The following is a 72089-nucleotide window of genomic DNA, read 5'->3' on the forward strand; positions in this document are numbered from 1 at the left end:
CCAATGGAAGCATTGTATTGTCAAATATGTGAGAGCTTCCATGGCAAAAATATTTGAATCATGTAAAGAGATTATATGCATTTGCACATAATCTCTTTAATCTCTAAGTAAACCAGATTATACACATTCGCGTATGCACTTTACACAGCACCAACCTCTCGCGGTTTAGCTTGTGGATGCTACACACCAAAATATCATATAACACTTCCAATGGTTCTGTCCATTAGCCACTTGTAGGAAGCTATTTGACTAAGTACATTGATTTAAGATTTAAAAAGTAAAGAATATTCAATGTTATTTTTATGTAGATTTCTTTACAAAGCTATATTTAATTATAATTTTCTTTTAATTATAATTATATTGACAGATTTTCAGAAATAAAATCTTTAAAATTTTTATCACTTTTAGATGTTAGTAATTTTAAATATTATATACAAAAAAAAAGAAAAAAACAATTTTCCAAAGCAAGTTTTAATTCTTTAAATAAATTAAGTAAATTTTATGGAGAATTTTTTGATTTATCTAAATTATGTAGTGAANCATATCTTATGTGTCCATGATAACTTGACAATAATATTTTTTATATTTTAAAATTATTCCTTTTTTATTTTTTTAGTTCATCTAATGCTGGTTTTTATACATAGCAAGGATTTTCAGAAATGCCTCTGCCAAGTTGAGCCCAGACTTTATTGACAAGTCACTCTTAGACATAAAACATATTATAATTAATGATGATCTGAACAAAGATGTACTAAAAAAATTATATGATTTAATATCATTAATTTTTATGGTACCATCTATGCGTGCATCAGTTGAGTGCAGTTTTTCAACCATGAAGCGAATTCATACATTTGCAAGGAACACTCAGTAAGAGGAAATATTTTCATTACTAGCATTACTTTCAATAGAAAAAGAGCTTTTAAATACTTTGATGGAATCAACGACAAGTGATTTTTATGATAAAGTAATTAACGACTTTGCAGAAAAAAATTGCTGAATAGAGTTAGTTTATAAAAATAATAAAAACAAGTTTTTATGTCTTTGTTTGTGTCAATGTATCTATTTTAGAAGTAAAATATTGAATAAATAAACTGTTTATTTTTTGTCATTTCCAGTATTTGTTTAAAATTTTTATGGAAACACAGCTTCCCTATCATAAAATGTCACCACACCCCACCATTGATATACGTATATATGTACATACATACCATGCTATCTATATACATACCATGCCAGGGTTGAACAATGATCAGCTGAGTACCATAAGTGGGTGATTATAGGACAAGGATGCTGAAGGCATCCCCAGTTGGTACCATAAGTAACTGAGGATGGTTATATCATAATTAAATATGTCTGGAAGAGGGGATCGGTCTGGAGACTCGGGTAGCATAACTGGCAATGTATCCACATGGTAAGTGGGAGTTGTTGGTTCAAGTCCACTCTGGGCCAATTCTTTTTTTCCAGGATACTTTAAATGGTGGTTCCAAAAGTGGATGCTACTGCCTCTGTGGGCAGTGAGTAAATCTAGGGGGCAAAAGGAAGCAAGGGGGCAGCAGGAATGCTGGAAGTAAGGTATTAAACAGTAAGGAGAGTAATAACCATAGGTGAAGGGAGTAAGGACATAAAGTGTGAGGTTCACAGAAAAATTTTTCTAAGAATATCTCTAAGTCTTTCTCTCTCAAGGAAAAATGGGTTAAGGGGCATTTGAGTACAGTTGGAGTGTGTTGGGGTATAGGTTTATGAAACTAAGGAGTGGTGGCTCGAAAAAGTTGGAAATCACTGCTCCAAATTATTTAATTTATAATCATTAAATTTAATAAGGGATGGTGCTTAATACTTCCCTCTAGTGACAAATTATTTAGAAATTAATTTAAAATAATCACAGAAAAAGTAGCCCAATTTAATCTGGCAGTCATTTGGCTTATAAAGGTAATAGATAGCTATTAAGAGATTTTGATCTTTTCATTCAATTTTTAATTCAATTTCCTACAATAGTAAGGAAATTGAATTAAAAATTATTAAAATTGACTGATTAATTGATTGGAGTCAGTTTTGCAACATTTAAAGAGTTAATTTTTGCCATTTCTTTATTTTATGTAACACAAAATAAAATCAATATTGTACAATACCAAAACAAATCACTGTGCAAACAACAGAATATCAACATATCAGCAGAATATTCATGCACTGAATATTCAATCATTATAAGAGTATTTTTATTACTGTAAATTTTGCTGATATTTGGGAAAGCCTCCTGAGTATGATTTATAAGATACTATTGATTCTACAATACATCAAAATAACCACTTAATAAAACCAATAACCGGTATTAAATAATTGTAAAATGAACTGCGAACATTTTCGGTTCCTTCCCTAGGACCTTTCTCAAGTAGCGATTCGTCTTTAGAATAACTATGAACAAAGACCAGTAAATAGCGATATTCGAAAAATTATTCTTCCGAACAACATTTCAAAAGTCAAAATTCAACGTTAATGTGAATCACGCGCATTCCCGAATTCCGTAAATAAATACAATAAAAAATAAAAAATGTTCGGTTTAAAAATTCCTATGCACAATGTTTACACACTATTTATGAAACGTATTATTAATGCGTATCTTCTTTCTGTAGTAGGGCCTGCCATGCAAGGGACAGGGTAATTTCATCCCTCGAGTTAATAGGTTCAAACGTGTTGTATGCCTTGCAGATCTCCATTTGTTCCAACCATTTGATGTGATCCATAAATTTAGTGGTAATGAGGAGTTTGGCGTTATCAAAGTCTACCAAAATTTCCGGGTCCGAAGCATTTTACGATTATAATACCATTTAATCCAAATTAAATAATCATTTTACGATTATTTAATACCGGTTATTGGTTTTATTAAGTGGTTATTTTTATATTAATCTGGTATTTGAAGATTCTTTATCTACAATACATCACAATTTTGAATCAAATTTTAAAATTTTTTTTAGTTGGGGAAAAAACTTAATAAAAACTGATTGTTTTAAGGTTTTGTTAAATAACAAGAAGCTAGAAAAATAATATATTACTAGTGATGTAACGAATGTTCGGTTACTATTCGGTATTCGGCCAATTTTTTGCTATTCGGCCGAATACCAAATATTTAATCACTATTCGGCCGAATACCGAATACCTAAAAACAGAAGTAAGAAATAGCAAAAACTCAGTAAATTAATCATTTTGGTATTTAGATTTAATGTTATCGGGTTAGTGTTGTTTGTTTATATTTATTTATAACTTATAACATGCACAAAATAAAAAAAATAATAATAATATTAGTCACATGTATTCACAATTTATAATTACAAAGATCACACGCACACGCCTATTTGTTTGAGAATTGTCGCTCACATCTGAGGGTCTGATCCTGCCTATCCTTTTTTTTAAGCACTTGTCTTTGCTCTTCGCTTTCACTTTTCTCTATCGCTCTAGTCCATGTATGCCTATGCATACATCATATAAGCGCTCATGATACTTTCGATTCGTCACTTTTCTGTCGTGAATTTCCCATTTTATAATTACGTGACTCAAAGCCTGGTGATAACGGAGAAAAGAGACAGATAGGACGTCGGTATAAGTCACAGTTATGATTTCACAGATTCGAGACAGCTTGGCAGCTCGAATGGCCCCAGGCTTGCGCCCGTGCACGCTAATTGACTTTCATTACAAGCATTTAGCTTTCCGTTCAGAAGCCTATCACAACAATTGTTTGGCATTGACAACAGCGAATTTCGCCCGAATAAGATGCCTCGAATTATTCGATTATGTTATCAACTCAATTTCATATTTATTTTCACATTTTCACTTCGCAATCCTTCTCTGTTCTTTTTCTGTTATTTACACGTGTAGGTTATTTCATTGTTATCCACGTTTAATATCATTTATCATATATAGTACTGCCATGATGCTCTTGTCTGTCCACTACAACTGTCAAGAATTAATGCGATTGACGAAGTGTAGTGACAGCGGGCCAATAGAGAGCAGGGTCCTTGCCATAATGCGCTTTGCGCGCCAATTTTCGTACGTGCGTTAATCGAGCCGAATAGTTTGGCCGAATATTCGGCTTTATTAAAAGATTCTGACGAATACATTCTTGTTCAGCCCACCTGAATATTGACATCATAGTCAGAAGGCCCATGTATTGATCCATAAAGGCCAAATCCTACCACAAAAATTCTCCGATCTGCCATAAACCTTATCCTATCACTTTAATAAATCCAGACAATGAAAGAATGACATTAGGATGTGCTTTGTCTTTTATTCGAATATTCGGCTATTCGGCCAATTCAATCATCAATAGAATATTCGGCCTGAGGCCAAATATACTATTCGTTACAACACTATATATTACCTTTTCAAGACATCTGTATTGGCAGCCCAATTTCTGCAATCTCCTGTACTTATAATAACTTTTCATTTTAATGCTTTATCATAATGTCATCATAAAAGCATTTTAAACTTTAAAAAGAAATTTAAATGAAATTTTCATTACCAGCAAACTTAATTTGAACTAATATGATCATTGATCAAAAATATCTGTTATTGGTACTTAATGTGAGGTAGCAGGGGGCCACTGGGATGATCCCTAATGACCACTTACTCTGCATGGGTTGGTAAAACCTGGTCTCAGTTTGTCGGATGGCTTAGGAGGGCAAAAATGAGTGGGGAGGGGTTGTGAGGTCGTGACGAGGTGTCCAAATAACTACACAGGTTAAACCATAACAACACATTTAATAAACAACTAAGAGATTATACATATCAAAGGAAAAAGCATAAATAACACACGTGTAAATAATAAAAGGAATCTATTCTATATCTATGTTCTATCCTAAACTAAAAATCGAGAGAGACCTCTCTAAGAGGAATGTGTTGGAGAGAGAGACAACATTCGGGCAAGGGTTTACCTTGTAGGATGTGATCTCTTCATATAGGGCATTGGTAGGACACACTGTGATTGGCTGTTTCTAATCAAAGTTCCCTTGGATGGCAGTATGGATGGTATGGTGGTATGGAACTGATGTCCCAGGATATCCGCTCAGCTATGTTCGAAAGCGGTGTACGCTCTGTTGATCTCTGACTGTAGAGATACTCTTTGGCTATCCGCTCGGAGGTGTTGCTTTGGCAGTGTCCTCTTCAGCTGTCGAGGGTGTTTACCTGGCGGGGTCCTCTTCGGCTGTCTGCCTGGAGGTGCAAATTTGACCCCTTTTTATACTTATCTTGGAGGGGAAATCATGGGGAAAGAAAATCTGATGCAATCACCAGCTCGACTTGCATATAGTTGTGTTTATGTTATCGTCATCCTTTCCTTCCAATAATTGACATCTTCCCATCATAAATTTCTCAAACTCTCTGATTTATTGACGTGAGGTGACTCATGTCAGACTACGTCTCACCCCCTTAGAAAAATCATTGCCTTATTTGGTCATTTAGATCGACTTTCTCATTGGGTCACTTGGATTTAGAGGGGAGTATGGGATTTTGTTTTATCCTTGTCGGTGACCTTTTGGTTACTCTCTATACCTTATATCTACATGACTTGAATGATCCTCTGGTGTGAGTGGAGTCCTTCCCTGGACGATTAAAGTCATCTTTGATGTGACGCAGTAAACAAAGTGTGAAAATTCATACTTGCGTCCGAATTCTCACACTTAACATATCAGAAGGTCTATTTACCATAATTTGTGATTGCTATTTTGGACAAATATTTATAAAATGATTTTAAGATTTTGCTTAACTTTAAAATTTTTGAAATGGATTTTAAAAAAATGGATTTAAAAAAAAAAAGCGTCTTATAATCAAGGAAAGATAGTGTATAATGTTGTTTGATTTCCCAACTTTTAAATAGTAAATTCAAATGTTTTATCAGATTATCAAATTGAATAGTTATTTAGTTTTTAAAATAATAAATAATTCATTCTCTTTCTCTTTATCTATCAAAATTAAAACCTGAAACTAATATTTTAATTTCAGTTACAAATTATTAATTAAAATGAATTTGAAAAGAAGAATGTTTTGCTATGATTTTGTATATAATAAAAATAAAACAATTATATGGATAAGGGATGCTAAAAATTCGTTCTTTCTTTTATCTGCAAGTCTTTATTCAGACAAAGTCATCATCATTGGAAATGTTTGGATGTTAGAAGTGTTGTAGTGAAATTCTTGGACTTATGTGTAAGGCTTACAGAGAACAGAAAAAAAAATAAAATGAATTTGATAATTTTTCAAATATTAATCTATTGTATCTGTAATTTTGGGAGCATATTTTTTTAAAACTTATATTTAAGTATTAATGAATATTGAAATTAAGTAAGAAACAAAAAATAAAGTTACATTACTTGGCATTTTTTATCATTAACTTTTATTCAGTTGAATAAAACAACTGAATAAAAGTTAATGATGAAAAATGCCATGTGGTTGAATGATTGCATTACATCGAGTTTGAACAAAGGAAAAAATATTGACGTGGTTTCAAGAATGTTAAATACATTAATATTTTTATTAAATGTATTATAAGCTTAAAAGTGAAATAACTAACATCTGTGTTAAATTTAAATTGAAATTTTAAAAAATATATATTTAGTATCAAATTTTAGCTAAACAAAACTGTTTGCTCTTTATAATTTAAAATGGCCTGATTGACAACATGGTTTAGCCATTTGTTGAGTCCCGTTAGGACAACTCTTTGCACAGGCACAACATGGCTTTAATAATCTTTCCGAACTTATATTCGAACTTTTGTTTGAATTTTATTTCAAAATGAAGAACCATCAAGAAATCATTAAAAAACCTGATGAATAACTCAGAAGGAACTTTCATTTTTGTTTGTTTTCATTATCTACACACCATAATTGGTTCAGAGTATGTGATTAACTATATCCCAGTGTGGAGTGGTTGTTAAGAACCACAGTGTTACCACAACAGTGTTTATGTGGTGAAAGTTCAAAGATCATATTATGAAGGCAATTTGCTGGTCACTTTTTAGTATTAGAAGATATTTGGTATTCTTGTATTTATGATGTCATTTATGATCTTAACAGCTTTGTGATGGCTTAGATAACATAATAACAGACACCTTTAAATAGCATGCAAACTTCTTACACAATAGGTTTAAAAACTACAATTTTTATTTGTTTTTTATATATGTTACTGTGAATGATCAATATCTGGCGAATGTCGAGATTCTCCAGTGAATGTCAGCATTCACAAAGTCATTTCGTGTATGTATGAAATATTTGCTAAATATCATTATTTCAAACTTACACCGGCAATGTCGACATTCAGCATGCACTGATGGTGAATGTTGAATAAAAATATTTTTATTACGTTAAGACAAAAATGCAACTTTTTAATATGTCAAAATAGGAGAAAGCTTAAGTAACAGCACATGTAAATAAACCATTGAACCTAAAACAAACAGTACATTCTAAATCATTAAAGAAAATAATACAATAATAAACTTACACATAAATTATGTGATTAACATTATCCAATCGGTTAATATTACATATGGTTCCAACATGGATGCACATCCGACTGTTTGTGGTCCAGATGGACTCCTCCCAGAGGGGAGCCGCCGGCAGGCCACCGAGTGCCAAATGTCACTAATTATTGATTCGCAGTAGTTCTTGAACAAAATAAATAAATAAAAAAGGAAACGTCTACTAAAAATGTAGTTAATCTAACGGAAACAAAATGAACTTACCCGAAGTGCAGCCATTTTGGAACCATAGGTAACATTAACCATACAATCTTATTTATTGCAACAACTTAAACTGTTATGGCACTTTGAATTGCACAAGAGATCCTTGTTTTACAACTGCATTTATACATGGAACACATCCTTTTGCAATGACAGCGTGTATAGCCTTGCCCTCCACTTTTCGAATTAGCTGCAGCTGCTTCTCTCAGCGATATTTCTTGAGAAGAAACCTCATCTATGGAAAGTAACTTTTCTTTACAAATTACAAACTGATTACAGGTATAAAGCTGCTTGAGGGTACCATTTTTGTTTGCTAATTTATAAAAGTCAGAGCCTTCTATTCCAACAACAACATTTTGGGCATCCGTACAGCCACAGTCGACATCAGGGACTTGTATTCATACAGTATCACCTATTTAAGCAGAAGAAAACGGCAAAGAATTTGGCGACAGACTGTCTTCTTTCTGTCAACATCGGCTTCTCGGGTGTCGTTTCGACCTCCACCAAGGCTTGTCTGTGCTTTTTGACATACACTGGCGATTGTTTGAATGTATACTACTTTAACCAAATATTCGGTCTTTCACCAACATATTTTGTATGTGTCAACATTCACCGGAGAATATCGACATTCTCTAATTTCGGTCTTTCACAGTAATGTATATATATATATATACAGTAGAGCGTCGATTTTCCGAATCAATTGGGGACTGGGATTGTTCGTATAACTGATATTTCAGATAACCTATTTGTGTACGAAAAAATAGTTTAACGTATCCGATGTTGAAATTTTTCTCCGTTGCGTGTCGCTTCGCGTTGAATTTTCATCGATGTTAAGCCTAACAAAGACTATTGTATCGTTAAAAATTATTCATCACATACAGTAGTCAATTATCCCTAGTAGCAATATGAGGGGCACTAACAGTTCAGTGATATGTGCAGGACTTTCTGCACCCAGACACATGTGTTGCCTCTCATGGCAGGGCTTCCAACAGGCATTTTCCATCAGGATAATTCTTGCCTATACATAGCAAGGATTTTCAGAAATGCCTCTGCCAAGTTGACATACTTCCTTGGCCTGCCCAGTCTCCATATTTATTGCTGATCCAGCATTAATGGGACCAGCTGGGACACCAGCTTCAGCAGTCTGTGACTCTGCAGGATCTAGAGGCCTAGTTGCGCCATGTGCTGCATGATACCATAAGTAACCTGTATGGCTCCAGGTTACTTATCCCAGGCTGGAGGCACCAAAAGGGTACTAGAACCTCCTTTGAAGTGTACAGCTTTCTCCAATAAACTTCTTTCATTCTAATATTGTAATCACTTACATATATTTACATTACATTCACACACATACAGTTTCATTTCATTCCAACTCCTTCTTGGTGCATTATTTTTTTTGTCTATGAATGTAATTTGGACTATGAGATAGATGTATGCATCTTAGTCATTTCTTGTAAAAAAAAAAGTTGGAATTGTTCAAAATAATAGTTCAAACTTGGTGGGTCATAATGGGCTCCCCTGCCTTATATGAATATTGACCGAATTACTTACAAGGAAAGACAACCAAATGACTGCCTGACTTTTAAATATTTCATGTTTAATATAATGTTTGTGTGAAAATAAACCTATACAGAATAGTTAAAAATTCTTGATCCTAAACAATTTTGAGGAGAAAAAAAAAGAACTAATTTTAAGCTACTAGATTTATATGCTCTAGCATAAACATTCATAAGAATAGTTAGCTTAGTGGTTATTCTGATCTATGAGCATGTATCCCATGGTTATTCTGGGTTTGAATCTCTCTCTCTCTCTCTCTCTCTCCCTTTTTTTTTTTTTTTTTTTTTTTTTAAGGGAAATGTGGGTTGCATTTTTCACCAAACAACAAACACCAAAATCAGTAAAGCAATATATTATTTTACATTTTATTTTACACTATATGTTCAATAAACAAGCCATCTGTGTCAGTTACATCCTGGAAGAATAATATGGTGTGATTAATTGTTGCATAAAGCATTTCATTGGGAATATTGGCAATACAGTAGAGCCTCGAAAACTTGGCACTCCGGATAACTCGGCCACACTTTGGCAGGGCAAAAAAATCCTTAGTTAATTAATTTTCATTATAGACAGCTTTATAAAAGTATAAAAGCTCTCATAAATTATTTTTCTGAGGTCTGTCTTATCAGGTAAATTACTGTACACAGTGTATTCATTAATTTTCATTTTCATGTAGTAAAGGCTCTATGCCTTCATAAAGGACGTACTTTTCCTTTGTTTAAGGGTATTTGGGCAGTTTATTCTCTGTTGTATTCTCAAGCAAACAATACATACAAGTACAGTACAATATTTTCTGAGGAAACATGCATACTTATCCTTGGAAACATGCATACTTATACTTATCGGGAATGGGGTTAAAACCCATTCCCGATAACCCGGCATTTTCACAAACTCGGCCACCCTTCGGTCCACATTAGGCCGAGTTTTCGAGGCTCTACTGTATTCTGTATTATGCTAACCTTCAGCTGAGGCAGAGACTTCACATTTCCTGGATAAACTTTGTCTTTCAGGAATCCTCACAGCCAGAAGAATAGCAATTCAAGACCAGTGAATGAGCAGGCCAATTGGTTATTTGAAAAGCCTTTGGAGATGACATAATGATCACTGAATTTGGATTGAAGCAATTCCTTTGTTTGTTGAGATACAGTTTTCACAAATTGTAAACCTATAAATTCCCACTAGCAGCCATCTGTATGTCCTTTCTTAATCTCAAAGATAGATGAAAGTCAAGATCAGATATGGAAAGCTTAGGGACAGGAGGCACAAATTAACTATATAAAATTTATAATTTGGACTGGAAGGCATGTTATTTTAATTCAAAAGTTTTCTTCTGAACAGAGTTAGATGATCAGCAAGACTCCATTGTTAACAGCAAAAGTATGATGTACAGGGGCAAGACTACTAAAATGGGAGAATTGTGACAAAAAATTGCAGCCTGGCATGTGAGGATGTCACAATAAATAATTGCTCATTTATATCTCAAAACATATCTCTTTCTCTCTGTAAAAAAATTGATATATTAAACAAATATTTACCATGGAATAAAAAAGTATTAGTATAGTGCCACAATAGATACACCGAAACAAGACAAGAGAATAGTGAAATAGATGAAATGATAGAATTTATTGGATAAACTTGTAGCTTTCATTGTTTGTGAAACTCTCTTATCGTCTTAGTAATGATTTAAAACAGTCATCTGATTTATTTTTTGGAGAAACTACAAACAAAATCAATCTTTTTCAGATTTTTAATCTCACAAAAAAAAGGAAAACAGGCGCATTCGTAGAGAATGAGTTATATACCCTAATAAATATGAAATATAACAATATTTGTGATGTCTGGTACAGAAAGACATTATAATCATATCTTATGTGTCCATGATAACTTGACAATAATATTTTTTATATTTTAAAATTATTCCTTTTTTATTTTTTTAGTTCATCTAATGCTGGTTTTTGGTGCTTATCATAGATGGATTGAAATTTATTTTTAATATGATGGAATATTTTGTTTCTTACAATCGCAAAGTATGATCAAAAAAATTCCTGGACTAGCTCAATGAAGGCATGCAACTGGGACAGATTTAACTATTAGTATGATTTGTCTATATAACATATGTAATGGTTATATATAAATGTACTCTTAATATCCTTAGGCAGAGAGCCAAAATGAAACAAAAGAAATTGCATGTATATCACCGTAGCTCATTTTGTTCAAGAATAACATTTGACCTTGAGCATATTAAGATCATTTAGAAATCTGTTAATCTGGATTTAAACAATATATGTGCATAAAATATAATGTAAAACACCAAAACACTTAGGCAGAAATATTTGATAATAATTAAAAAACTCATAGGCTCTATTACTGAATGTTTAAGTATATTGTCATAAGCAATTTAAGGAAAATTATGTATTCATTGAAAATGGTAGTCCTAACTGAATTAATTACTAAAGTAAAAAATAAACTACTAAAATAATTATTCAAATAATACATATTATTAATTACATGTATTAATAATATATTTTAAAACTAAAGCCTGTATTCTTATATATTTCAATGGAAATAAATTTATAGGAGTTAATACAATTAAAATAGAAAATGTGATAAACTAGACATACTTTGAGCACATAAAAGCATTTCCATTGAAATTTTATAAATAACAGAGAAATGCCACTTAAATATGTTTTAAATGCAAATACAAAAATACTTTTTTTTTTGTTGTTGTTTATGGTTTTAGAAATTATAAAGTACTGAAAGTACTGTACATAAACAATCTTTTTTGTTTAAATATTTTTATCTTGAAAAATTCCTATTCAATTTACTTGGTAATCTTCATTCCTATTCATTTTTCTTTTGGTAATAATCAAATTTATTTGAAATTTATTTATTTATTCAAACTGAATAATTACATTAATTATCTTTCATCAGTTTCTGTTTATTTAATTTGCTACATGTTTGTTCTAATTATTTTATAATTTTTCCACTAAATAAAATATATCCGAAGTATTTATTTATAGATAATTCAGAAATAATTTTAGAAATAAAATATTTTGATTATTGAGAAACTTGATTATTTTATGTTTACTCCAAAATTATCATACATGAAGCAATCTACCAGATTATTTAGCAGGCTATGTTAAGGTTAATTAATAATCAAAAACAAAGCAGTTTGGCTAGAGGCATGCAATGAAATGGTGGGCAGTTAGGCCCACCATCTCATGATAAATTTAATTTGAATTTAGAATATTCTGGAAGAAAAAAAATAGCTTAGGACTTGAACTGTAACTCCTGCTTACCATGCAGATGCATTGACAGTTATGTTACCCAGACATCCATCTGATCTTTGTTTCCAGCACTATTAAATCAAATTAATTTATGCATGTTCAGGCTCCTTCTGAGCTCAGAAGGAGCCTGAAAACATTTGTTTACCTGTGAAATTTGTCACTGGGCACTAGTGAGGTTTAATGAGTGTATTATACAGTAAGTCCAGTGTGAAGGTGAAAGATATGACCATAATGAAAAGAGAAAGAGGGATGAAGCTTTTTTAATATCCATAGGAGTTATACACAATGAACTCAATCCTAAGATTACACTTTAACAACTAAAAATTTGTGAAATCTCATGTAATTATACAGGTGTATTAAAATATTTTATTAATGTACTAACTTGATCTTAATTTATTCAGAGTACACTCATCACAAGTATATTAAATTCAAAATTGTCAATATAAAGTAGAGCTATTATGAGTCTTGTGGTGGCTGCCATCTCAATCACCAAAAAAGACACTTGCAGGTTGCTGACAGCAATCAGAAGTGCCTTTTTTGAATTTTTGAAGAAGTTACCTGAGATTTTGAATATACCCATAGCCCAATTAATAATCTAGCAGATCATTTGGCAAGACTAACTTATCAGGTTGATGTATTGGATTGTTTGGAAAGGAATTTTGTTTTTTTCCCCACTGGAAAAAACAATTTTCTTATAATATATAAATATTTTATGAATTATATATTGACCATTTTGGTCCAATACCTTTTGCCGTCTTTCTGGTAGCAGCATGATTCCACATTCATAAAAGTTTTGATCTTTGCTTACAAAAAACTGATCCAAGTGATTTTTGACATCCTCATTTGAAGTAAATGTTTTATTGTTTAAAATATTTTGTAAAGATTGGAACAAGTAAAAATATGAGGGTGCCAGATCTGGCAAATATGGTGGGGTAGCACATCCATCCAAGCTGTAACAGTTTCTGATGAGTTACCAAACTTGTGTGAGATCTGGCATTATCATGATGAAACACTACTTCTTTACTGTTGATCAATTCTGGCCTTTTCTGTTTGATGGTATCACTCAATTTGTCTAGTTGATGGCAGTACACTTTCAAATCAATTGTGGAATTGTCTGGTAGAAGTTAAAAAAAAAACAGTTTCTTTAAAATCCTACCAAACAGAGAGCATCACTTTTTTTTTATGAATATTGGCTTTTGAAGTGTTTTGAGCCAACTCATCTCTTCTACTCTGTGAGCGCTTGCATTTGACATTGTTATAAACAATCCATTTTTTGTCACCAGTTATGATTCGCCTCAAAAATGGATCATTTTCTTGATGTTTGAGAAGCAAATCACAATGTCAATATATCAGAGCAAATCTCTTTCTTTAAGAACATGTAGTACCCATATATCAAGCTTTGAAACTAAACCAAGTTGTTTCAAGTGATCATAAATGGTTGAATTAGACAAATTTAATCTCTTAGCGATTTTCTTGTTTTCTTATCAGTGGTTTGCTTCAATCAATGCCTTTATTTTGTCTTCATCAGCTTCAACTGAATCTTCAATATCAAAATTGCCAGAACAGAATTTTGTAAACCAGTTTTGGCACTGTTGTTCTGACAATACATCTTCTCCATACACGTATGTCACACAATATTTTTCTTACTTGAACAGCATTTTTATTTTTTTGGTGATAAAAAAGAAAAATATGCCAAAAATGCTGCTTTCAATTTTCCATATTTTATGGAACACCAAAAAAAAATTGCACAGAATCAAACAAAATCAAATTTTTTTTATAAATAAGCCTTGAAATGTTAGCTGTCAAAATATATAATGACAATGCAGTTTAAAATGAAGTTGGTGAGTAAAAATACAACTAATCCCCTGGTAGTAAAATAACAAAATTTCTTTCCAAACAACCCAATATTATATACATATTAGTGCTGCAATGAATAGTATATTCGGCCTGAGGCTGAATACCGTATATTTGGCCAGGAGCGTGGCCGAATAGCTGAATATTCGGCCAAACTATTCGGCTCGATTAACGCACATATGAAAATTGGCGCGCAAACCGCATTATGGCAAGGACCCTGCTCTCTATTGGCCCGCTGTCACTACGTTTCGCCAATCATGTTAATTCTTGACAGTTGTAGCGGACAGACAAGAGCATCATGGCAGCATGTGATAAATGATGATATCAAATGTGGATAACAATAAGTTGCCTCGACTTGTTCGAATATGTTATCAATTGAATTTCATATTTATTTTCACATTTTTACGGTCCTTCATGTGTAAATAACGGAAAAAGAACAGAGAAGGACCGTGAAAATGTGAAAATAAATATGAAATTCAGTTGATAACATAATCAAACAAGTCAAGGCAGCTTATTGGCGCAAAATTTGTGGCCGTCAATGCCAAACAATTGTTGTCATAGACTTCGGAAAGCTAAATGCTTGTAATGAAAGTCACTTAGCGTGCACGGGCGAAAGCTTGGGGTCGTTCGGGCTACCAAGCTGTCTCGAATCTGTGAAATCATAACTGTGACTTAATTTGACGTCATATCTGTCTCTTTTCTCCTTTATCACCAGGCTATGAGTTGCGTAATTGTAAAATGGGAAATCTACGACAGAACAGTGACAAATCGAAAGTATCATGAGCATGTATAATGATGTATGCATAGGCATACGAAACTAGAGCGATAGAGGTAAGAGAAAGGGAAGAGCAAAGATGAGCACTTAAAAAGAAGGATAGGCAGGGTCAGACCCTCAGATGTGTGATGATTCTTGAACGAATAGGTGTGTACGTGTGCTGATCCTTGTAATTATAAATTGTGAATACATGTGACTAATATTGTTTTCTTTTTTATTTTGTGCATGTTATAAGTTATAAACAAATATAAACAAACAACACTAACGCAATAACATTAAATCTAAATACCAAAATGATTAATTTACTGTGGTTTTGTTATTTCTTACTCCTGTTTTTAGGTATTTGGCCGAATACCGAATAGTAACCAAATATTATTTACATCACTAATACATATACATACACAAATCATTTCACTCAAGTCCAAATCCCACCTAATGACAAACATTTACAGTAAATGATGCACAGTCACATTACTGGTAACCATGGCATATTTTCACTACAGAAGAGAATGACAGAATGTGTTTTGTTTTTATTCTGTTTTGTATTTAACTACTCAATAACCATAATTTTCTGCAAATTTGAAGTTTAAAACCAGAATGTTAAACTTTATACCTGATTGTAACAGATGGTACAAATTTTTTAAGGGAGAAAAGTATTATCTTAAGTTAAAAAGAAAAGTGGAGTTGTTTGATTCTTCATAAGAATAAAAAATTGAATGTTAAATTTTATATTTGTCATCTTTATTTTCACAAAGATTGTTAATAATGAAAAAGTTAAAATCAAAGGGGAGCAAGAAAATAGGGAAACAGGGATTAAGGGAACTTTTTTAGAGAGGCATATTAGAAAAATCAAAATATGTAACAAACAATACACTGAAATTTAAAAGTTGTACTCAGGATTATAGATTAATGAAAAAATTGTAGTTTGCATGTATGAATTAATAGAATTAATATAATATTTCCATAAATTTCAGTTTATGCACTATACCTATTCTTTACTTTAAACCACACAGTAATAGAAATCTACACTGGTCAACATTAATTCATATTTTATATAATTTTTATATTTTATTTAAAAGTAAAATAAAAATGTGTTTTCATAAAACTATATTATTATTCATATTAATTCTATTAAATGAAAATTCTTTTCTTTTAAATAATACTCAAAACTTTACAAAATCTTAAGAGTATGTGGAATTATATAAATTAAAATATACTTAGTTTTCAGAAAGAGAATTTAATATTAGCATTTGTCTTGTATGTATTCCTGTATACATGTCAATAATTTTGGTATATAAATATAATAATGAATATATATAGTATTTAATATTTTGTAACAACAAAAATTGTGTATGTATGTTGTTATATTACTAGTTAATAGTGTCAAACATTTTGGAAATTCATTGGGCTGCAATTTGAAAAAATTGTAGACCTATAAATTCTCACTGTCATCCATATGTCTGTCTGTCATTCCTTAATTTCAATGAACATAGTCAGATATATGAAATAATTACATACAAAGTTCTGGCTTGCATCAGAAGTCATGTTACTTCAATTCAAAAATTTCCCCTGTAAGGTGTTAGATAAATGACCAACATGATTCTATTGTTAAAGGAAAAGTGTGATGTACAGGGACAAGACACTATTAATTTGATATGAAGAGCATATATTTTAAATTAAATTAATTAAAAATATGATTAAAAAGTGCAACCTTGCATTATGTCAATGTAACAATAAATAATTGCTTGTTACTTTAATACATTGTTCACAGTTTAACAGAAAGGAAATCTAATCTATAAATATATTTTTCTATTTGTCATTAATATATTTATTATTAAATCTCTGCAAGAAAATTGTTTGTTAATATATTAAAGATGATTATTGAAATTGAAAATTAGAATACCAGAATAATTAAAATATATTATTATTATTATAGAAGATATATCTATGTTTATACTATGTAGTTACTATTTAGAAGTGTTTTAAAATTTGCATAGTATTTTTATTCATTTGTCTATTTGATTTATATATACAGTGGGTGATCGGTTAACCAACAAATCAGATAACGAACACTTTTGCGAAAGATTTTTATGATCGGACAACGAACACTTCACTGAACAAACATAAGAAGAAGTGATGTAAAATAACAAATACCGATTGGTCTTCCTTTCTCTTCAGGCAACAATTCAAAACTTTTCGGAGTGTGGGAGACGTCGACATCAACGTTCAACCCGGTATATACTGATTGGATAGTATTCCCCCAAACTTTGAAACTCTCCCTTGTAATTCCAGCCTTTTATATTTCTGACAGAAACAATTCTTTTATGTTTTCTTCTGAAAAAGCAGATGTATGCCGATATCTGCTATTAAAGATCTTCTGAAGAAGTAGGAGGATGTCAGAACAACGGTTTTAAAATGGCATCCAAACCAGATTGAGGTTAATAGGCCTAGGGATCTCTACAATTACAATGCTATTAATTNTATTAAATGAAAATTCTTTTCTTTTAAATAATACTCAAAACTTTACAAAATCTTAAGAGTATGTGGAATTATATAAATTAAAATATACTTAGTTTTCAGAAAGAGAATTTAATATTAGCATTTGTCTTGTATGTATTCCTGTATACATGTCAATAATTTTGGTATATAAATATAATAATGAATATATATAGTATTTAATATTTTGTAACAACAAAAATTGTGTATGTATGTTGTTATATTACTAGTTAATAGTGTCAAACATTTTGGAAATTCATTGGGCTGCAATTTGAAAAAATTGTAGACCTATAAATTCTCACTGTCATCCATATGTCTGTCTGTCATTCCTTAATTTCAATGAACATAGTCAGATATATGAAATAATTACATACAAAGTTCTGGCTTGCATCAGAAGTCATGTTACTTCAATTCAAAAATTTCCCCTGTAAGGTGTTAGATAAATGACCAACATGATTCTATTGTTAAAGGAAAAGTGTGATGTACAGGGACAAGACACTATTAATTTGATATGAAGAGCATATATTTTAAATTAAATTAATTAAAAATATGATTAAAAAGTGCAACCTTGCATTATGTCAATGTAACAATAAATAATTGCTTGTTACTTTAATACATTGTTCACAGTTTAACAGAAAGGAAATCTAATCTATAAATATATTTTTCTATTTGTCATTAATATATTTATTATTAAATCTCTGCAAGAAAATTGTTTGTTAATATATTAAAGATGATTATTGAAATTGAAAATTAGAATACCAGAATAATTAAAATATATTATTATTATTATAGAAGATATATCTATGTTTATACTATGTAGTTACTATTTAGAAGTGTTTTAAAATTTGCATAGTATTTTTATTCATTTATCTATTTGATTTATATATACAGTGGGTGATCGGTTAACCAACAAATCAGATAACGAACACTTTTGCGAAAGATTTTTATGATCGGACAACGAACACTTCACTGAACAAACATAAGAAGTGATGTAAAATAACAAATACCGATTGGTCTTCCTTTCTCTTCAGGCAACAATTCAAAACTTTTCGGAGTGTGGGAGACGTCGACATCAACGTTCAACCCTGTATATACCGATTGGATAGTATTCCCCCAAACTTTGAAACTCTCCCTTGTAATTCCAGCCTTTTATATTTCTGACAGAAACAATTCTTTTATGTTTTCTTCTGAAAAAGCAGATGTATGCCGATATCTGCTATTAAAGATCTTCTGAAGAAGTAGGAGGATGTCAGAACAACGGTTTTAAAATGGCATCCAAACCAGATTGAGGTTAATAGGCCTAGGGATCTCTACAATTACAATGCTATTAATTACTTACGAAAAATCATAAGGAAGAGAGAAAAGCAAGCGACATTGGACAGATTCTTTAACTCCCACAAACAGAAAAAGCATGACTAATAAAAATGCAAGACTGTGTATATATGTATTTTTATTATTACATGTGAATAAACGTAGTAAGAAAGTATATATTTTTTATTTTTGGGTGGTTTCCAGAACGAATTAATCAAATTCCTATAGAAACCTATGGTAAATCGATATCGGTTAACGAACAATTCGAATAGCGAACAAAGTCTTAGAATGGATTATGTTCATTAACCGATCACCCACTGTATATTAATCAAATAATATATATATATATATTTTTTATATAAGATACTTTAACTTATATATTATTTTATTGAAATTTTTAGATTCTCATCTGATTTCACATGATAAATTAACAGTACGAAGAGTTATGGATTTTATCAAGGATAAAGGAGATGAGAATTTGAGGGAAAGGAATCGTCGTATGCAAAGAATGTTAGAAGAGACTTTAACAAAAAATATGCATTTACAAAAAGTAAGGACTTTATACTAAAGATAAAAAATAAATGAACGAAATAATTTCAAACTCAATAAATAAGGACTGAAATTTAGAAAATATTTGTCTATTAAATTTTATGATTTTCTGAAAATAATTCAATGGATTTGTTATTCAATTGCTATTCTTTGACGTTGAAAAATGTTTGAAATATCAAAAAACAATTCTTTTTTTTCTACTAAAAAAAAATAAATTTTAAAATATTAAACAATTTTGCAATAATAATACTAAGATTTTCTTAACAAAAAATAGATAATTTAATTTAACTGTTAATTGAAGAAAAAATACTAATTAAATTGAAATAGCAATTTAAAAAAAACAAGTAATGATCATATATTTTCTTTTAATTTGAATAATAGATTCAGTAATAAAAATTAAAATGAAGACAAATATGAAAATAAAAAATAGATTTCTTACCTTTTTAATTAATTTTCATTAAAATGGATGATGATAATTCTAAATTCCTTATCTAATCTGGTGTAAAATTGTTAGAATTATAATTATTTAATCATTCATTATATTTTTATGCAAGCTAAATAAAACTTCATTGGCACATTTCTCAATTTATAGCTTGTTGAAAAATATTTCTGTAATTTTTATAAATTTAATAACAAAATCAGAAAATTGGTATTAAACAAATCTAATAAATATTAATACATGTTGTTATTTAAATTAAACTACATGATACAAATGCATTAAAGAGTATAGTTGAATAAAGTACCTCCACAAAGTGAAATGTGAAAAGTGCTCCAAACCAAATTGAATTTTCTATATAGCATATTTATCTTGGTGTTAAACCACAGTGTAGCAATTAATCTTTTTTGTTTCACAGGAATTGAGACAAACATGATTTTCAGTCTTTAATTTTTATTTACTTTATGAACATATTTAAAAAATTTGTTAAATATGATATCATTTACATTATTATTTTACATCTGAAAAAAAAAAATTATTGGGTGCAAATTTAAAAAATGAAATAAAATTGTAAATACATTTTTCTCATCAAAACTATGACAATATCATCTCTATTTATTTTTTCTGTAAATGTATTTCCAGGAGGAAATACATTGTGAAAAAATATTTTTGTCTGATTTTTTAAAGATGTGATGGTAGTTAAAAAATTAAAAACATTTTTTAAATAATCAAAATTTTATTTCATGATCAAATGGTGTTAAAAATTATTATAGAATTTCCTTGTAAAAACTGCACTTTAGTGAATAAACTTAACCATATAAAAAAATTGTGCTTATTTTTGTCAGAAAAAGTAATATACTTTTTTCAAAATATTTAATTACAGCTTCACTGTATTGGGATACTTGTTGTTGTTGTATTTTGAAACTTGCCACAGTAACATTATTAGTTTAGATTCTTCATCGATAGATGGTCTGTCATTTGTTTCAAAAGAAAAAAAGATGTTTTTCAAAAACACAAATTTATGAAATGCCTTTTTTAAGAGTTGTTTTTTCAAGTCACAAATTTATAGATTATCAACTAAAATTATGAATGTCCCCTTTGATGCCAGTTAACAATTGTTTATAAATTTCCAGGAAATTGTTGCTGACCTAGTCATTTGGTAAAGAAAAGGTTATTTGAAAGAAAGTTAAACAATTTTCAAATACATTGAAACACTGGTATAATAGATTGATTTTACATTTTTGATTTTTGGAGGAATGCCTTTGAGTATTTATCAGTTTAATTTGGTAAAGCTTTATAGAATTTCATTAAATGATGATTTTCATGAGAAATTCTCAATGTCATTCAAGTTTTAGTTGTTTTTTTATTCTGGAAATTCTAATAATATTACTCAGGTTTTTATTGAGCCTGGTGGATGTATCATCTTATGAGTTCTTTCTGATTATATATTTCCATGCCGACAGTAAAATGATTGCATCCTTATAGTTTAAACATTTTTCTGTTAAGCTAGATCTGTAGATCTCACACTTCTCTGTTGTGGATGCAGGCATTGGCAAGTGCACATTTGCAATGATTCTGGCCTCTTCCCATTTAACTATGGATATTTAAAGAAAAAATGTTTAAACTATAAGGATGCAACCATTTTACCATCGGCATAGAAATATATAATTAGAAAGAACTCATAATAATATTAATGTTACAATTCTTGAATTAGAACAAAAACAATTAAACCAATACAGTAAAGCTATTATTAAATATTTTGAAAAAAGTATATTACTTTTTCTAAAAAAGCGCATTTATTTTTTTATATGGCCATGTTTTTGATTGAAGTATAGGAGATATAAAGAAATTCTGTGATCATTTTTAACACCATTTTGTGGCAAAATAAAATTTTGATTATTAAAAAAGTTTTTAATTTTTTTAACTACCATTCATAACTTTAAAACAAATCTGGTGAAAATGCTTTTTTTTTTTTCGTCTCTTGGAAATGCTTTTACAGAAATCCATTAACATTTAACTTAAATTATCTACTTTTTAAAAATTTGCACCCAATAAATTTTTTAGATGTAAAATGATAATGTAAATGGCACCATACATAAAAATTTGTTAATAAAGTAAAGAAAAATTAAAGACTTAAAACCACATTTTCCTCAATTCCTAAGAAACAAAGAGAGTTATGGACTCAAATTGCTACACTATGGTTTAAACATCAAGACAAGTCATATGCTATATAGAAAATTCAATTTAATTTGGGGGCACTTTTCACAGGTTTTTTTGGCTAGGCCCTTTGCTTATATGTTTATAAAATGTAAATTATAAAGTGCATACTGAAACTTCATTTTATTTGTTTACTATTAATTACTTTAATCTACTTAATTTAAGGGAACCAACTTGTTTATTTTCTTTAATAAAAATGTTGAAATAAAAATACTATTGAGCCATCTTCAGTTACAACTTTTGCTTTTTAGAACTTCTCAAAGAAGAATGAATAAAAAACAATTTAACTGAAGATGACTCAATAGTAGCCAAAAACGTTTTTATTAAAGAAAATAAACAAGTTTGTTCCCTTACTTTATTTTGTATTAATTACTTGAAGTAATTAATACAAAATAAATAGTATGAAGTTTGTGAAATATTATTTATTTACCATCATCTTATTTTTTTTTACAGGATTTAGAGTTTCTTTCAAATGAAGTATCTCGTCTGAATAAAATTAATGAAGAACCTGAAGAACTGATGATTTCCATGGGACCAACAACATAGAAATATATTTGTTTAAATGTTGTAATAAATGCCTGTTAATATAAAACTAAAACAAAAGCTTGTTTATGTATAAAATTTGTAGATATTACAAAATGCAATATGATGAGGGAAAGTATCTTCCTTGACTTGGGATTTTATGTTGGCTTAACATCACAAATGTGTTGCTATTTATTTACTTTTAAAGACTGAATACTAGTTAATGTAAAATATTAGGATTTCACTGTTTCAAAAATATGAAAATACTGCAAGCACTTCCACAGGGTAGTATTAACAAGACAAACTCAAATTGTATCCATTCATCTTTTAAATGATTTAATTTTCATTAATTTAAGCCTTTTGGTGTGAAAATAAAATTAGGAATAAATTGCATATTCTCATATTTTTCTATAAAAAGAATTTACTTATGAAATTTTTTATAATTTTACAAGAACAGTGATTATTTATGACAGTCTTTATGATTTGAATAAAGAAGAAAATAATAATGAAATATATAAATATATGTATTTACTTTATTCTTAAAATATTATTGTTTTTAATATGTTATCTAATTTGTTATAATCTTTAATAAAAATCTAATATTTAAATAAAATTTCTTTCTGTTTATAATACCCTATTACTATATATTATTATATTATTTAAGTAACAAAATTTAGGATTTTATTAAAATTCAAAACTAAATTTTTTTTTACTTTCTATCCTATGGGCATTAGAAAACCTTTTTAATCATATTCATCATAGATTTGACCAGGCCCACAATGGGAAAGGCTGGGTGGAGATGGACAAGACTTGACATATCCAAAACAGGATTGTAGGTTTGATGGAATAAGAAAATGCAGCACATGAGCAATCTGCCACTGGAAGAGTAATGTCTGTCAGAACTTTCTATAGAAATCTAGTCTCTATTTAGGCATTAGGCATGTGATGAAAATTTGAAAAATTCTGTGCCAACAATGTTGGTAAGGTGCAAATTCACAACCAACTAAGTACCAGTGTTTAGTGGTTATTTATACTCAGCCAGTGGTGGGCCCATATCTGTAATACTTGTAGATCACCAAAGGAAAATTTCTGAGGTTCTCACCCAGACTTGATCCCATGTCTATTCTGGCAACAAAAATAGTTTTCAGTAAACTACAGCTTTGGCAAAAACTGAAGATTTGTTTTCAAAACTGGTTATAAAGTCATTGTATATATATATATTACAATATATATATATATAGAGAAATTTTCCATACTTTTGGACTTTGTAGAACATATAGACTAACATTAACATAAAATCTAGACACTGTCCACTCCCCCTTATTTCATTCACTTTGTGATAATTTAAGTTTAATGCATTATTACAGTGTTTTTCAACCTGTGGGTCGCGACTCCCAGGGGGGGTCACAAAGCCTTACACAGGGTTGCGGGTAAAAGAAAAAGACAAGTGTTTGTAGGTCCTACACTACAATAAAAAAAACTACAATTTCAGTGAGAAGGTTGTGCGTGTTTATTTTACAGTACAATTGGTTTTTTGATCAATATTTAGGTCTCAACAGAAAGAAAATTAAATACATAGTTTTAAAATCACTGATATAGTTTTAATATGGCCTTGGGGGGTCGCCAGAATGTTTTTAACTTGTAAAGGAGTCATGTATTCAAGAAGGTTGAAAAACACTGCATTATTATACAAGTAAGCAGTGTGTAATAATTAATGAAGATATCACACAATTCTGTTGATTTGATAACCAAATTTTTAATTTTAATGTTAGTCCTTATTACATATTGCTCAAGCAATGCATGGCATATCTGCTAGTTCTTTATAATATATTAATTAATAAATCTGCTTTAGCTATCAGAATAATGCTTATATTTGAATCATTAAAAATGAAATATTTCTATTGAATTTCTAATTTATCTTTCATAAAAGAAAACGTATATATTATGTATTATACATATTATATAGTTACATATTACATATTATATAGTTATAAAAAAAAATACTTAGAAAATCATGTACAAAAAAATATATATTATTCAAAGAAATATATTAGAATATATTATTCCTTTTAAATTATTGTATAGAAATATGAGAATATTTACTATTTCTGTACTTTAATACATATTAATAAAATATCCAATTTTTACTATTAACGATAAAATACAATAATAATAATTAATTTTACTGAATTCAACGTGGTTTTGAAATTGTCAGAAAATCTGTTCAGCAGCTGATATTTCAGCAAAAACTGGTTTTTACCAAGCATTAACTGATTTCCAGACACTCAGGTTTTTGCCAGCATAACTTACTACTCTAGAATAGCTGGGTTAACTCCTCTGACATCAAATAATTTAGATCTATCTTCACAGATAGATTTTAAGGTAAATTAAAGTTTTTTTCTCAATGTGAAATAATACTTTTGGAGTTTTATTATTTTTACATTGATTGACAAAAAATCAGCTTTGTGTATTGAACATGTAACATTTATAGTGTCAAAATCATATGTTGCAAAAAGCAAATTTTTTAATTATTTTTTCACTCATTTTTTCTATGACTTTATTCATACTAGAAAACCTATTCGAGATGAATTAAGCACTACAATGTATTCTCAGTCGATAAATTATCCATCAATTACGTATTAATCGATTCAGATATAAACCAACCTCTTAAAATATTTTAAACTATTAAAAAATGTTAATGACTATTATCGATAGAATCTTATGATAAATTCGTGTCTACTTCAAATTAAATAGGTCGTTAATTTTAGATTCCACATATGAATAGAATAAATGCATATTCGATAATGATCCCTCTTCATTAGATTCTGACGAAAGGATTAAAAACTTGAAATTTAAAAATATACAAATGCAACGATATCGAATTTACTTCAATCGATGTAATATTAAAATAATTATCCTGCATATGCTATAATTCTATGAAAACATCAATGTAGTTATTAACGAATTTTTTTATCTTCCGAAATTTGATAGATTCCATGCGCTTTTCTTAACATATTTCCTTTTAAATTTTTATCAATTCCAGTTTATAAAGAAAAACATTTAACAATTTACATGTGAAATAATGTTATATATAAATCTAATTAAAATTTAATTAAATCGAGATTCAACATAACATTTAATCGAAATTTTATTTAAAAAAATAAATTTTCAAAAGTGATAAAAATAAATAGAATTAAACAAACTGTAAAATATTTCGTAAAGTAAAATTACTTAAGCGGATAGAATTGGCTAAATCAATATTTTTATGTTATGTGAAGCCTGTTTACCGACAAGAAAAATATATATGTTGATAAAGATATAATCGGAAATATTATCTGACAAGCGTGATCGAACTTGACTGATTGAGATATTACCGAATCTCTCGAGATGTTATTTAGAAAACCACTATAAAAGAAAGAAAACCCTTTAGAGTTATCAATTATCAAGGATAAATTCATTTATTAATTTTAAAATTTATCCGGATAAAATTGAATAATTAATGCTGTGATGTTATCAAGAGATTAATTTATAGCTTTCTGCATTACTAGTAATTTCACGAAACGATCTAAACAGTTCAGATTGATTCAATATAAACTTGACATGGAAACGCATTAGTGAAACTATGAGTGGCATAACAATGAGCTGGCTATGAATAGGATAATCGAATTAATATTCATAAACATTCCATTAAAGAAAATCTTCTCGACTCGAATATTTTTCTCTTTAATTAAAAATAGAATTTTTAAATTAAGTAATTATTTACTGCATTATTAAAATTAATTTCGTTTCATAAATACGCAAATATATGCATATTATAATACATTTAAAAAATGCGCCTGTCAAATAGTTTCTACCGTAAACTTTCCTGGTTAAGCAGCGAAACTACATAATCAGGATGAAAAGATATATTATCCAAAATTACATTTTATATAGTTTATTTCAACGGAAACAATTTTCGATAGGAAGAAGTGTATCGAGCATTTTGAATAAAGACAGATTTCAACTTAACAGTTTAATTGAACAAGTTAAATGATCATCGTTTCTAGCATACAAATGATTTTCTGTGAAAGAATCAAGCATTTTTGAGAATTTCTTTTACATAAAAACTTTAAAAGACTTTGGCCGTTTGCCTTTAAATTCCAGGAAAAGTTAATAAATTCAAAATGTAAGAAATCGGTCAAGAAAATTACATATCACTTTAGAAGCGAAGATGAATAAGAACATCGTAGAAGAAAGCTAAAAGTAAAAAGATGGAAATTTGAAATAGAGTCAGAAGCTGTTATTCCAACGTAAATAATATGCATAAATAATTTGTGCAAAAGGGATTTACTACTTGGCTCGGAAGTTTATCGAGTCTGATCGATTCTCGACTCCCTGTTGACAGGAATAAACGAATTACATATTTGTAATCGATAAAAGGCTTCAGTTGTCAAGATGGAAAGACGTTTCGTGTTAACTTATAGATCGATTAAACTTATTTAAGTCAGATAAAATTTCTGTCATCTGATAATAAGTAGAAACTCATCATGGAAGATCGATGTCCTTACGCATTATTGGCGCTAATAGCTAGCATTAAGTGGAAAGATAGGAATCGAGGAATTTTTTGATCTGGCCGAGACTTGATATTTCGATTGATCGTGCATTATTCGGGAAACATTAAATAAATTCCTAATATGCAAACTGTGCGCTATGAATATTCAGGACGAACGAACGTGAACCTGTAGATCTTTATGTCACGGAATATCTAGTGAAGAGCACGTGACGTGTACCTCTACGGAGATAGGGAACGAAGAGTTTGCGCAAAGCTTACATGGTTTAGCTGTATACAGCGCAAGCAGTCAACCACCATGACGGTAGAGATGGTTGTAGTGTTCGGATCGCTAGTGTTAGATAACCGATTAGAAAAGCAGAGACGATAGAATATTGGTTAGAATTTGTCTATAATGTTCTTCTGTAATATTCACAATGAAGGAATAAGAAATGTCAAAGACAATGACGAGGGACTACCATCGATTTTCGCTACCCTCGACTAGATGTAATGGAGGTTGGATTGTGGTCGGTGTTTAGGCTTAACTTTAGCGGTTTGAGTCTTAGAAGCTAAAGGTTAAGGTGACTATGGCGTCTGTAGCAGCTTGGTTACCTTTTGCTCGAGCAGCGGCTATTGGATGGGTACCGATCGCTAATAATCCGTTGCCAGCTCCGCCGGTGACAAAAGAGCGAAGGAAACGAGAAGATGAAAAGTTTACCATTAATGTTAGTGGAAGGAAATTTCAGACTTGGAGAAATACGGTCGAGAGGTTTCCGGATACGTTGCTCGGTTCGAACGAACGCGAATTTTTCTACGATGAAGAGAGTAGAGAGTATTTCTTCGATAGAGACCCGGACATCTTTCGCCACGTCCTTAACTATTACCGTACAGGAAAGCTACACTATCCCAGACACGAGTGTCTGTTGTCGTACGATGAGGAATTGGCGTTCTTCGGAATCATACCGGATGTCATCGGGGATTGTTGTTACGAAGAATACCGCGATCGGAAGCGCGAAAACGCAGAACGTCTTCTGGACGATAGAATGTCCGAGACGAATGACCAGAACGAGTTGGCTCACGGCACAATTCGCCAGAGGATGTGGCGAGCTTTCGAAAATCCTCACACCAGCACCGCCGCCTTAGTGTTTTATTACGTCACGGGTTTCTTTATCGCTGTTTCTGTTGCTGCCAATGTTTTTGAAACGATTCCATGTGGACGAGACGAAGCTACAGGAGAAACGTTGTCTTGTGGGGAAACCTACAAAGCAGCGTTTTTCTGTCTGGACACCGCCTGTGTTATGATTTTCACGGCAGAGTATTTGTTACGGCTCTATGCCGCTCCCAGCCGCTGTAAATACACACGCAGTGTCATGAGCATTATCGACGTGGTTGCTATCCTTCCTTACTACATCGGTCTGGGAATTAAGGACAATGACGATGTATCAGGAGCTTTTGTTACACTCCGTGTGTTTCGTGTGTTTCGCATCTTCAAATTCTCCCGTCATTCCCAGGGACTCCGCATTCTTGGTTATACCCTCCAAAGTTGTGCCTCTGAGCTGGGATTCCTTGTCTTCTCGCTGGCCATGGCCATCATCATTTTTGCTACTGTCATGTTTTACGCAGAAAAAAACGTCGAAGGTACTACGTTCAAGAGCATTCCCTCCGCCTTCTGGTACACCATCGTAACCATGACAACATTGGGGTAAGTTGGCTACTTCATTTTTTATAATAATACTTTAATACGTATCCTTTTCCATAAATCCTGTAAGAGTTGTCTGACGTGGTACCAACATAAAATTAAATTACTATGGTTGGATGTAAAGGAATTATTCATTTTTTAAAACTAATTTATCAAAAAATGTACTTTTATTCAATTTCTAGGACGAATTTAATTTAAATATACACTTAATAAAATGCAAAAAAAAATTAATAGGCATTAGAAAGTCAGGTGAATGAATTTAAGTGTAATAAAATTCCCAACGAGTTTTATACGCGGAGAATGACTTCCAGATACCTGTTACTATAAAAACATCTTAAAGTAGAGAACATCCTCTGATCGATACGGATGGATATTACTAAAGATCGACCGTTTTTAAGCGAAGTCTAGACTTCTTTTTGAGAAATAGTTGTTAGATTAATGCTAGGTGGAAGTTGGACGCTTGCCACTGCAAGGTGACGGCGGACTTTCCTTAATTGTCTCTTTGGAAAGATTGGGGTAGAAGCCGAGATGGATTTCAGAATAAAATGCAGCATTGCGACGAAACCGATTGTAACATCTTCCCTTCTCTAAGACGAAACTTTTACTACCAAACCTTTTTTTTTATTTCCGTAATTTTCCGCTTAAATAATTAAATCTATCGATCATAATTAACCATTCATTTAAACATACGAATGCTGATATACAGTAATAAATTAACATTAATAACAAAACAATAAACTAAAATACCAATTAATTTCTAAATTCCTCTTGCAAGAATAAGTCATATTTCGGTGAGTTATCGGCAAGCGTTTGACTTTTCATTTTTCGATATTTATGACACGTTCCGAAACATCGAGGCTGAACGGAAAGCTATTTTCAATCTCTATAAACGGGTCTTCATTTGATTTTAATTCTTGTTCGATTAACCAACATTTTCTGAACTTGAACAGACGTTAAAAACCCGATAAGTTTATCGATTTTTGTCATAATAACAGCGTTTTGCTTCTTCAATAATTTTTTTTTTCGTTTTTTTTTAACCGCTGTAATAAAATAATTACCTAGATCGAATTTTTCTTACACGGAACGTTTGTTTATCAACTCCGTTACTAAGTCAATAATTTAAATAGATATTCGCTACATTTCGAGTATGGATATGTTTAGTTTTGTATATGATTACATGTTAAGCACAGTCCGCTTGGCTCTTCTCCAAACCAAGTAAGAAACCGCCTGTAGCTCTCGAGAAAAACGAACAGTAAAAGTCGTTTTGCTAGAGTATGCCATTTTTTTCTTCTACATAAATCTTGCTGATGGTTCCTTAAATTTTATACAAATTAATCATCGTGTAATTTGGCTGACGTAAATTTAACGTAACTTATCTATATGAAATCGGTAAATCCTGTTGAATAGAATAAATTTGATAAACAGAATAAAGACGCGATTAACTAATTAGAATTTGAATCGGCGAATGAATTGAATGTTTTCAGACTCAGAAACTAATTTTCTAAATGTAAACATTATTATTCCCATCTTTCGAATAAAATATTAATTTCTGAACTTTTTAAATCGATGAAAGTGCTTTCCATGAAATATTTCCTTTCTATAGAAAAATTATATTTGTGTTTAATAAAATAATAGTTTTACCTGTAATGCTTTATTTATTTCTGTCCAGTATTTTTTTTCTTTTACATATCTATAAACTTAACATTATTATTAATAATTACTACATAAAGTTATGTATTATTTCGACATTCTTGCTAATAAAATACAGAATAAATTCAGATCCATCAGTTATATAGAACCTGTGTCAATTATTGATTTTTTTATTTCTAAAAAGATAAAAAAAGAAAGAAGAGGAAATTTAAATTGCCAGCATTTTATCTAGATTAAGAAACTATCAAATAGTTATTCCGATTACTTTTTTCCGTGGAATTTAATTTCAAATGGGGCATATTAAAGCGAATAAAAAAGTGAAAGCTCACTTCCTAGATCCAAATTGAATTTAAGCTTTTTTAAACAATGTTAAAACTTTCCAAACTTTGAATATATTTATTATTGCAATGGATTTTTATGGAAGTATGCATTTTTGATAAATACTCTTATAAATCTGAAAATCTTACATTCTGTATAGTCCTAGTATTGCGAATATAGAATCAAATATTCGTTTTCGTAGTTCTCTTGACGTGAAATGCCACAACCAGACAGGAAAAAGAAGTTACTTTTATTCGCAATTTTATCACGTAATATATTTATATATAAATAAATAAAACACGTGTTGGTCTATGAATACTTTAATAAAATATCCTTAAACATTTTTTCGATAATACTAGGGAGAAGTTGAGATGATTGCCAGATATCTTTTGATTTCCCCCTCTTAACGGAATCTATTTTAAAAAATCACTTCGATTCCTTTGTGGATTGGTTAAGTGCCATATTCTATCCAAATAACTGTAATTTAGAGAGTAACGAGTGATTCTCCAGTAGATGTTATTGATTTGTTTGATAATTCTATGATTTATTTTACTCCTGACCAGATTCCTAACTATCGAAACTTTTATAACAGTTATAGGTAATTTACTATTAATATCAATATTCTGCATACAAATCAGTATAATTTAAATTATCTTTAAAATCTTCACCGCTTCTACAATTTAAAATTATATTGCTTTTTTATAATATTTGAATAATTCAAAAAAATTATTCTACGTGTTAAATATTTATAACATAGTCATATTTGCAAGTGTATTAAAGTTTTCAATTGATTACAACAGAAAGTTATTGCCATGATAATAGCATCAAGTTATTTTATTCATATTTATAAGAAAAGTTTCATAAAATAGAATGACTAAGATGAACATCTACGAGTATGTTTTTGATTTTATCAATGCCGTTCAAACCTTTTACGATACGTTTTTAATACCAAAAAAAAATGTATTTAAAGATATGTAAACCTTAGAAACTTCAATAAATTAATTATTAAATAAAAATAAAAATAAAATACATTTTTTTATTTTGTAAAAATTTAAATTGAAATTCTTTATCTTTTCAATTTCTAAAAATTTATTCAATGACATAAACAAAATTCCTCATTCTATAACATAAGCGACAACAAATTTTTCAAACAGTTGAAGATTTCAACGGAAATCTTATTATCCCAAACAATAAATAATATTACTAATTTTGTAATAAAAAGAAAACATTTTAAACAGGATTTTCTGTGGCAATTTATAAAATTTTTCTCCAAAAGCAAATTCAATCAATCAAATGCATACTAAAATACCCTAACTTAGTTTTAAGTTTAAAGAGAACATAATTTTTTTACTTTTTTATAAACATCTTTCTATTCAACTTTTTTAAAGCGTGACTGTTTTGGCTCCCGTTCCGATTAAATTGTTTAAAAGCATAAAAAAAAAAGTGTCTGATAAAAACTACACGCTCGGAATGTGTAAAAATTAAAATAATCGTAGACAAAGAAAGAAATGCTATTTAAATTTGTCTGTTTGCAGATGGGAATGGTTAAAGAACATTACTTGCAAGTTCCCTTCCTCCCCCTGCGTTTTCAGTGACCTAAACCCGGTCGATAGAGAGTTATATATATCTCAAAGTGTGTCTCGCAGCTGAGAGAAATAATATGATGACGTCATTTATATGCTCGTGTAACTAGGATCACAGAGGATTATCATATAGCACTTATATAAAATCGGTTTGTGTATCCAATTTGGATCATCGATTTGAAATTTTTAATCAACTGTGGCTTATTTTGTGTTCCCAGATAGGACAATAAACGTCGTTTTAAGCTGACAAATTCGTTAATAATGAATAAAAGAATAAATATAAACAAAATCAGTACAGTTATAAACAATGCTGAATATAGATCAAGCATGAATTAATTATAAAACAATAAACTGATGTTTTATGAGATTCTTTTTATTTATGTGCAAAGTTATAAGAATTAAATACGTTATATTAGTTTGAAATTTTAAATGCAAACGTTTTGAACGGGAATTTAACTTTATACGTTAATTTTTTAATAAACAGGACAGGTAACGAATGAATATATATATATATATATATATATATATATGTGTGTGTGTGTGTGTGTGTGTGTGTGTATATATATATATAGCCTATACATATATATGTAATATAAGTTTTGGGTTTTAGAGAATATTTTTCATAAAATGATATTCATATATATACATATGTGTGTGTGTGTGTGTATAAGTATAAATGAAAATCTTATACCCATCTGTTGGTTTCCATCGTCCATTAGTTATTCGCGTGTTCCTCATTGCAGCAGTTATGAAAAATCATCAAAGAAAAAAAAAATGCTTAAGAAGTTCTGCCGTTTGACTTTTCATTAAGTTTTTGAAGGAAAACAATTTACTAAAAGAAACCATGATTAAATCTATCTTTTCCCATTAGCAATGATAAATATAACCTATTTAAATTTAAAATTGCAAACAATCGGTTATTAAAGTTTAATTTTTATAAGAATCGTAAACTAGCTAAAAATATAAACAGAAATTTCTAATTTTAGAAATTTTTTTTCTTTTATAGAAGAAAATTAAATAAAAATAGAAAAACTTCGAGTTAAAGTTGGTCGAGTACATTTTAGAATTCCTGTTATTTAGCATGAATATGAATACAGAGAAAAGTTATGAATTCTCATTGATTTGTTTCTCTTTCATTCTGCATGAAACATTAAAGAGCGATACGTTTTCACGAAATACTGTGTAACTGTATTAATATTTCATTTCTAGACTTCGCTATTTAAAAATTTCAATTGAAAAACACTACTGGTTCTCTAAAACAAGAAATAACAGGAAAAAATGTTAGGAATATCTGAACGATACTGCATAAAATGTTTATTTTCTAAAGAGAAAAAAAATATCGATTTACTGATAAATATAACACATTTGACAATAATATAAGAAGATATATTTTCAGTACGAAAACAGAAACTTGTACTGTACATATATTTATTTTTAACCGCAGAAATATATTTTAAATCGAAATACATATTTTTTTTACCATATGTTTTTAATTTCTTTCGACTCGGATCTTAAATATTCAGAATAGCTAATGAGGTGGAATTGCATAAGAATTCAGTCTTATAGCGTAGAACTGTGGAATGTTTAATGTTGATTATCAAATATAAATGAAGCATGATGCAGATATTACGAATACAGTAGTGCTTCGAGGTAGAATCCTACTCGTAATAATTATTTATTTAATTCTAATCACAGTTGGATGCTTTATCTAGATGTTAAAGATCTAATTGCGGAAATAAAAATACTGCTTTGCGGAAATCCTTTGTAATAGACATAAGTTATTTTATCTTTGGTCTAAGAATGTTTTATTTTTATCTAACTAGGGACGTGTAAAGGTAGGGCGATCGATGATACATTCTTTACTTGATCCTGAATGTTGATTTTTTTTCCTTGCAATGTCTATTTTAGACCTGTCATGCCACTAAATTAGGGTTAAATTCATAAAATTTGATATAAAGAGACGTTTAAGAACTTATGAAACTAGTGAGATTTCACTTTAACCAATAATGCTTCATTCTATACAAATTGTAATAGTAATTATAAAGAATCAAACATTGCAAATATAAGTTGAAATTATTGAACAGAAGCAGTATTAGAATTTATTTTAAAAACATGACAAATTATTTAAGTGCTGTTTTTAAATGCATAAAATGAAACATGCCAATGTTTGATTTATTTTTTTATTCAAAAATGGAAACAGTTTACCAAGAATCTTTTCATATTTTAAAAGCAATTAAAAGCATTACACTTTATGATACAAATTAAAACTGTCATTTTATCAAACAGTATGTAAGAACCTTGAATCAAACAGAAATCCAAACATTCATTCGAATATTTCTAAAATAAAATGTCAAGGAATGAAGTTTTCATATAGTAGTTTATAGAATTTTATATATGGCATTCAATTTCGGTTTTAACCTATAAAAAGATTAAATGAAAAAAATAAAGAATTATTTTGCTTCAATCTCATATCTCAATAGAAAACATGATTTCTAATTAATTTTGCAATTTGCATCGATACAATAAGTGGAAATTTACTTTCTGTTGTATTAAACGTTTATATTTTGTGTTAACTTTTTATTAAGTTAATAATACAAAAAAAATGCATTGTCTTTTTTTTTAAATTTATAATTGAAGTATTTTAGTTATAACATTTAAAAAGACAAAATTTTTGTGTTATTATACAATTATTAGACTCGAAAATTTAGCAATAAGTTTTGCGGAATTTTTAGTCTAACAATAACAAAAATTTTGCTGAAAAAATTCTGGTAACACCCATAATTAGAAATAGTTCTTGTAAGAAGTTTATAAACTGGTTAGATCACTTTTTTTTCAATAGCCAATAAAAAGATACATAATTTAATTATCTTTGCTACAACTAACTTTAATTAAGATGCATTTACATTCTCAGACAGCAACACTTTTAAGTAAGTTATTAACGTCTTTCTTCTTAGATTTACATTGAAAATTTAAAAGATTTTTCAAATATTTACCACTCTTCTAGTTACAAACGTAATTTGTTTCCCTCAGGTACGGAGATATGGTCCCGGATACAATTACAGGCAAGATTGTTGGTGGTGTGTGTTCATTGAGTGGGGTGCTCGTTATTGCTCTTCCAGTTCCAGTTATTGTATCGAACTTCTCCCGTATCTACCATCAAAGCCAAAGAGCAGATAAGAGGAAAGCTCAAAGGGTACGTATACATTTGAACCTGTCATTCTATTAATGATCTTTTTCTTCTGAAAATCTAATCTTTCTTACTTCTAAAGCTGTTAGCTACTACAATTTTATTTATTATGTTTCTATTTTTAAATTTATAATTATGGTCGTTTTAATTCTACAAAATATTCTGGCGTCGATGCCAATTCATCTAATTGAAGCTGCAAAATGAATTTATTATTAGTTAATAATATATTAATAATTTTAAAATCGATACAAATTTAAGTAAATCAATTCTGCTTTTCATATATAATGAATTTAATTATTTATATAAAATTACAGAATACATAAAAATAATATTTCTGCAGCAGTATTTCATAAACTTATTAAATTACAGTAATAGTATTTATTGTAGACCTTCAGAAATTTCATATATATATATATATATATTTAATTTAAGATATAGATTATTAAATTTTGTTAACTACTCAGCAATATTTTGTAGTATAATTGATTCATTTATTTAATGTTTGTGTATGTGTAATAAATCAATAATATATTCAAATAATCTCAATATAACATTAAATTTATCTAGAATGCTTAAGTATATTTAATAAAAATTAAACAAATTAGATGNTTTGAGAAGCATTAAATCATTCTAATTTAAATTTATCCAACTTATTAGATTGTTTTCAAAGCGATAAATCATCTTCATTTTGATTTATAGACATCCCTGTAATACTGCATTTTCAGAATTAACATTCAGCAAATACTATTCTATAGATTATTAAATTTTGTTAACTACTCAGCAATATTTTGTAGTATAATTGATTCATTTATTTAATGTTTGTGTATGTGTAATAAATCAATAATATATTCAAATAATCTCAATATAACATTAAATTTATCTAGAATGCTTAAGTATATTTAATAAAAATTAAACAAATTAGATGTTTTGACATTTTGATGCTTTGTTAATAGAACTACTTGCTATTTATTTGTCTCAAAAGGTTGCGTGGTTTACTAATGTTGATATAAATAAAGAGAAAGTAATCACTAAAGTATAATGTAAAATACTTATTACGTAATTTTTAAGCAATTTTCTAGTTTTAAAGCATGTATATCACACTTATATTGAATAGCTTATAATTGTCTAATAACAATAGACCTTTATATATATATGTTAATTAGCCTGTGGGATTTAAATTAGGTTACACGTATTTTAAATACTAAGAAATGAGTAGGCCTAATAACAGCTTAGTATTTCAATTTAATTTTACGGGGTTAAATTATTACAATAAACACTCTTATTTAAAAAGTTTTAAATAAAAATTATGTCAGTTTTAATTTATTCTGTATTTGGTGCTCCTCTTTAAAATGGGCTTTTGCCTGCAATTATTTTTAATTATTAAAAGACGAAATAATCAAAATTTATCGTTTCTTCTAATTATGTAAATTAATATATATTGCAATAATATTACACATTTTTACTCTTAAATCAGATAAATCTTCTATAAATTTTATTTATAAAAAATGAATAATCAAAAATTTATATTTAAATAATCCATCATTCTTATAATGGAAATTTTCTTGATCAAAGTTCAGAATATTCTAAATTGGCTGCATACTATAATTTACTAAGTCTATATCTTATTTCAGAATTTTTAGTAACAATGATTATGCCACAATTTTTTTAATCCTGAACAATTTAATTTAAATATGAAATACGAAGTAGAAAGTAAACTTTATTAAGTGGTAAGATCTTTCAATACGGTGTCCAAACTGTGCTCACGTATATTTAATTATTATTATTAAATTATATAAAATACAGTTTCTATAGAGAATGCAGCTCTCGTATTCTTGATAAGCGATATATTAGGTATAGCTCCTGTCGTAACAAGGTTTGCCCAGCCCTGATATACATATTTTATATTGCATTTGAAATTTTTAAATTAGAGAATGATAAACATTTCAGAATATTTAATATAAGAAAACTGTATTAAATATATAGCAGAAATATTATTTTATAAAGAGAAGATTATCGTTCGATGTGTTCTTAATTAATTATTTTATCTTATATCTACAGTATGATAGAATGAGAACTAGACTTAACATATTCTTTTACTAGTTTTAAATTCTTGTGATGTAGAAAATAACGTTTATCTGTATTCTAGGCTAAATTTATATCATGCACACAAATATATGAGCTATTTGTAAAGCTAAATAAAATATTAGAAATGATGGAAATCGCCTCGAATCTAGAATAATTTAAGATTTAAAAGTAGCAAGTTGTTAAAATTTATCAAAATTCAAGATCATATATGAACTAATCTCCAATTGAAATACTACTATCCCATACTCTTCTGATACTAGGCTTATATGCTATATTGTTACCAAAAGCTTAACGATATGGTAAATGTCAAATTTCTATCAGGAGAGTTTTCAGTTTTCGTTCTTTATAGAATCAGTTCTTCTTAAAAAAAACTTATTATTTGACAAAAAATTCAAATTTTTAGCTTCCTTAGAATAGTAAATATATGTAAACTTTTATACATAAAAACAAAATATTATGAATATTTCAATTATAAATTTGTTCGTTAGTTAAGCAAATTTTGATATACTGTATAAACTAAACAACAAATTATAATTAATGTATACTAATAATTTCTGATAAAAAGATTCTGTACGATTTAGGACAGGGTGGGACCGTTTTAGGAATAAATGCCAAGATATGAATATTTGATTAAAAGAAATTGGTGCGTGCTTTGTTTAAGTCTTATACCTATAAAGCCTAAACTAAGTTTGAAGAAACAAAGTAAATTATCTTAGAGAAATTTTCAAAAAATGGATATTAAAGTACTGTATAAAAATTGAGTTATAAAAATTTAAGTCATATTATACAATCTTTTTCAATAATGATCATTTAGCTGCTCTTGGTGCATTTTTCTTATTTATTTTTTGAATGTATCGTTATTAGCAACTTGTATCCTTCAAATACTATAGTTATTAATTACTTTGTGAATATTAAATTTAAAATAAAATAAGATGGTGGCATTTCATTAACGCGCAAATTCTTCGTGCGTGCTATTTTGGGACTCTTTTTGTATATCCACTATTACCTGCGATAGCGTAGATGAAATAAATTATTTATTAAATATTTATTTAATTTATGGACGATAGTTACATACTAATATCTTATAATTTACTATATCTTTTATGCATATACATAATTTTGGATATATTTTTATTCTCTTATAGAACCTCTCTATACAATTAAGTGGGTACAATTGAATTACATTTCGATTCTTGCTTTAATTGTAGATATGATTAATCATATATATATATAAGTTTAAATACTTAAATCGATTGAGTTTTGAAATACGATTCCAAAATAGCTTATATCTTATTCATGTAAGATATTTTGGAATTGCACTTATATTATGTCATACGCCTATAATAAAATCAATTAAATATAAAATTATCAGATTCTTGAAGACTAAAAATGAACGAATTTGTGGAGTGAGATTGGGAAAGATAAATAAACATCATAATATTTATCTCATTACTAAAAACTTTTTACATTAAATTTGTCAACAATTTATCACTGATATTGCATCAAAAAATTTGTAATAATTTGTTTTATTAAATTTAAATATTTTTTCAATAATTTTATAATAATACTTTTAAAAAACAAAATGTATAAACATGTGTTCATTCCAAACAGATAAAAAAAACTTTCAAATAGTAATGTTTTAAATTACAAATGTCAAAGGCTATTTACTCAGATTTATAAATATAATTGTCTACAGGATAAGCCACATATGGAATGAATGCTGACTGATTAACATTACACAATGTATAATTAGAATATTTCTATTTTTTGTATAAGTTTGTAAAAACTATAAGCATTAAGCATATCTACTTAAATAAATATTTCAAAATGCTATATAGATGAAAAAGCTTATATAAGAATAAGCTGACATCATAATACAGTATAAAGTAAACACATGCTGTATTATATAGTTTTCTGTCTACCATAAAGCATTTTAAAATATTTTATGTTTAGTCCAATATTATGGGTTATATATTATAAGTTCGTAGTAAGATAGGTTGATGTATTCGGGTATAGAATTTATTATATTTTCATCACACATTTTATGTTTATAAAAAAGAAATGTTTTAAAAAATTGCATTCTACACAAGTTTTAACTACTAAATATTCATTCAAGAACATATTTAATTCATTAATCGCATTTTAATTTATAACTTAGATTACTCCCGATGGTAATTAATAACTCACCTTCCGACAAAGAATGTCGCCATTTTTTTTTCCGTGTCGTCTGTTCTGATATTACTTTTTATTTTTTAGAAATGAAAATAATTAACAAAAATATATAAAATAACTTTTGCATTTTATATAAAAAGTAATAAATTGAGCGATTTATAATAGATAAAGATAATGTAAGTTAATTTTTATAGTTTTTCTTTATCGGAAATTTCATTTTCTTATGATGTCATCTAATTTAAATATCAGAAAAGTTTTATTTGAAATTTTAAAAAGGAATAAATTATTCTTTATCAAGATAAAAGAATTCTCGCGATTTTCCTTTAATATTTCTACATTTTTATTTTTAAACAGTAGCGATTCATTATTATTATTATTATTATTTCTAAAGAAACAAATCGTTTTTGATATTAAAGGTGAAGTATTTTCCCCCCTCCTTTCAATGTTATTATATGCCAAACTTTAACTAATTAGAAAAGATCATTTAAATTGAAAAAAGGAGACAATGAAACAGAATTGATCTCTTCTATTAAAAATACTCTTCTTTATTTAGCGATTCGTATTTTTTTAATATTAGAATTTTAATACAATGTAACAAATGTGTATTCGAATTTTATAAATAATTTTAAATAAAAACGTATAATTTTCTAGTTATAAATTGATGTTTTAAACATTTATGCACGTTACTTTATCTCCTTAATTTACATTTATAGTAATTGTATAATTTTTCATGTTTGCGAGATAATTAAAATAAATCGAAAGAAAAAATAAATTTTATTATAATTTACATTATAGTGTATATATGGTTCCATTATAAATTTTTCTAAATGTCAGTTATTTTTTTTTTAATAGGCATAGAAGTATAATAAATCTAGATAAGGATTTTAAATAAAATAAAGCCGAATACATTTAAATAGAGGCGTAAAAGTGTTATTATTTAATCAGTTGTAACAGATTTCTATAGTTTATAATCAATACTTTCGATAAATGATATTTAATTCATACGAAATTAAAATTTGTTTTAATCTTTCCTAAAAAAATCTCTAAAATTGCTGAAATATTAGTCATGAATCTTATATAGGCGTTTCATTTGTAGTTTTTATTTCATTTATTATTTATTTATTCATTTTATCTATCTGATTTTTCAATTCTTTTCTTTGTAGCTAGTTTTTCTCTTATTTCTTCGAAACATTCTTCACTCGTAGTGATCATTTTATCTAACACAATGGACAAAAATAAATTCTAAAAGAACGAAATTGAATTTTAAGAAGGATTTAATGCTCTTTTTTTTAAATCTCAACACATTTTTAACTTTAATACAGTTTGTGTTCTATATACTGGTGATATAACATTTATATTGGTTAGTTGTTTATCCAGTCAATGTTTTATTGAAACGATATTCTTTTTTTTTTTTTTTGTTAATTTCAGCAATTGTTCTGGAGAAAAAAAAAATGTATATGTTTAATTTTCTCGTAGGATAATACTAAATATGCTATTTTCCGTCTTGTTTCCTTACCATTGAGCTTTAAGAATGATATTTTTCTACATAGATTCGAAGCTTTTCGAATATCTACGAAACAAATTACTTTATGCGATAAACGAACCGTAACATAAAGAAATCCACAATCTGTTAAAAAATAAAATATTTAAACTAATTATTTTTTAAATGAATATTTATTTTAAATACTTTGCAAAGTACTACTTTGAAAGGGAAATTTTCTAAGATGGATTTCTACATTTTTCTAAACTTAAACATTCTGCAATGCACTTTTTCGACATTATGACACAAATTTCTAGTACGAAGGATAAACTTCTGTAAATAAAACATTTTCTAGAGACAATAGAACATTTATCAATGTCAATACACCAATTTTTATTCAGAAAAACCTTTTTCATATACTTCAATATGAAGTGAAGTACAATATTTCAAAGCTAAAGATACTAATTTATAATTCGATGAAGAAACATTTTGTTTCCTATGCAGAGTTTTATACAAGTGGAAACATATTTTTGCTTATTCTTTTTTGAGAAAGTAATGTTTCAATGTTATTCTTTTCAATCTTTTTTTATTAAAAGATTTCGTAAGCAATCTGTAATAAGTAAATGTATCACATAAAAATCAATTCTACGAGAAAAAAAGCGAAATATTATCGACATTTTCCCTTTAGATTAATTCCATTTTCACAAGAAGAGCGATAGATTCCGCGCAGATGATTTTATTAACGTCATTGTTTTATTTACTTTTAAAGAAAGAGAAACTTAAAAAGTTTCCTTTTCTTTTATATTGATATCTACTCTCGAAATGTTATTTTTTATGATATAATATTTATCCTTTCTGAAATGATATTTTTTTCAGACTGAATTTAATTTATTCATTTTTTCTCACCTCTATTGGTAAAATATATCAAATTTGTTTTTATTATTCTGCATTTTTCTTGAATAAACCGTCTCCTATATTTTTTATTAAGTGTAATCAAGCATTGATCTTCATCCGAGCATTTTTCATTCAGAGACCTATATTTTACAACTGTCACGAAACTATTTCATTATCTAAAAATCCATGCTAAAATGCTGATAAACGATTGTTTCTTTTACATCTAATTATAATTAATCTTAATTATCGTAATCATTTTGATCCTCATTTTCTTTGTGTGTTTACCCGTTTCTATATTCCAGATTTCTTTTTATTCAGAATTATAAATAATATTTTTTACATTTATTTCAAAATATAAATATCAATTTTAAAATTATTTGTAAGATATAATGTAAAAATTTTAAAACTCAAATTGACTTTAATGGCCGTTTAAATTAAAATTTAATTTCCTAATAATTTTTATTATTATATTAGATGCTATTCTTACTTATATTTTAAAAAGTATTATTATGGAGAATGAAGGAATATTTGATAGTTTTACGATTTAATATCTATTATCTTGACCAAAGATAATTTCTAAACTGCAATAATCTAGCAAAATGGGTCGTTTCGTGTGAATGTTTAACCATAAAATAACTTTCGGGATTAAGTTTTGAACCATTTTAGAGGCTAAAACTTAAAAAATCACCTGTCTGAATTTTTAAATTGCATTCTTCTGCCCTACTTTTGTTTAAGCACGTTTATTGTATAACTGAATTTATAATATAATCACATTTACTGTGTATTTCTATTATACGTGTGTGTTTGTTTGTATATTTAAGTAGACATTTATTATCTTATTATATATATTTAATTATAAATTTTTAATTTAAATTTAGTTAATTATAGACATATTTATACCTAATTTAATAAACAGAAAAATATTTATTACATTATTATTTAAATTAGGGTGTATAAGTAACTGAAAGAAAATGTATGGAATAGCTTCAAAATGGTTACTGTTTAGAATCAAGAATCGGTTAATCTTTAAAAATTATTATATTAGCCCAGAATATTTCAAATTATAAATTGTTCAATCTTCTAAATAATAATTGAATTTTTGAAATTTAAAATAAAATTTTTTTTAATCTTTGGTTTAGATTTGGTAAGAATAGTCCTGTATAAATCATTTGCAATAATAATAATTAAAGTTCTCTTAATAATATTTTAATAAAAATGTATAAAGTAGAACAATTTAATTGGTTAGTATCAACAGATTATCAATACTTAAAATTGTTTTATTTGGGCCTGTTTACAAAAAAAAAATGGCCTTCCTCTCTATTTCTTTAAAGATATTTAATTAATTTATGAAATTCAGTATGACTATGTTATTTAAAAGAAATGAAAAAAATTTTATCAATATTTTTGGATAAATTTTTAAAGCAAAATTAAAAATGTTGAGATTCTCTTATTCTAAGTTGCTAACATATAATAGAAACAGTTAATTTTAGGGTTTTTTAAAGATATTTCAATAATGTTTTTGGTGTAAACAATTTCAATATTAATCATTGATTATGCGTAATTTTCTGCTATCTTTTCGTTTATAAATGCTGAATTAGATTAATAAATATTGATTTAATTCATAAAATATAGATTTTTTTTGCTTATTTTAGTTATAATTAATCATCTAAAACATTATTGGCGTACTTATAGAATGTATTAATAGTTTCAAAATTCTTATTTTAGTTATAGAATTTGTTTCGTTAAAAATCATTCTGTATTCAATGACGTAATTTCTGATCAACTTCTGGCGTCACTATTTCAAATAAAATTTCTACTATGACGTCAGTAGTTTGTTGCTAAACGGAGTTAAGCATACGTAGTAGAATTAGATTGATATTCTCTCTCTCTCCAGTTGGCCTGCATCATTATTATAGATTATATAGAAGTGAAATTGTTTTCGTTCGATTGTCCTGTAATACTGCATTTTCAGAATTAACATTCAGCAAATACTATTCTTAAATTCCAGATGTGTCTCGTCTGTATTCTTCGTCTTAACATTCTGATTTTTGTTTTTTTAAATCTATTTTAATATCTTCCGAAGATAAACATTCTCTTTCCATTTGAATTAAGATTGGAAAATCTAGAAAATTTTATTTACTTTAAAATTATGATGAAAACTTTTCTATAAAAGCTTTTAAGATACGATTTATTTTCACAAGAGAATATCATTTTGATTTATCAACTGCCATCATTTCATATCGCCTATTAACTTAATAAGATATTTGTTCTCTCCACTTCTCTTTATAACATTATTTTAACTTTCTCTTATCCTCATCTAGTTCTCGAGTAATATCTAAATTCCAAACATTTTCTAGGAATGTCAGAATTTGATAATTATCGTAGACAATGTTATATTTTGAACATTGACTTCGTTACATTTGTTTGTTCTTCGAATTTATTTTCTCTAACGTATTTTATAACATTATTTGCTGTATACATATTAAACTGGATTAAATCAATATTGTTCATGTTGGATTAAATCAATGTTGTTCATAAAATCAATTAATTTTATTTTTCTTAACGTATTGATTCTCCGAATCAAGTAAGGTATTTTTTTACTTTTTTTCTATTTTCGATTCATTTTATTTCTTACATCTTAAACTCTTCCAGAAAAATTTAAATAGCATCATCTATTTATTCCCTAGAGTTTAGATTTGAAAAAAATGAAAGGTAATTTGTGACATTATCGCTGCAATTTTTGTTTTGTAGCTATTTATAGATAAACCAATTAAGAAAACATTTTCCAATTTATTTACTTTTTCTTGTAATCCATCATGTTTGTCAGAAAGTAAACACGAGTTATCTGTGTAATCAAGAGCTTCCCAATACAAATTTCCTGTTTTTTCGTATTCTTCGTCAAGATTCCTAAGACATTTCCATATTCAAATCGACTAAGATAACAGATAAAAGAGGAGATAAAATGTTATTCACACTGTCAACCAGAATTAATTGCTAAAACAATTATCAGCTCTGACATAATTATATGCACTCTTATAAAGCTATATTATCATTTCAATTATCTTCTCGAGAAATCTATAAATACGTAACACACGCCGAAAGAGACTATCGAAGCGTGAATGTTTAGAAATCAATGAATTTCAGTATAAAGAGTGCCGTTATTATGTAACCTATTTTACTGTATTTACATTATATATACATATCTTTTTTCGTAAGATTAAGCGAGAAATTAAAATATCCATTTGAAAATACGTTTTGAAGCGTTAAAAATTGCTTAATTTAAACGTTTAAAACTAACCAAGCTGAAATCTCAGAACTTAATAGGCCTATAAATAATAGATAAATCGTATAACCTTATGACGATTTGTTGCTAATTAAGATTAAATATTAGGCCTAGAATAATTTACGTCAGATTTAGTCGATTAATTGTTTTTGTTAATTTCTACTCTCATATGCAAATTCCGATTCTAGTTTAAAGATCTATTTCTGTATTAAAATAGCCTGTGACATGACTGATATCCACTAAGTCATATAATAATCATATGTAGCAGGTATACCTAACATAAATTATGAACAGATTTCATATTTCGAGTCTCGGTTGAATTAAATGATTTAAAGTTAATATTATGGTAATAGCTAGATATATTTTCAATTAAACGAATGCGGTAACATAACATAAGTAAAGATAAGACTGTAAAAAAATAGAAAAGAAAGACAATAACCGTCGTAACATTTTGTCATGTAGGCTAATGTAAGGTAGGGGTATCATCAGAATCTATTTAGTTCAAAGAATATAATACCAGACTTAATATCCGTCATGCTAGAGCAACCTTAACATGTTTCTTTACAAAATCAATAGCGAATAACTTGCATTTAAATTTATCCGGATATAAATACAAACGATTACTCTGTTTAGTTGGGATAAAACTAGGGAAGAAAGTTTCCTAAAGGATAAACTAGACGTTTTTTTCCTCACGCTTCACTAAACTTACTGTTATAAACTATCACAAATGATCATTTTGAGCGTGAATCGACGATAATTATGTTCTAAAACGTGTTAAATTAATTATAAGTTAATATTTTTCGATGAATAAGGCCAAATTTAAGATTTTTGAGCTATTTAATTTTTTTTAATTTTTATTCTAATTGGAAATAATTTTAATTTATATATTATTGAATTATCCTAAAACCAATTAAATTGTTACCATTTAGATTTGAGAAGCATTAAATCATTCTAATTTAAATTTATCCAACTTATTAGATTGTTTTCAAAGCGATAAATCATCTTCATTTTGATTTATAGACATCATTAATCATCCTTAAATGAGTTTAGAATTATTAAATTACTGTTATTTAGATTCAAATTTTGTTAAGTCATTTTCAATCCAATTTATTTCAGTTGTTAAATCATCAAATAATTTTAACAATATTAAATTATTCTCATATATATTTATAGAAATCATTAATCATCTTCACGAATTCGATATCATTAAATCTTTAGTTGGATTCATTTGGTGGAATCATCTTTAAATTCGCATTTGGATTCAAAACTTCAATGAATCATCCTCATATTTATTCATTCGGAACAATAAATTGTTCTAAAATGGGATTTAAATTTATTAAATCATTCTGAAATATACGTTTCTCTCTATCTCTCTCTTTCTTCATTAAATTGCCATCATTTCGATTCAAAATCGCTAAATCACTCTTATTTGGTTTGAAACTCTCATTAAATCATTCTGAAGGCGGATGATTGAATGATTTTTGAACGAATAAAAGCGAATTTAGAGAAAATAACATTTTATTATAAGAAAAGATTGAGATATTTTGAATCAATATATCGCTATAAAAATTTATATTCTGACAAAAACATCATACACATACAAGAATGCGTTTCGGTTTAGTTGTTTCTTTTTCTCTCGTTTTCTTTTTCTACATGAAAAAAATCTAAAACAAGTATTAGAAATATTCAAATAAGTTTTATTTTTTCCTGTCTCGATGACATTTATAGCACAATTGGAAGTTAGGAAAAAGAAACAAAGAAAAAGAAGAAATCTTTCAGTTCTCAAGGACACAAAATAGCAAAAGAAATATTTACTTTATCTAGTGTATATATTTAAATAAAAGTTATACAAACCCAAAACTTTACAATAGTTAGGTCAATTTGTTTTGTGATATTAAAAAAGAAAAAAAAATGAAACGAAAGATGCCAAGAACGAAAGCCTTTGACGTAAAAACTATTTTAGAAAATGAATGTTTGCAAAGATGGAACGACTTGTAGCAACGTATTTAATGCTAATTCAAAAATTGTACATTTGTAATCCGTTTAAAGGAAAGATTAAACGTGTATGTCAACTAATAAGTGTAAAATCTAATCACTGGGCGTTGTCTGTCATTCCATTCTTAACTAATTAGTTATCGAATGTTTGGATAAAATTAATGACCGATTTAATTGCTTTAAACATTGTAATGATGTTTTTAATTCGATTTTTCTCACTAAATTTTTCATTAAGTATAATTATTTGATTGTCAGGTTTAAGTATTTTTTCTAAATAGCTACTTAATTAAAATTTATTTTCTTCTTAGGAAATTAAGAAAACTTTAGTCAAATTTCTAGAATATAATAAGTGATTCCGGATAGAATCGCATTTTGACTAAGTGTCTTCGCGTTTAAGGATTATTTTATAAATTTGACTCTGTTGGAAATTTTCCAAATCGATTTTCCGCCTGATAAACAGATAGATACGTTCGTTTTTTGTATATTTCCCAAATTAGCTTTTGATATGTTATTAATATAGTGAAGCGTTTTGGTTAAGTTAAGATTTAGGGGGGAAATATGTTTGTTGGCAAAGAGAGAGCACAGTACAAGAATTTTAGTAGAAGCGATCTGAATTTAATGAAACAACTACATCTAAAAATCAATAAAATTCAACTTAGCTTGAAAATATAATCAGGATAAAGTGAAGAGTGCATAAGTACAATTTTTGAATTAATGATTAAAATGTGTAAATTGATTTTATTATTTTTACTAGACCGAAAATATAACAAAAATGTGTAAGCATTTTTAATTTTTCAGTGTTTTAATAGTCTCGATATGTCTAGCTCAAACCGCAATTAAATTGCGGTTTAAACTAGAGATATTTGATCGTAATAAACTCCGAATATTGAATTTTTATAAACAATTTGAAATAAAAATAAGAGAAAAATTATTTTTATTAAATATAATTTGTAATTTTTTTAAAATAAATTCAGAGTTTTTGAAGTTTCGAACATTACTAGTAGACGGGACATTTTTTTTTCGTTTTATATGTTATATTTTAAAATGAAACAGGAAACTGGAATAATAATACTAGGGATTGTAAATTTACCGACTTTTTCATTTACCGGTAATTCGGTAAATGGAAATTAAAATACCGGTTTACCGGTAAATTACCAGTAAATTTTTTTCTTGAAAAATAAAATTAAGGTGATAAAAAATATAATTCATTATGATTTCCATTTCACATTTTTATTTCAAAGATATCAAATATAAAAAATATAAAAATTAAAGTGTTATTCTAAACAAACTATAATAATAAATATAAAAATAAACAGAAATAAAATAATACAGAAAAATAAAAATACAACAGAAATAATATATAGTACCTAATACCATTTTATTGATTACCATTTTTTAAAATTAACTTCTCAAGAAACTTAAATTATTTATAGTCTTATCTCCTAATTTTGATCTAATTTTTGTACAAAATAATTCAGATCACGAGAATACCCTTTCTGATTCAACACTTGTTGGAAGAATGGTCATTAAATTAAAATTAAACAAAAACTATCTCACATAAAATTAATAATGAGATATATTGTTGCTTACACTTACCTGTTTTTTTTTCCAATGTCCCTTTAGCCTATTTAAATATCTATAAACACAATATTTTCTACATAGAAATTTCTAGTATGGATTTTTCATTTACCGAATTACCGGTAAATTTTTGAAATTTACCGGTAAGTTTACCGAATGTTTTTTTGTCAATTTATCGGTTAACCGGTAAATCGGTAAACCGGTATACAATCCCTAAATAATACATAAGATATTCAAGTAAATGTAATGCTATATCAATTATTTAATTATTAGATATGGTTTTTTTATAGCGGAAAAGAGATTGCTATAGGTCTATTCATAAGTTATAGGATGTAGGAGGATAAGATGGAAAGTAACAAGGTCTTAAACGAAGAAAAATCTACTTTAGGAATTAAGGATTAAGAGAAAGGAAAGAAAAAGAATATATCAGTAGATTTCTAGTGCTTTACGAAATTCAAAAAGAGAAACATTATATCTATTAGAATTTATTCAATCGGTAGAATAATCTATCATTAAAAAGAAAAAGAAAGAAATGGAAAGATTGTCGAGAAGGATATAATACAATTAGGAAATGGGACATAATGCAGGAAATACAGAGTGGACAAGTTAACAAGCGTGGTTTATTAAATGCGTTAAATCAATGTATATCAAGGCTAAGCCGAGCAAACAATGACGAAAACAATAGAAAATATATAGAACGATTCTAAATTAAGCACGTAGCCTACATTATTAAAGTTTAAACAATAAACTCTGCAGGTCTATCTGTCACATCGCGTAAAATTCGAACTTTTTTACGTCTTTATTTCCATGCTTTTCACATTATAAAAACTCTTTCCGTTTTAGATAGAGTCGTTATCTAGAACGGAAAGGGTTGTTGGAGATTTTTGAAAGATTGAAAATATCGATTCGTTTTTCTACATAATTTAGATTTTTATGTTCATTTGAATGAGCTTTCCTCATCCGAATAGTTTTTATTTTTAATTTTATAACGGAACATTAATTAAATTTGCAATATAATATTATCTTTTCCAAGTTGAGTCTCCATTGGATTTAAGTTGTATTTTTGAATGGACGAGGCTTTAGTTATATCTCCTATAAATAGTTTAGACGATAAGAACAATCCAATGACTCAATTTAACGATACAGAATAGAGTCTCAGTTAAGATATGTTGACTGGATGATCTCTTTAATGGGTCACTTATTGTAGACTACTTTTCATCAAATGCCTTGGCTCTTAGAAAATATTTCGAATCTTCATTTTGAAAGAAATAAAATTAATTTTATATGTTTATTTTAAATATTTGAAAAATTCCGTTACTTAAAAAAGTTAAATGCATTTTCTATTAGGTATTTATTCTTCTAACTTAAATTTTGATGTAGTTGAGTTAATGCGTTTCTCGAAGCGTTTAAAAATAGACGATTAAAGTAGGAAGGGAAAAAACGTGAACGTGATTGACAGAGCAAACATTTAAGGAAAAAAATGATACTCTTTTTGACTTGTTTATTAAGTATAGATTTTCTTTTAAGCACGATTTCGTTTCTAACTACATTTTATTTATTTAACAGAAAGCACGAATGGCCAGAATCCGTATTGCAAAGGTTACGAGTGGAGCGGCATTTGTCAGTAAGAAGAAAGCCGTGGAAGCGAGGTTAGCTGCAAGGGAATGTGGACAAGAAATCGAAGAATCTGCCGAAGATATCTTTGAATTGCAACATCACCATCTTTTGAGATGTTTAGAGAAAACGACGGTAAGTCGATCGATGTATCCGCAACAGATTACCATCATTTCTTACATTTGCTTGGTGCGCTTTCGAAAACTTTTCTTATTTTCGACAGTTAACATACGCAACCGAATAAAAAAAGAAAACATTATCGTACTGAATATCGATTCTGTTTTGACCTTTCTTAGAAAATCCTGTGTAATTCTTTCTGTCACGTCAACAACTTCAACCTCCCGGTTTCCATTTCTATTGATTAATTGATAGTAATAAAATATTCCTTTCATCCTGACACCTTCTATCGTTTAAAAATCTGTTTCAGGATCGCGAATTTGTAGAATTAGAAGTACCTTACAACGGTCAACCAAATAGACCTTCCTCCACACCGCCATTATCGCCAGCTCCATCTTTATCTTCCCAAGAGAATAATTCGTTTCAGACTTGTTGTGGGAGACGTTGGAGTAAGAAGAAATATCAGGCAAGTGTTGCTTTGTCTACTCACATATATATTTTTCTCCCGTTTGAAACTATCGCAAATTGGAATTTGCGAGCTTCCAAATTCTCGAAAACCCTTGCTATATTTCTTATGAAAGTATTGATAATTTGCCATTAAATCAATGCTGTTTGCGGTCTTCTCGTTGAATAGAAAAACCTTTCTTTTGTTATTGGACAAAATACTGTTGCACATTTATAAAATACGGTGCATTACATAAGCAATTTATTGAAGATCGTAAAAATTTATTTTCGTTTATGCATGGCTTGTAGATATTTTACTAAAGAATGTTTTAGTTCCATCTTAAATCTCAATTTTGCTGTTTTTCGTGGTTTCATTATTTTAAAAGTTTGCTTCTTATATTTCAAAAATATAATAAACGATTTTCTGGCTAATTTTTCAAAACTAAATAATCTCTATTTACGTATAGTTTTATTGCGTTTTCTGTTGCATAATTTATTTTTCAAGGCTATAAACCAGAATAGAACTGCAATGTAGGTTAGTAGTCGAATATAGCAACTGAATATGCTATGATAATAATAACCGCGTAACGAATTTGAATAAATAATGTTGTTTTCAGTATTAATTGCCAACTAATTTATTATTAGCCGCTTTTTGTTATTATGAATTGAAATGATTTTATTATAAGCAAATTTAAGCATTGTATTAATTGATTTCATAACTCTGGGATTTTTCCGAACAGCAGCACACTCCAGCATCGGTGCAGGAAGAAGAATTGAATGACATTCAAGTGCGCGTTCCCAATAGAGCTCCTCAAACGAGTGATTTTCAGCAGCATCATATCATCTCCAGGTCCAACTTGAACAATCCGGTTCCCGTGGTGACCACAATGTCCACCCTTCCCATCGGAGGATCGGTTACAACCACAGTCATCACACCAAGCTCAAACTCGGACGCAGACCCATCGGTACCTGTAACCAGTCAAGTACGCATATCAACGCTTTAATTTTTTTGTGATTGGATACGTTTATCCGGCCGATATGACCTTTCAATTACAGTATTGAACTGGTGTTTACAACCAGATAATCCTTTCCGGCCACACCGTTAATTCCTACCGTGGAAAGATCCCCATCCATATCATTGTACAGTGTTAAAAATCTGCAGTTAATTCCTCTCTTATACACGAACCCACAAACCGACTTTCTGCTAATCAGCATCGAATACTGTTATGTAGTAACTTTTTCAAAGTTTACGCCCCGTTCCTTGTGATCCTAAAAATAATAGAAAGGAATGGTTCATTGTAAATATAGCACTTACAGTTTCACGCCCTTCCTAGAGAACTACAGGGTCGAAGAGGAGACATTCCAGTATTATTTAGTATGCAATAGGAAAATGATATAAGGAACGAAGCCAAGTGTCGAACTATCAGAAGATCCTAGAAGTGATATAAAAAATTGATCAACTTGTAAAATATCCTTTCTGTATAAATGTTTTTTCTTCAATTTTTTCTCTCTTAAACATGGAAAAGACATCTCTATCTAGTACATTCGTTGTTGCAGACAAATTTGTGTCTGCATTGGTTTACCTTTCAAACAACTAGTTCTTAGATATCTCCGCAAGGTTATACACATTTTAGGCCTCTTATGCAGGCTTTCTTTACAATTGCTTCTATGAATAAGTGCTGCAGGCTAATAGAATTAGGATTAAAGACTATTGCTAGCACATCCAGTGCTTTTTGTACTTTAAACGAGATATCTTAGTACGTTGTCAGTGATAATTCTTTTTAATTTAATGTGTTTCAGGACTTTTAAAAAATAACATTAGCTATTTACTACTAGACGTGTATCATTCCGTTTGGTAATTTGTGTCTCTGTCAACAGCCATAGCCATCTTTAGATGTCAAAGCTAGTTCTTTGATCATCAATTTTTTGAACGAATCTCTTTGTGGGCGCTTTCGAATTGGAATTGACCTGTTCCTGTTAATACTCAGCAATATGCAGAATCAGTTGTTAAAAATATGATCACATTCTAGTTTTATAAAAAAGATAAAATATAATAAACGATGTCTTTTGTCCTTTTCTCAGTTCAAGATTGTACAGTACAAAGTTGTTGGATGTACAGGTTTCAAAGCTTATTATTTTTTCCTTCACTTGTTCGTTGATTGTTTCTCTGTTTTTATTTATTTAAATGGATCGTTTTATACCCTTTTATCTACAGATGGAAATAGCAGGACATGTATAAAACTCGAGGAAATTAATACTAGTATTTGTCCGTGTAAGCAAGAATGATATCTAGTGACTTAGGTAGAAGATTAAAAAAAAGAAAGGCCTAAAGGCTTTAAAAATAATACAGAAGATTAAAAGTATATCTCTACAAGTGAGATGTTATAAATTTTACATACATTCTGTGCCTGGTATGCACACTGCACTCGTATTTGCACACTGTGTATAAACAAAACAAGTGCATAGAGTGTGATATAATATATATATATATATATATACAATGAAACAACACCTTTATAAGGAACTCAGGTGAATATATATATATACAGATATATAAATTAAATATATAAATATATACTGCCTGCAGAAACAAATATAGAATATAAATTCCAAAAGAGCTTTTCTCAAGAGAATAATAACTGGAGCATCGCACCTCTGGAAAGGATTTATCTGTCGAAGCGACAGACGACACTAAAAAAATTACCAAAATAATATTGTTAAGAGCTGTTGATGTTTGATTGAAGTTATGAGGAGTGTTGCTGTTGTAAAATAATGTTGAAAGTTTTCGCTTTATGGGATTTAGACTTTTTTATTCGATATATAAAATGATAAAACAAGATAGATTCGGATTCTGATCTTGTTCTCTCAGGAAAATGCTGTTTAAAAAATAAACACAAAAAAAAGAAAAAATGATTTCTCTACTTATTTTCGCAATATTCTAATGTTCGATACACATTTGTCATCGTTGTTGTTGTTTTTGTGAAAATTTTTCTTCAAATTTATATTCAATTGCGGCGAATGAATGAAATTCGCGAACAAACACTCGCCAGGAAGATAGTTTATCAACTTAGTCGATTTATTTTGGATTGATAAAAGGAAGAGTAGATTGTGGTGAAAGTTAATATTAAAACATTTAGAATATATACAAATATCCGCAATGTACTGTACATAACATCAAAGGCACAGAAGATTGCTCAGCACCTTGCAAATGTCCGTTTGGGTGACATAAGAGTTAGGCAAGAAAATATGCTCATAAGAAAATATAGTTTAAAAAATTAATTAACCGTTGTTGTATTTTAACAATATACAGCAAAACAAAATAATATTTAACTAAAATCGAGTGATTGTAAAAATACATCATTTTTAATATTGCACTATTGTTACTGTGATTTACAGTCGAGAAGCTAAAGTCGGTGAGGAGTGTGGTATATAAGTTATTAAAAAAACAGGCTTCTAGATCAATGAAGAAAGTAAAGTAGGACACACCAAAATCGTTCCTTTATTCTACTTGCAATTTTAAATTCAAACGTAGTTTGATTCCACCTGTTTATGTCCGAATCATCTGCATTTCTAGACAACCATTTTAGATCTTCCTTCTTTAAACGTCGTCGACGAAGGCGAACAAGGAGTCTAAAAAGTATTTCACGTTTTTGGGATATTTGTGAGTCACCTTTGCATTTTTAAATGCGATTTACAGCTCTTTAATAAATAAATAAAAAAGATCATGTATGAGTGGAACCTTGATCTATACTTTTTACCAATGCGGTTCTAATTTAGTTTTCTACGATTTATAAAGAGAGGCCAACTCTGATTTTTACATAAAATTGGAGTTTTATCACCGTTTCCTATTATTGTTTTGCTATTATTATTTATTATAATAATTATTAATAATATTAATTTTCTTGTTCGATGGCTCCGGTCATTAATACAAACTTATTTATTTATTTTAAATAAATGCAATTCTCTGAAGTTAAGACAATCGTGATTGAAATCAGTCGAAAAAGGCTAAGTTTTCGTTTGTAATAATTTCCTTGGCTCAGGATTTGTTTTGTTACGTGATTTTTGATGAATTCATCTAGTTAACTGTTATTGTAAATAACGTTTTTCTGTCGGTCTTCAAATAAAGAAACAAAAAAAAATAAAGAAATATATTAAAAAAAATTGTGATTATTAAAACTTTTTAATCGCCTTAAAGTTGGAGTTTAGATGTAAAGAATAATCTATATCGAAATTTGTTATAGCCCGAAACTATCCTGAAAAAAGAAAGAGAAAAACTGTTAGTGGTAGCGAAAAGTTCTGTTGATTGTAATTTATAATAATGTTATTAACTAAATATCTGAATGAAATTTAGTTAAAATTTCAATTTTTATTAAAAATATATCCTATTTTTTACAAGTTATTTTTGTTTTATTTACAAATATTTCCTTTATTAAGTTTTTTGTAAGAGCATTTACTTGTTTATTTCCTCATAAATGTACTTTTCTATACATTCTATTTTTTTCACATTCATTATATTCTTATTAATTTTCTCGTGAAACTTTATATATATATATATATATATTTATATTACATAAATTTATATTTACCTCTACATATATTTTCGTTTTTATTTTAGTTTTTACTTATTTTTTACATTCGTTTCTTAACGATTTCTGTGCATAGGTAGTTCATTTCCTTAACTAATTATTCATTTTTCCATTACTCAAATCAATTATTTATTAAATGAAAGAAAAAATATTATTGATAAAATCAATCTAGAAAACGAGGATTTCAAATGTGACGTAAAAAACATTGAATATTTAAACCATCTTAACGACAAAGGATAAAAACACACATGTATATATGTATATAAAACACATATGTATATATATATATATTCGACTATAGAATTTATATATAGAAAATCTTTAGAAACATTTCGAGTTTTTTATAAGCTTAATGACTTTATTAGATTTAGATGTTTAGAAAATTTATTCAGAAGCGATCTTAATCTCATTGGATATCGTGCTACTAAATAAACTCATTTCTTTTAAAGCATATTAGATGTTCACGTGATGAATTTAGATTTTTATACTAACAACTTCATCTACTTTAAGTACGATTTTATTTATTCCGGAGCAAAGAAAAATAATTAGAAGAAAAAAAAAGCTTATTTGAAAAATTGCTATTGCTTTCGAAAGCAAACAAATCTTTCAATTGAAATATTTTATATAAATGAAGTTTTAAAATTAATTAACTTATTTAAATATATAAAAGTCAATTAATTAATTATTAGACATATAAAAAAAATCATTTCTTTTTAAATTTCTTAAAATGAAATGCGTTAGATTTTCTTTTAAAAAATTTCAAATAAAATAAATTTACTATTAAAAAATTTTTTTAATAGAGTTTTAGACGGATTTCCTTTGCTTTAATTACAACGAAGAATAAAAATATAAAAAGTATAAAATATATATAATTTACTGCACAATATATAAATTTATATTTCGCACATTTATAGCTTTATGTTAAGGGAATAATGGACGATAAGCAGTAAGGCAATAAATAAATGATAAAATTTGGTATGTCAACCGAACATTAAAAAGACTTATGAAGAATTTAATATGAAGTCCATCGTTCTGCCAAAAAAAAAATTAATTAGAAATCGTTAGGTATGAAATAAAGGTAAGTTCGGAATACAAATAAAGTGTTTCAATTAAATTTCTAGTTAATTTTTTTTGTCGTTTAATTATTCGTATTTTTGTGACGTTTTTAATATTTAAATAGATCCAGAATAATTTTTAAAATGCATCTATACTAAAACGAAATTATATTAAACGGAATTATTCCAGAGAATAGAGAAATGGTTCTCTTCAAAAATGAGTTTATTTCTTTTTACGGTGTTTTAATTATCTGCGTTACACATGTTTAATGTTTATTTTAAATGCAAATCGTGATAGATGAGACGGGTAAGCTAGTCTCTACCTTATTTCCTTCTAGAATAAAACATTTTGTCAACTATTTAATAACTAAAAACTATTTTATAATTATAAAACATTTATTTCTATTATTAATTCTTAAAATTCTTTCTCCATTTTGTCTGTTAAAACGAAAATAACAAAGAAAATTTTTACGAAAACACCTAACTAAACTATTTTATTTCTGTATTAATTTTTTTTAAACAAATAATAATATTAATTAAATAAATTCTTTTATCTGTCACAATACAGTACATAAATTACTTTATTTTAATAAGAATAATAATTTAATTAATTATAATTTTTATTTTATATTTTAGATATATCTATTATCTAAATCTATTCATTATTATTCTATCCATTATCTATTCATTATTATGAAGTAAATACGGAAGCAACATAATCAAGAAACGAACAATGTAAACATGTTAATATTTAAACAGATGTATTAAAAAAATAAATGGAATTTTAACAATATATAATTTTTATTTTTGTTTACAGAACAATATAGTTCTATACATTAAACCATGAGTATTTTATGCTATATTTAGTTTCGAGAAATATATCTATTTATTTCTTTTAATCTTAATTAATTATCAGCAGACATTGGTCTAACTTATCTCTGATCAATATCTATTTATAGTGTATAATTTCCAAAGATATGGGTCACGACTCTTTCAAGAGCAAATAAAAAATTCTTCAAAATGTTACACACTGTTCGATATTATCCAGATATACATTTAAATATCGGAATATATATTATCGATATTTTTTTACAGAATAAAAAATTAGAGAAAAAATAATAATAATAAATCGAGTGCTGAATTTTTTTTTATTTTAAATAAATATCGATTTATTCTTTAATAATCGATATTCCTAATTTTTTGGCACAAAAAGTGTAGACTATATTTAGTGAATTTTTTAATATTTTTTATAATTCTCTAAACTTTTCTCAGATAGTATTAATAAGTTCTATAGTTAGAATTTGAATGATGAGATATAATCCATTCGTTAGCATTAAAAAATTCTAAATATGCTATTTTAAATGATTACTTATTGAAATTAAGCATTTTAAATAATGCCATTTTTAAATTTATACAAAAGTTTTAAGCTCGGTAACTGTTCTGTAGAGGAAAACATTCATAATTTATAATAATATTCTCTTATTATAAGAAATTTTGAATATTTTGATATAGATCAGTTAATGCTTTGTTATTGCCGGCAATCGACTGACGAATCTTTATTCTATTTCGTCGCCAAATTTTTAACACTCACGAGGTTTATCAGAGGCAAATTTAGTATTTATAATAATAGAAACTGCATGAGTGTGTTGTATAAATTTTACGAGAGGAATGCAGCACGAACAATAAAGAAGATCTGAAAGTAAACTTTGCTGCAAGTACTTCAATCGGTGTTGATGGAACCAGCAAAAATTCAAACAACCGATCGATCGTAAACAAATAAAATTGACTCCACGTCGCGAGAATCGTTTTCTGCAGCTGGACGGATCGAGTTTCCAAGAATCTTCCATACAAAGAAATTCCAAAACGATGTCTACTTCGAGTCCACTTCTGAACGACTTTCAACGCGAACTTCGTGACGTTATAAGAAAATGTTACGAACGGATCAATAAGAACCTTTCAGACTGATAAAAGAACTAAACTTAAACGACCAATAAAACATTTTTTTTTTAAATTATAGTCTCGTTAATTTATCCTTTCCACTCGGTTCGATGCACCTCCAAGTATATTTGGTTCATTCATTATTTAATTATTATTAGTTAGACGGTTATATTATTCATCCCCGTACAATGTTTCTGTATAAATCTAGAAAAATATGCTATTCATAATTATTTATAGAGTCGGAGAACAAGGTTATCATACATCAAACAAACTGCCTAAGTGAGATACAATCAAAACGGGTGTACGGACATAAAAAAATATATGAAAGGTAATACGTCTCTAGATTTAGAAAATTATATCTTATTTAAATTTATAAGAACAGAGATCAATAGAGGCGCCCTTAGAGAAATATTCGATGCTACATTTAAGCCAGTTAAGAGAGAAATAAAGAATTCACTGATCTCTTATTAAATTATCCTGTCAATAACAGTCTCGTTTAATTAACTATCCTGATTCTCGCTGGGTTGACTTAACATAAGATAAGTAATTACACAAAGGACTTCTTCACGTCTTCTACAGGACAACCTACGAAAATCTACATTTTATTCTTTCTACATACAATTTTTATCCTCCTTTCTCGAAAGCCCAAATCTGATTTGTTTGTCGGCTATTTTAAGAAAATAAAAATTGAATTTTTACATATGTAAGTTATAGTTTCTTAAATCTTATCATTTTTATTCTCTAATGATAAATATAGGCACGAAAAATGCTTAAATTTTATCAAATTTTCCTTATCTTGATAAAATTTAAGCATTTAATCTATTTTATATTAATCTAATTTTCTATTTCGATCGACTAATGACTATATTTAAGTATAATAATCCGGATAATAAACCATTTGCTATATAATTATGTCAAATGCGATAATGTATTGCACGAATATTAAAGTAATGCGAAGATGTAGTTGTACTTTAAAAAAAGTTTATATTATTTTTAAAATATTCTGCACGATTTTTTTGTGAAAAAATTAAAATTACNTTACCGGTAAGTTTACCGAATGTTTTTTTGTCAATTTATCGGTTAACCGGTAAATCGGTAAACCGGTATACAATCCCTAAATAATACATAAGATATTCAAGTAAATGTAATGCTATATCAATTATTTAATTATTAGATATGGTTTTTTTATAGCGGAAAAGAGATTGCTATAGGTCTATTCATAAGTTATAGGATGTAGGAGGATAAGATGGAAAGTAACAAGGTCTTAAACGAAGAAAAATCTACTTTAGGAATTAAGGATTAAGAGAAAGGAAAGAAAAAGAATATATCAGTAGATTTCTAGTGCTTTACGAAATTCAAAAAGAGAAACATTATATCTATTAGAATTTATTCAATCGGTAGAATAATCTATCATTAAAAAGAAAAAGAAAGAAATGGAAAGATTGTCGAGAAGGATATAATACAATTAGGAAATGGGACATAATGCAGGAAATACAGAGTGGACAAGTTAACAAGCGTGGTTTATTAAATGCGTTAAATCAATGTATATCAAGGCTAAGCCGAGCAAACAATGACGAAAACAATAGAAAATATATAGAACGATTCTAAATTAAGCACGTAGCCTACATTATTAAAGTTTAAACAATAAACTCTGCAGGTCTATCTGTCACATCGCGTAAAATTCGAACTTTTTTACGTCTTTATTTCCATGCTTTTCACATTATAAAAACTCTTTCCGTTTTAGATAGAGTCGTTATCTAGAACGGAAAGGGTTGTTGGAGATTTTTGAAAGATTGAAAATATCGATTCGTTTTTCTACATAATTTAGATTTTTATGTTCATTTGAATGAGCTTTCCTCATCCGAATAGTTTTTATTTTTAATTTTATAACGGAACATTAATTAAATTTGCAATATAATATTATCTTTTCCAAGTTGAGTCTCCATTGGATTTAAGTTGTATTTTTGAATGGACGAGGCTTTAGTTATATCTCCTATAAATAGTTTAGACGATAAGAACAATCCAATGACTCAATTTAACGATACAGAATAGAGTCTCAGTTAAGATATGTTGACTGGATGATCTCTTTAATGGGTCACTTATTGTAGACTACTTTTCATCAAATGCCTTGGCTCTTAGAAAATATTTCGAATCTTCATTTTGAAAGAAATAAAATTAATTTTATATGTTTATTTTAAATATTTGAAAAATTCCGTTACTTAAAAAAGTTAAATGCATTTTCTATTAGGTATTTATTCTTCTAACTTAAATTTTGATGTAGTTGAGTTAATGCGTTTCTCGAAGCGTTTAAAAATAGACGATTAAAGTAGGAAGGGAAAAAACGTGAACGTGATTGACAGAGCAAACATTTAAGGAAAAAAATGATACTCTTTTTGACTTGTTTATTAAGTATAGATTTTCTTTTAAGCACGATTTCGTTTCTAACTACATTTTATTTATTTAACAGAAAGCACGAATGGCCAGAATCCGTATTGCAAAGGTTACGAGTGGAGCGGCATTTGTCAGTAAGAAGAAAGCCGTGGAAGCGAGGTTAGCTGCAAGGGAATGTGGACAAGAAATCGAAGAATCTGCCGAAGATATCTTTGAATTGCAACATCACCATCTTTTGAGATGTTTAGAGAAAACGACGGTAAGTCGATCGATGTATCCGCAACAGATTACCATCATTTCTTACATTTGCTTGGTGCGCTTTCGAAAACTTTTCTTATTTTCGACAGTTAACATACGCAACCGAATAAAAAAAGAAAACATTATCGTACTGAATATCGATTCTGTTTTGACCTTTCTTAGAAAATCCTGTGTAATTCTTTCTGTCACGTCAACAACTTCAACCTCCCGGTTTCCATTTCTATTGATTAATTGATAGTAATAAAATATTCCTTTCATCCTGACACCTTCTATCGTTTAAAAATCTGTTTCAGGATCGCGAATTTGTAGAATTAGAAGTACCTTACAACGGTCAACCAAATAGACCTTCCTCCACACCGCCATTATCGCCAGCTCCATCTTTATCTTCCCAAGAGAATAATTCGTTTCAGACTTGTTGTGGGAGACGTTGGAGTAAGAAGAAATATCAGGCAAGTGTTGCTTTGTCTACTCACATATATATTTTTCTCCCGTTTGAAACTATCGCAAATTGGAATTTGCGAGCTTCCAAATTCTCGAAAACCCTTGCTATATTTCTTATGAAAGTATTGATAATTTGCCATTAAATCAATGCTGTTTGCGGTCTTCTCGTTGAATAGAAAAACCTTTCTTTTGTTATTGGACAAAATACTGTTGCACATTTATAAAATACGGTGCATTACATAAGCAATTTATTGAAGATCGTAAAAATTTATTTTCGTTTATGCATGGCTTGTAGATATTTTACTAAAGAATGTTTTAGTTCCATCTTAAATCTCAATTTTGCTGTTTTTCGTGGTTTCATTATTTTAAAAGTTTGCTTCTTATATTTCAAAAATATAATAAACGATTTTCTGGCTAATTTTTCAAAACTAAATAATCTCTATTTACGTATAGTTTTATTGCGTTTTCTGTTGCATAATTTATTTTTCAAGTCTATAAACCAGAATAGAACTGCAATGTAGGTTAGTAGTCGAATATAGCAACTGAATATGCTATGATAATAATAACCGCGTAACGAATTTGAATAAATAATGTTGTTTTCAGTATTAATTGCCAACTAATTTATTATTAGCCGCTTTTTGTTATTATGAATTGAAATGATTTTATTATAAGCAAATTTAAGCATTGTATTAATTGATTTCATAACTCTGGGATTTTTCCGAACAGCAGCACACTCCAGCATCGGTGCAGGAAGAAGAATTGAATGACATTCAAGTGCGCGTTCCCAATAGAGCTCCTCAAACGAGTGATTTTCAGCAGCATCATATCATCTCCAGGTCCAACTTGAACAATCCGGTTCCCGTGGTGACCACAATGTCCACCCTTCCCATCGGAGGATCGGTTACAACCACAGTCATCACACCAAGCTCAAACTCGGACGCAGACCCATCGGTACCTGTAACCAGTCAAGTACGCATATCAACGCTTTAATTTTTTTGTGATTGGATACGTTTATCCGGCCGATATGACCTTTCAATTACAGTATTGAACTGGTGTTTACAACCAGATAATCCTTTCCGGCCACACCGTTAATTCCTACCGTGGAAAGATCCCCATCCATATCATTGTACAGTGTTAAAAATCTGCAGTTAATTCCTCTCTTATACACGAACCCACAAACCGACTTTCTGCTAATCAGCATCGAATACTGTTATGTAGTAACTTTTTCAAAGTTTACGCCCCGTTCCTTGTGATCCTAAAAATAATAGAAAGGAATGGTTCATTGTAAATATAGCACTTACAGTTTCACGCCCTTCCTAGAGAACTACAGGGTCGAAGAGGAGACATTCCAGTATTATTTAGTATGCAATAGGAAAATGATATAAGGAACGAAGCCAAGTGTCGAACTATCAGAAGATCCTAGAAGTGATATAAAAAATTGATCAACTTGTAAAATATCCTTTCTGTATAAATGTTTTTTCTTCAATTTTTTCTCTCTTAAACATGGAAAAGACATCTCTATCTAGTACATTCGTTGTTGCAGACAAATTTGTGTCTGCATTGGTTTACCTTTCAAACAACTAGTTCTTAGATATCTCCGCAAGGTTATACACATTTTAGGCCTCTTATGCAGGCTTTCTTTACAATTGCTTCTATGAATAAGTGCTGCAGGCTAATAGAATTAGGATTAAAGACTATTGCTAGCACATCCAGTGCTTTTTGTACTTTAAACGAGATATCTTAGTACGTTGTCAGTGATAATTCTTTTTAATTTAATGTGTTTCAGGACTTTTAAAAAATAACATTAGCTATTTACTACTAGACGTGTATCATTCCGTTTGGTAATTTGTGTCTCTGTCAACAGCCATAGCCATCTTTAGATGTCAAAGCTAGTTCTTTGATCATCAATTTTTTGAACGAATCTCTTTGTGGGCGCTTTCGAATTGGAATTGACCTGTTCCTGTTAATACTCAGCAATATGCAGAATCAGTTGTTAAAAATATGATCACATTCTAGTTTTATAAAAAAGATAAAATATAATAAACGATGTCTTTTGTCCTTTTCTCAGTTCAAGATTGTACAGTACAAAGTTGTTGGATGTACAGGTTTCAAAGCTTATTATTTTTTCCTTCACTTGTTCGTTGATTGTTTCTCTGTTTTTATTTATTTAAATGGATCGTTTTATACCCTTTTATCTACAGATGGAAATAGCAGGACATGTATAAAACTCGAGGAAATTAATACTAGTATTTGTCCGTGTAAGCAAGAATGATATCTAGTGACTTAGGTAGAAGATTAAAAAAAAGAAAGGCCTAAAGGCTTTAAAAATAATACAGAAGATTAAAAGTATATCTCTACAAGTGAGATGTTATAAATTTTACATACATTCTGTGCCTGGTATGCACACTGCACTCGTATTTGCACACTGTGTATAAACAAAACAAGTGCATAGAGTGTGATATAATATATATATATATATATATACAATGAAACAACACCTTTATAAGGAACTCAGGTGAATATATATATATACAGATATATAAATTAAATATATAAATATATACTGCCTGCAGAAACAAATATAGAATATAAATTCCAAAAGAGCTTTTCTCAAGAGAATAATAACTGGAGCATCGCACCTCTGGAAAGGATTTATCTGTCGAAGCGACAGACGACACTAAAAAAATTACCAAAATAATATTGTTAAGAGCTGTTGATGTTTGATTGAAGTTATGAGGAGTGTTGCTGTTGTAAAATAATGTTGAAAGTTTTCGCTTTATGGGATTTAGACTTTTTTATTCGATATATAAAATGATAAAACAAGATAGATTCGGATTCTGATCTTGTTCTCTCAGGAAAATGCTGTTTAAAAAATAAACACAAAAAAAAGAAAAAATGATTTCTCTACTTATTTTCGCAATATTCTAATGTTCGATACACATTTGTCATCGTTGTTGTTGTTTTTGTGAAAATTTTTCTTCAAATTTATATTCAATTGCGGCGAATGAATGAAATTCGCGAACAAACACTCGCCAGGAAGATAGTTTATCAACTTAGTCGATTTATTTTGGATTGATAAAAGGAAGAGTAGATTGTGGTGAAAGTTAATATTAAAACATTTAGAATATATACAAATATCCGCAATGTACTGTACATAACATCAAAGGCACAGAAGATTGCTCAGCACCTTGCAAATGTCCGTTTGGGTGACATAAGAGTTAGGCAAGAAAATATGCTCATAAGAAAATATAGTTTAAAAAATTAATTAACCGTTGTTGTATTTTAACAATATACAGCAAAACAAAATAATATTTAACTAAAATCGAGTGATTGTAAAAATACATCATTTTTAATATTGCACTATTGTTACTGTGATTTACAGTCGAGAAGCTAAAGTCGGTGAGGAGTGTGGTATATAAGTTATTAAAAAAACAGGCTTCTAGATCAATGAAGAAAGTAAAGTAGGACACACCAAAATCGTTCCTTTATTCTACTTGCAATTTTAAATTCAAACGTAGTTTGATTCCACCTGTTTATGTCCGAATCATCTGCATTTCTAGACAACCATTTTAGATCTTCCTTCTTTAAACGTCGTCGACGAAGGCGAACAAGGAGTCTAAAAAGTATTTCACGTTTTTGGGATATTTGTGAGTCACCTTTGCATTTTTAAATGCGATTTACAGCTCTTTAATAAATAAATAAAAAAGATCATGTATGAGTGGAACCTTGATCTATACTTTTTACCAATGCGGTTCTAATTTAGTTTTCTACGATTTATAAAGAGAGGCCAACTCTGATTTTTACATAAAATTGGAGTTTTATCACCGTTTCCTATTATTGTTTTGCTATTATTATTTATTATAATAATTATTAATAATATTAATTTTCTTGTTCGATGGCTCCGGTCATTAATACAAACTTATTTATTNGTATCAAAAAAAATATAAATGTCGATTTTAACTATAAAATGACTTTGAAAGTTCAAAATTATTAACTCGATCTTCGTCGAATATATAGATACAAAACGCCGATATAAATCAACTGTAGAGCAGCTTGTGTCGGTGCCTTTGATATTCGCCAGACTTGTCTCTAAATGCCTTGAGCGAAAAGAGTCTTTATTCAAGACTTATCTAGCAGATAATGCCAGAAGATATCTGCATTCTCGATTATATGAACTATGAAGATCAATTGGTTTTTTATTACTTGAATTAATACTTACTTTACTTTTATTGATAGTTGTATTATGAGATTGAGCATTATATAGGAATTTTATGAATTTGTGGATATCTTTAATTAAAGGAATTCAAGTATTATAATGTGCCATTCTTCTCTTATAATTAAAGTACAATCAAAATCGAATTATTTGGGTATATGTCTGAAATCAAAACAATGGCATAAATATGCAAAAAATTAGATTTAAATTACTCTAACTCAAGAGTTTACTACATATATAAAGAATAGCAAAGAGAATTAATTTACTATATTGAGTGAGGGGTGACCATCCGATATCAAAAGCCATTGCAGTTATACGGGATATCCATTTACATCTGTCTAGAAGCAATATAGATCTTTCTAGCATTACACGAGTGTATGCTTGTTCCAGAGCAGCTGGAAAGTACTTATCCAGTGCTTAAATATCTATCCAAAAATTAATTCATTTAAAATTCCACGATGATAATAAATCAATGCATTCAGCAAAATAAAATGAATCATTCAACAAAAGAGACATGTGACAATTACACGATAATCCAGCGGCAATATGTAAATTTTTCAAACATCAGACCAAGATGCAAATTACAAAAGCAATTTTGATAAATCACATTGCGGCACAAGAGCACATGATGCTAATGTATTTAAAGAGACATCAGCATCATATACCATAAGATACGACAAGACGGTCCCAAGATTAAATCTTGAGTACGCCACTGTATTAGGTAATAGGGTACAGGGGCAATGCCTTATACTCACGAACAATTCTCTAATACAGTAGTTTCCAAACTTTCTGTACCTACGCCTCTCTTTTTCAGAAAAAAATTTTGCGCTCCCTCAATTTTCGTAACAAACTAATTTCATAAATATTAGAGAGGTTGAGGCACACGTTTTAAACGTGTAAACGTGTACGTGTGACGTTCGGCGCCGTTTTCCCGTAAGCCTAAAAGTTTGACAATGATGTTTGGATAGTCGGTGGAATCACGCTCGACATTCCAAACTCCATCGTCAAACTTTTAGGCTTACGGGAAAGCGGCGCCGAACGTCACACGTACACGTTTANTTATAAATTAATCTTTTATTTCTTATAACTTTTATTACTTTTTTCATTATACCTATTTTTGTACCGAAAATTATATTTAATAACTTTGTTATAAATTTTTATATCCTGAAATAAAATATGAGAATTTTATATTTTCAAAAATCGTTAAAATTTTTACAGTATTCTACTGTAAATAACTAGATGTAGCCTATACAGAAAACTTCCTAAAATTCCAATTCTACAGGAAAGGTAAATTACAAATTGAGTGAAAATAAATTATAAATATTTGTAGTCATTCATTGCACAAAGAAATTCGGAAACGATAAAAATAGATGGAATTTATCTACCGAAATCCTTTAAATTTGGTTCTAGTAAATCTCTAAAAACTGGTAATTTAACAGGAATATTTATTGTAAAAAAATCCAAGCAATCTTTTGTTAATTATTTAAATAAATTTGTTAAATTTAAATGGTTTATCTATAGAAAACAGGTATAGTATTATCTTGAAACATAAATATTATAGTATTCGAATGATATTAATAATAAACAATCCTGGGAAATGAATGTTAAAGTTTTAAATAAAACTAGAATATTAAAAATTTGCAATAATTTTATTCCAAAATATTCTCGATTTTAATCAAGATAGATTTTAAGAAATATCATAATTATTTCAGTTTATTTTTATAAATAATGTTTGTAACTTTAATTTAAATATTTTAGACTTGTTCATAAAAATCCTAAAGTAATATTGGCAATAGAGCCAATTTATTATGAATTCTTAAAGGTTAATTTATATGCTTTTTAAAAATAATCAAATTNGAACGTCACACGTACACGTTTACACGTTTAAAACGTGCGCCTCAACCTCTCTATTGTCCTTATAATTTATTTAATGGACTACAAAACGATATACTTTATTAAATAAAGTATATTGTTCGCCTGGGCTCGACTCTTGTTGAGACGTTTCGACAAGAGTATGGATGGATTTTTAGCATTCGTACACGAGCATTCGTACAGTTCTAAAAAATTGCAGAAATTTTGTCTTTATCTTTTACAGTGATATATTTTGTATGTTATGATAAATCGTCTTAAATTGATTCCCTTTATTTTAGCGTTGGAACAAGCATGCAACACATGCTTACACTCGTGCAATGCTGGAAAGATCTCTTTTGTTCCTGGACTTTTTTAAATGGACACCTCCATATACAAAATGGAATAGCGAGTTAAAATTTGTTAGATGTGTAGTCTAAGTATAAGCCTAACTCATATGGTGCTTGTATGCAAACCATTATTGTTTAATTATAGAAATCAGATATTGGTTAGAAAAAGCAAATATTTTATATAACAATCATTCACTTATTCTTAATTCTCGGAATTTTCAGATCCATAATGTTTGGATTTAGCTAATTGTTTCACTTTTATGTGAACAGATAATGGTCTGTCAACCCAATGATGATGACGAAGACAATAATTATAGAATTCCAACACTTGGCACAATTATTTTACAATTATTTTAGTTAGTATACAGATAACATTCGATAATTTGATATAAAGCTTAAATAATAGTGCATTCTTTTTCTTATAATTGTTTTCAAGCCTACTGAATACAGCACAAACTTGCGAACCTTCTGCAGGCTTCCCAAGTTTGTGCTGCATTCAGTCCATAGAGTAAGACGCATGCACAGGACTGCGTTTTCAGATTTACAATGTATTGGACTGAACTCGTTATGAAATGCACTGCAAACTTGGAAAGTCTGCATAGCCAATAATTATACCGTTTCGAAATGTTTGAATAAAGCTTCACATAGCTAACTCCAAGAGCTATGAGTTATCTCATTTTCGATTCAAGGTGGACCGAGCGACTTCAAATATATGTTTTTTCTCAACACCTTCAAATATATTCATAAATATCCATTTAGGCAAAATTTTTACATTCAAAAGAGAACATGTCCAAAGAAAAGAGGACCTATTGTAATAAATCTAATAAAAGAATGCATTGCAATCGAATAACTTTTTGCTATCGTAGATGCCGATAGCCAGTTTTACGCCCCAAGCAAAGTTGTTTGCTGCCCCCATATTTTTATAATTTGACTTAGAAAAATAAAACTTATTTATTTATTTTAAATAAATGCAATTCTCTGAAGTTAAGACAATCGTGATTGAAATCAGTCGAAAAAGGCTAAGTTTTCGTTTGTAATAATTTCCTTGGCTCAGGATTTGTTTTGTTACGTGATTTTTGATGAATTCATCTAGTTAACTGTTATTGTAAATAACGTTTTTCTGTCGGTCTTCAAATAAAGAAACAAAAAAAAATAAAGAAATATATTAAAAAAAATTGTGATTATTAAAACTTTTTAATCGCCTTAAAGTTGNATTCATTAAAAATTTTAAAGATTATATTCAACAAATGCATAAGCAGTCATCCAGATAAGAATTTTTCAAATATTTTATACAACTAAATTAAGAAAAATTTTTAAAAATAATTAACATACATGATGTAATTTTAAATGTTGTTTGGAACAAAAGCTTATATAGTATAGTATAACTAATAACTTATAAATATTTACTTATTGCAATCTTTTGATCAATTCTTATAAGCTTTTTTTTTAATAGTCTACAAGAACATATGTGTAAAAACCAAATGACACATTAAGAAATATTGTCTTATATCAAAATCACAAAGATTGTATAAATCACAACCACACTGCATATTAAGATTAGCTTAAATAACAATTTTTATGATGTATATTTTTCTAAATTAGTTATTAATAAATATATTTTCTCATTTATATATTAAAAAAAATTGTGATTATTAAAACTTTTTAATCGCCTTAAAGTTGGAGTTTAGATGTAAAGAATAATCTATATCGAAATTTGTTATAGCCCGAAACTATCCTGAAAAAAGAAAGAGAAAAACTGTTAGTGGTAGCGAAAAGTTCTGTTGATTGTAATTTATAATAATGTTATTAACTAAATATCTGAATGAAATTTAGTTAAAATTTCAATTTTTATTAAAAATATATCCTATTTTTTACAAGTTATTTTTGTTTTATTTACAAATATTTCCTTTATTAAGTTTTTTGTAAGAGCATTTACTTGTTTATTTCCTCATAAATGTACTTTTCTATACATTCTATTTTTTTCACATTCATTATNTAAAATAATATTTTAAAACGAATGACAATTGAATAGATAGAGAAATTAAATTATTTATTTATTTGCTAGATCGTAAACAAGCTGCGAGGATGGCAACATTGGTCTAGACGTGTTTATTAAAACATCGGCCATCGCGGCAAGATGGCGGATTTAGGTGTTTTGGTGTTGGTTATCTGAGAATGAAAGACATTTCGTCTTCCCGAAATAGAGGTCCAAACAATAGCCTTAAACGCCTTGATGACGTAAGTTTTGTTGTTTTAAATTAACTTTCAATTATAATTAAGATGTTTCATTTTGGAATGTCAAACAGTAGAATTCAATCAATTAAATTGTCATTCTGTCTAAAATATTATTTATTAATGCACTGCAAAAATATAACAACGCATTTGAATATGTCCTAATTGATTTCAACAAGCAAAATGTCTAAATTATGTTATGAAATGTTATAGAGTATCTGTAGAAAAATTCAAAATATTGTTTCATATGTGGAGTTTTGTTTCCCTTAATTTCATAATAATGTATCAGTATTAGATAACGTATCTGTACGTGTAACATCGACTGCTTAATTTGGTAAGTTTGTTAACTGCATTTGAATAGTGTAATTGCAGTTACTTGGCATCAAACTTAAAATACTGATATTTTTCTAAAGCAGATAATTTAATAACCTCAGATAATAATTCAAAGATCAATAAAAGTTTATTACAGTTATCCAGTTTACAAAGGTAATGATTTTATGTCGTTATTTTTTATATATTCTGACTTAAAAATATGTATGCATATGTATTAAATTTGCATATTTTACAATGTTTTTTTATGTTAAATACACTGCATATGTTTTTTTAATTCTTCTTCTTGATAAATGGTCAAATTGAATTTTGAAATTAATAATAATTTTTAATATGATTAAATATAAATAACTTTTTATTAACTATTAATGTTTAATTCTCAATATATAGATAATTTATTTAGAAAAATTTGTTTATGAACTGAACATTTGTTAGTAAGATTAGGTAAATGCTTGTTTATTTTATTTGTGAGCTCAAATTTTTTACTTTATTTGATATATTAAATATATTACGGTTAATGCCAAACAATTTCCTGATTATATCCGGCAGTGTTTGGTGTTAATATTAAAAGATTGGGTTAAGTGATATTTATGTTTCGTACTTTGATTGATTAGACTAATGTTTTTATATAATATTGATTCTATAGTGGACTTGGCATTTTTAAATATAACATTTTTATTTACTAATAAAGGTATAACAAATACTGAAGATGAATAAATAAAAAGTGCCATTGTATATCACTTAACATTTTATTAAATTGCTATAATGTATTTTATTAATTACTTGATAATAGTGTTTCTTACACATGTACAGTACTTAAATATTACACATTTCAGCAGTCTGTGAGAAAGATCTGACAGATCTTGAAAGATTTCAGATTTGAACAAACTTAAATGTCAACTTAAAATTTCAGTTCTCATGAGTTTTTGATCATCCCTTTACATTACATTTGCTGTGTAATGCAAAACAAATGGTTTTACAAAAATTAAAAAAAAATGGCATTATCGGAACATTGACACCCTCTATGTATGTTGTGTCGTCATCGTCATCATCATTAATTTTGTTAGTTTTGGAAGATATTGAAGCTATGATA

The 72089-nt window shown here is 28.4% G+C and overlaps 3 protein-coding genes and 1 long non-coding RNA gene across 7 annotated transcripts in view; all 4 read left to right on the forward strand.

The window, feature by feature from the left end:
• The window catches only part of LOC111624229 (GRIP1-associated protein 1-like), a 94278-nt gene extending 71020 nt beyond the window's left edge, over window positions 1-23258 (forward strand). The window contains exons 20-21 of the mRNA XM_023367043.1: window positions 19405-19553; window positions 22659-23258. Of these exons, the coding sequence (XP_023222811.1) occupies window positions 19405-19553; window positions 22659-22751 (242 nt within the window). The 3' untranslated portion in view covers window positions 22752-23258. The remainder of the gene's footprint in view (window positions 1-19404; window positions 19554-22658) is intronic.
• Window positions 23259-27562: 4304 nt separating this feature from the next.
• On the forward strand, window positions 27563-55654 carry LOC111624230 (potassium voltage-gated channel protein Shal-like). Of its 4 annotated transcripts, none has more exons than XM_023367044.1 (5): window positions 27563-28957; window positions 35536-35698; window positions 50746-50928; window positions 51221-51376; window positions 52095-55654. In XM_023367044.1, exons 1-5 carry the CDS (start codon window positions 27843-27845, stop codon window positions 52356-52358), a joined length of 1881 nt encoding a protein of 626 aa, XP_023222812.1. In that variant the 5' UTR covers window positions 27563-27842; the 3' UTR covers window positions 52359-55654. The 4 variants fall into 4 exon arrangements, with proteins under 4 accessions (XP_023222812.1, XP_023222813.1, XP_023222814.1 ...); XM_023367045.1 differs by having other exon boundaries at window positions 52098-55654; XM_023367046.1 differs by lacking the exon at window positions 51221-51376.
• Window positions 55655-56870: 1216 nt separating this feature from the next.
• LOC111624232 lies at window positions 56871-57724 on the forward strand. The gene is made up of 3 exons (XR_002756539.1): window positions 56871-57018; window positions 57121-57302; window positions 57632-57724. It is a non-coding gene; the product is annotated as an uncharacterized LOC111624232 (long non-coding RNA).
• A 3673-nt stretch (window positions 57725-61397) lies between these two features.
• LOC111624231 (potassium voltage-gated channel protein Shal-like) lies at window positions 61398-65932 on the forward strand. Its single transcript, XM_023367048.1, has 3 exons — window positions 61398-61583; window positions 61876-62031; window positions 62750-65932. Exons 1-3 carry the CDS (start codon window positions 61410-61412, stop codon window positions 63011-63013), a joined length of 594 nt encoding a protein of 197 aa, XP_023222816.1. The 5' UTR covers window positions 61398-61409; the 3' UTR covers window positions 63014-65932.
• Window positions 65933-72089: the final 6157 nt, after the last annotated feature.

Source organism: Centruroides sculpturatus, unplaced genomic scaffold (genome assembly GCF_000671375.1).
Source record: "Centruroides sculpturatus isolate CEXI.00-Female unplaced genomic scaffold, Cexi_2.0 scaffold61, whole genome shotgun sequence".
In the NCBI taxonomy this organism is placed as follows: Eukaryota; Metazoa; Arthropoda; class Arachnida; order Scorpiones; family Buthidae; genus Centruroides; species Centruroides sculpturatus.

What these genes read in the sequence shown, in the direction of transcription:
- LOC111624230 (XM_023367044.1), top strand. Translation starts at nt 27,843, where the DNA reads ATGGCGTCTGTAGCAGCTTGGTTACCTTTTGCTCGAGCAGCGGCTATT. An exon ending in GTAACCATGACAACATTGGG is followed by an intron (nt 28,958 to 35,535) that starts GTAAGTTGGCTA and finishes TGTTTCCCTCAG; the next exon opens with GTACGGAGATATGGTCCCGG. An exon ending in GATGTTTAGAGAAAACGACG is followed by an intron (nt 50,929 to 51,220) that starts GTAAGTCGATCG and finishes AATCTGTTTCAG; the next exon opens with GATCGCGAATTTGTAGAATT.
- LOC111624231 (XM_023367048.1), top strand. Translation starts at nt 61,410, where the DNA reads ATGGCCAGAATCCGTATTGCAAAGGTTACGAGTGGAGCGGCATTTGTC. An exon ending in GATGTTTAGAGAAAACGACG is followed by an intron (nt 61,584 to 61,875) that starts GTAAGTCGATCG and finishes AATCTGTTTCAG; the next exon opens with GATCGCGAATTTGTAGAATT. An exon ending in GGAGTAAGAAGAAATATCAG is followed by an intron (nt 62,032 to 62,749) that starts GCAAGTGTTGCT and finishes TTTTCCGAACAG; the next exon opens with CAGCACACTCCAGCATCGGT.